The 71,456-nt window shown below is 45.4% G+C and overlaps 3 protein-coding genes across 3 annotated transcripts in view; 2 read left to right on the forward strand and 1 right to left on the reverse strand.

Annotated features, from left to right (window-relative positions):
* Positions 1–6,758: 6,758 nt before the first annotated feature.
* On the forward strand, positions 6,759–17,950 carry LOC310663480 (serine protease 27-like). Its single transcript, XM_083411346.1, has 6 exons — positions 6,759–7,123; positions 8,956–8,982; positions 9,832–9,994; positions 11,732–12,003; positions 15,563–15,732; positions 16,375–17,950. Exons 1-6 carry the CDS (start codon positions 7,042–7,044, stop codon positions 16,669–16,671), a joined length of 1,011 nt encoding a protein of 336 aa, XP_083267472.1. The 5' UTR covers positions 6,759–7,041; the 3' UTR covers positions 16,672–17,950.
* Positions 17,951–22,766: 4,816 nt separating this feature from the next.
* Positions 22,767–50,324, reverse strand: LOC310662206 (transmembrane protease serine 9-like). The gene is made up of 13 exons (XM_083408975.1): positions 50,035–50,324; positions 46,593–46,613; positions 44,966–45,125; positions 44,220–44,491; positions 42,931–43,091; positions 42,456–42,739; positions 40,086–40,291; positions 32,426–32,452; positions 30,984–31,010; positions 30,602–30,764; positions 28,438–28,709; positions 27,035–27,204; positions 22,767–25,162 (listed from the first exon to the last, which is right to left on the reverse strand). Exons 1-13 carry the CDS (start codon positions 50,087–50,089, stop codon positions 24,878–24,880), a joined length of 2,103 nt encoding a protein of 700 aa, XP_083265101.1. The 5' UTR covers positions 50,090–50,324; the 3' UTR covers positions 22,767–24,877.
* An 8,144-nt stretch (positions 50,325–58,468) lies between these two features.
* LOC310663481 (serine protease 33-like) overlaps positions 58,469–71,456 on the forward strand; it is a 13,715-nt gene continuing 727 nt past the window's right edge. Inside the window, exons 1-6 of the mRNA XM_083411347.1 lie at positions 58,469–58,736; positions 60,205–60,225; positions 66,325–66,487; positions 67,807–68,081; positions 69,985–70,154; positions 71,272–71,456. The exon at positions 71,272–71,456 is cut by the window's right edge and continues 727 nt beyond it. Of these exons, the coding sequence (XP_083267473.1) occupies positions 58,676–58,736; positions 60,205–60,225; positions 66,325–66,487; positions 67,807–68,081; positions 69,985–70,154; positions 71,272–71,456 (875 nt within the window). The 5' untranslated portion in view covers positions 58,469–58,675. The remainder of the gene's footprint in view (positions 58,737–60,204; positions 60,226–66,324; positions 66,488–67,806; positions 68,082–69,984; positions 70,155–71,271) is intronic.

A 71,456-nucleotide genomic window follows, 5' to 3' on the forward strand; every position in this document is an offset into this window, starting at 1 on the left:
CTGTACTGTGTGGCTGGCAATGACTGAAGAAATTATACTAGAATGTAATGAGGGGTCTTTGACAATGCATTACTGTGTCCTCATCTACATGAGCTGCCTGGCAATTTCACTGTGGCTTTCTTTGCCAGGAAGTTACCAGGCAGTTTTAATGAAGGCAAGTTTATCACGTTCAGCATGTTGGTCTTTTGCAGTGTTTGGCTGTCCTTTATTCCCTCCTACCTTAGTATCAAGGGGAAATACATGGTAGCTGTGGAGAACTTCTCTATCTTAGCCTTCAGTGCTGGGTTGCTGAGTTTCATATTTTCCCCAAAATGTTACATAACTCTGCTGAAGCCAGAGCTGAACAGCAAGGAACAGCTAATAAGAAAGAAACACTAAAGAAACAGAAAACTTGTCCTTTGCTATGATTTGTAAATCAGAAGGGGTGGTTTTCTGTGTTTATAATGGAATATTTGCACACATGTCTTCAGCAGTTCCATTGTATAAAGGCTTGTAGTATCAATACTCCCTAATTGAAAATCAATTGGAAATATGAACTCAGATCTGCTCTTAGGAAAATAATCATACATTTACACACACATTATTCTTTTGTAGTATGTGCTGACAAGGAGACTCCAAGCAGCTCTTGTCAAAATTTCCTTATAAGATAATTTAAATCTGGTCTTAATCCTAAAGGATAAAACTTGTCTCCCAATTTTTGAAATAATGGAATCTGTAAAAGTGTACAATGGATGAACTTCATCTATTTCAAGCCATTTGTGTTTTATCCTGGCAAGATGGAAATACTGTTTGTGGGGGCAAGTGGGGGGGGATTCCCTGGTCCTGAATGGGGTAATTGTGTCCCTAAAGGACCAAGTGTTCAGCCTTGGGGTCATTTGGGACTCACAACTGCCCATGGAGGCACAGGTCAGTATTCAGGGCAGCTGTCTACCAGCTCCATCTGGTACAGCTGAGACCCTACCTGCCTGCGCACTGTTTGCCAAAGTGGTACATGCTCTGGTTATCTCCTGCTTGGACTACTGGTATTGCCCTGTTCTAACCATTTGCTGCCCACACAAGAAACAGTCATTGACCAGCAATCCAGCTAACAAAGGACATTATCACCAGGCCATTGTCTACACCTGGATCTGATCCGAACAGGAAGAGAGCATCAGGGGGGTGGAACTATTCTATATCAAAGTGAAGGCAGACACAATCACCACTGACACTGGCTGTAACTTAGAGAACTTCTGCATGAGCTTGCTGTTCCCTTCTCCCTCCCATTCCTTTTTCCTTGTGTATCATTTCTTTTTAGATTGTGAACCCCGTGAACAGGGAGAATCTCAGAACTAATTTTTGTAAGCCATTTTTGGCTAAAGGGTGGGGTACAAATGTCAATAAATAAAGTAAACAAACTGTCACAACAACAACAATTTATTATTTATACCCCACCCATCTGGCTGGGTTTCCCCAGCCACTCTGGGTGGCTCCCAACAGAATATTAATATTATTAATAATAATAAGCGATAAAAAATAAAACATTGAAAACTTCCCTAAACAGAGCTGCCTTCAGATGTCTTGTAAAAGTCAGATATTTGTTTATTTCCTCGACATTTGATGGGAGGGCATTCCACAGGTGGGTGCCACTACCGAGAAGGCCCTCTGCCTTGAGAGTTTTTTGTTTTTTGTGACCTCATTTTTGTGTTTGGTCATTTTCGGGGGCGGGGGGCATGATTCACGGTTAGAATGTCATGACATCACTTTTGTCCTGATTTTGTAAAGCTCAGGACATGAGGAACAGCAATAGATGTTTCCCTCAATGAATCACCCCTGAACTGTTTACTGGAGAAGACAGTCATGAAAACTTCTTTCTTAATGTATTTCCACACCCAGAGCTTACAAGTTCATCTTTCCACATAGACCCTTTGCCAGTTGAACAGGCATAAATATTCAAAGGGCTGAATCACACAAAGGAGAGCTGAATAACCTGGCTGGAATTATTATTATTTTTTCCTTCTGGTAGAAATGATGCTATTAAAAGATAATCCTGTGTGTTAAATTGTGTGCATTTGTGCTTCCAATTCCCCTGTCTCTTGTGATGGCTTGACTGCCCCATTTGGTGGGGGATACACAGAATTATAGATTTGGGAGGCATCTCAGAGGTCCTCTAGTCCAGTTGTCTTCTGGTGCAATAAATCTGCTGCTGCAACACCATCCCTGATAGGGGGCCGCCCTCCTTAGAAACCTGTAATGGAGGTTTCACCACTTGCACCCTGCTTTCAACTGCTTTGGGTCTTCCACAGAAACATGAAAAAGTGTGAGTCAATAATACTTACCCACAGTTTTCTTGGACTGTTGTGGGTGGCAGAAAGGAAGGAGGAGGCTCTTCCTACTTCCTTTTTTTTATTTTTGCAAAAAAATAAAAAGGGGGTGTTCTGTCAGGAGGAGCCCTGCCTGGGCCTCTCTGGTTTTCAGTTCAGCTTGCAATCCTCACCAAGCAACACTCTAGCATAAATAAGTGCAGAGGTCAGATGAAAAATGTCCATGTAATTGTGGCATTGTGTTTTATGTGGAAGGAAACTCCATGAACTGATGTTCACACAAAGGTCCACTCTTATTTTTATTTGCATAAACGGAAAGTACATTATAACTCTAGATAGCTATAGAGGTATAATGTAACAGTTCTGTTCCTGATTATCTACACTTCCAGACAGGTGTATGGTGTACACCACCATACATTTAAAGCATATTATTTCCCCCAAAGAATTCTGAGAATTGCAGTTTACCCTTCACAGAGATACAATTCCCAGAAGCCTTAACAAACTACAGTTCCCATGATTCGGGGGGGGGAGGGGAAGTGACATATTTTAATTGTATGGTGTCAATGAAAAATCAAGACGCATTGGAACCCTTCCATTGTTTACTTTGGGTTGTAGGCGGTGCTATTTTTCTGGTAAAAGTAGTGCCAGAGCTCGCCAGAGCTTCTCCCTTGTTCTCTTTGAATGGCAATGGCACCCACCTGAGAGGTGATAGAGCTGAGCTCCAACTGAAAAAAGCCCTGGTTGTAGGCAACTCAAATTAGATGTATTGAAACCAGTGAGCACTAGTCATGAGTAAATGAAGTCACTTGATTTCAAAGGATCTACTTCAACTTTGTTCTTTTTTGTTTTTTGTTTTTTTTAAACACTGTGGGGCCAAACGTTCCCCAAGCAGCTTTCCAGACTACTTTTTTGGAGTGTGATACCAGTACAATCTTTAAGTGTGGTGTAGTGGTTAAGAGCGGTAGTCACGTAATCTGGGTAACCGGGTTCGCGCCTCCGCTCCTCCACATGCAGCTGCTGGGTGACCTTGGGCCAGTCACACTTCTGTGAAGTCTCTCAGTCCCACTCACCTCACAGAGTGTTTGTTGTGGGGGAGGAAGGGAAAGGAGAATGTTAGCCGCTTTGAGACTCCTTAAAGGGAGTGAAAGGCGGGATATCAAATCCAAACTCTTCTTCTTCTTCTTCTTCTTCTTCTTCTTCTTCTTCTTCTTCTTCTTCTTCTTCTTCTTCTTCTTCTTCTTCTTCTTCTTTAAAACAACAACTACCCCTGTTAAACTGGAGTAATTTTGAAATCCATCATAACTCTTATCTGCAGTCTGAATACAAGACAATTGACACTACTTCTTTTTTTGAAATATATATTTTATTGGTTTTTCCACAGAAGAACAAAAAAAACCACTTGGGGTTCAATTTATAGCAATTTGTCGATAACATTTGGTATAGTTAATGTACATATTATGGTAATTCATTGCTGAATTAGGCCGCTCCATAGCTAAACATGTGTCACAGATTATTATACCTTTTAAATATGTGAATGTTTAAAGATATATGCATTCTCCCCCCCCCAAAATAATAATAATAATAATAATAATAATAATAATAATAATAACAACGTGCAAGGCTTTTTACAAAGATTCAATAAAAAGAACAGCAAAATAAAATCAGGATGAGGTAAAAACCTGCAGTTAAAAACAAAGCATGCAATGGTACCGTGGTTTATGAACTTAATCCATTCCAGAAGTCCATTCCTAAACCGAAACTGTTCTTAAACTGAGGCGCGCTTTCCCTAATGAAGCCTCCTGCCGCCGGTGCCGGTCTGCCATTCAGATTCCATACTTGGAATGAGTTAAAGTTTGCAAACTGGGACACTACTTCCAGTCTTGCAAGGTTCATAAACCGAATCGTTCGTAAACAGGGCTGTTCTTAAACTGAGGTACCACTGTATTAATTACTGGAGTCAACACACAGGATTAATTTTTCAGTATATTTGGGAGGGCATAAGACTATTTGGGCAATGCCATGTTTATCATCTGCAAATACATTAACAAACAATCAGTAACAGGGTTGGCCCTACCATTGGGCAAGGTGAGGTGGTCGCCTCAGGTTGCAGGTGCTGTTCCTCCAGAACCCTTGGATATTCTCTTCTGTTGGAGGGCAGAGCTTTGGGAGGAATTCTGTGTTGCGCTATGTCTATCGTTCCATCAGAGCAAAGATTTCATATTGACAAATGGAACAATTCCATATCCCCCTCTCCCCACCCTTTGAAGTTCTGGGCATTCTCCCACCCTGCCAGAGCCAATTTTGGAGGGAGCAGGAGAAGGAGGGAGGAAGCCCCATTGTGCAGACTTCCACTGATGGGATTTATTAGTCACATGTCACCCTATGTGTGCCTGCACCCTTACTAGCCTGCAGCTTTCAAGTGTAGTGTATGCTGTCCCATTGCCGGTGCTGAAATGAGATTCAACTTCCAATCTAGTCAGCTGTGTGTGGAATGAAGAAGGACACCATCTTGTCCATCTATTGCAGCAAAATGTCATATCATATTTATGGGTTGTATTCTGTGCTAGTCCTACTCAAAGGAGACGCACTAAAATTAATGGGCCTAAGTTACTCATGTTCACTCATTTCAATGGTTCTACTCTGATGAGGATTAGTACTGAACACAGCACATTGATCTTACATGTATATCCCACTTTTCCTCCAATAAGCTCCAGGTGACATACATGGTTCCCCCCACTCTCAATTTTATCATCACAACAACCCTGTAAGGTGGGATAGGCTAAGAGACAATGACTGGTCCAAGAACACCCAATAGACTGGGTGGGGATTTAAATCCTGGTCCAATACTCTTATAAATACAGGTAAAAGGGGTTTTTGTTTTTTTGTTTGTTTGTTTGTTTGTTTGTTTTTAAAAAAGGGTAAAGGATACCTGGAAGGTGACTATGGGTTTGTGGTGCTCATCTCGCTTTCAGGCCAAGGGAGCTGGCATTTGTCCACAGACAGCTTTCCAGGTCAATTGGCCAGCATGACTAAACCGCTTCTGGAACAATGGAACACCATGATGGAAACCAGAGCGCACAGAGCGCTGCAGCAATACCTATTTATCTACTTGCACTGGTGTGCTTTCGAACTGCTAGGTTGGCAGGAGCTGGGTCAGAGCAACAGGAACTCACTCCATCGTGGGGATTCGAACCACCAACCTTCTGATCGGCAAGCCCAAGAGGCTCAGAGGTTTAGACCACAGCGCCACCCGGATCCCAACACACTGGTCAGCAATAGGCTTGATCAGTAACACAGATGAGAACACCATCATCAGCTACCTACCATATTTTTCTCTCTATAGGACGCACTTTTTCCCCTCCAAAAATAAAGGGGAAATGTGTGTGCGTCCTATGGAGTGAATGCAGGCTCCTGGGCTTCAGGGATAGCAACGCGAAGCCTCTGAAGTGCAGAGGGAGCGTTCCCTCCATGCTCTGGAGACTTTGCTTTACTTTAGCTGAAGCCGCCTGAAGCCTTCAGAGTGCAGCACGAGTTCCCGCTGCTCTTCGGAGGCATCAGGTTCCTTTCGCTGAAGCCCGGAGAGTCTTGCTCTCCCGGCTTCAGCAAAAGGAACCTGAAGCCTGTGGAGCGCAGCGGGAACTCGCGCTGCGCTCCGAAGGCAGCAGGTCGGGGAGCAGCAGGAAGGCTGCGTGCAGCCTTCGCGCAGCCTTCCCGCTGCTCCCCGGGGTTGGCAGCGAGGGAAGCTCAGCTTTCCCCACCGCCAGCCCACAAGTGAAAGGAACCACAGGCTATCTGGAGAGGGGTACTTACCGACCCCTCTCGCTCTCCAGATAGCCACCTGAAGCCTCCAGACACGGCGGGAGCTCCTGCTGCGCTCCGGAGGCTTCGGGTTCCTTTCGCTGAAAGGTAGGTGCCCCTTCAGCTAAGGCGCAGTGTCCCTTCAGCTAAGCAGGAGGATAAATGGAAGGGGCTTCGCTGAAGAGGCGCTGCGCAGAGGTTTTTTTTCTTATTCTCCCCCTCTAAAACAAGGTGCTTCCTATGGCCAGGTGCATCCTATAGAGCGAAAAACACGGTACCTCTCCCACCATTCTAACAGTGGACTTTGAGGTCCACCCATGTACCACCCCTATTGAATGGAGAGGTGGGTTAGAACATGTTAAGGTATAGCTGAAATGACACTGTGTGGGCACTTTCCCATGAAAACTGGAAGGAATACATGAACTCGTAGCTGCAGGGGGTGAAAACCAGACTGAACATTGTAGAGATGTCTTTGAAGACAGAGAGAGTTGACCTTATGGTGCATGCAGAAACCACTGTGATGAGTGGGAAGGAAGGATTCTGGCGCAAAGGCCACATAGCAGTCATGAGAAACAGGGAAATGGATATACAATAGAGTTAGAAACAGGGAAATGAAGACATTTGGAAGGAAGGAGGCAGGTTAGAAGCATCAAGCAGCATTTACCCAACAGGTTTCGTAACATTCCCAGCTGACAAACTCCCATATCTGGCAGCATTCCCAGTGTGAATACGCCCTCCTGGGGTGCCATATATAAGCACCCAAAGCTTGCACCACATAAATAGTAAAGTGTGCCTCAGATGCTCCTTCTTGAAAGAGTGCATTATTCTACCTCTGCTTACCTACAATCAATTTAAAAAGGCAGAAGCAGAAGCAGAAGCAGAAGCAGAAGCAGAAGCAGAAGAAGAAGAAGAAGAAGAAGAAGAAGAAGAAAGCTGTAGCAATATGGGGCATCAAGGACAAGTGCCAGGGGGTAAAAGAAGGTTACTGGGATTGACGGTACTGATGCTTCTGCAGGTGTTGATGGGTAAGTGGAATATTCTTCTGTATGAGTTAATATTCCTCACCACCAGTAGGGGGCACAATGGACCCTCCACCCCACATCACCACACAGTAATCTGGAGAAGATGATCAGCACCCCAGCAGGAGGCCCTACCACCAATGCCTGTCCTGGGGACCGACTTAAAAACTGTGTGATGGGTGGTGAATTGCATTGTGAAAGACTGTAAGAATGAGCCTCACTTGGCTTGTTGGCCCTTTGTATTCCACCCTGAAGAATGAGAGGACTTCCCCACATTGGATCAGCCTGGTCATTGGACAATAGGATATGCATTCCTAAATTTCTTTTAAACTTAATCAATTGAAATTAAGATATGCTTTGCTTGAGCTAAGTTTTCCAGAACAAAGCAAACCAAGTCAACTTTGCAAGAACTAGGCCACCATATACAAAGTCATAAATGGTTTAGGACCAGATTATCCAAAAGACAGTCTCTTTCTGTATGAGCCTGCCCAAGGGTTACAATTATCATCAAAGTTCATTTTTTCTCTCTCACCACCTAAAGAGACTTGGTTAATAGGAACATGAGACAGTCTTCTCTTTGGAAGGATCCTGGTTACGGCATTCACTCCCAAGAAAAGTTAGATTAGTCCCACCCAGATGATTTTTAGGTGGGCAGAAAAAAGGGCCTTACTTTATCTGAATTTCAGTGGGGTTTAATTACAAAATTGAAGTTTTTATTTCTGTATGTCTGCTTTTAAGCTTTACTTATAATGTTTTAGTTTGTTTGATGATTTTATTGGCTTAGGGTATTGTAAGCTGTTAGTGGCGGTATCTAGGGGTGTAAATGTTTACAATACATCTTGAAGTCAAGTTATCATTTGCCAAACCACAGCTGCCAGTTGGTGCTGATCGATGTGTGGCAAGCAGACTTTGCAAGACCTTAACTGCTTTAGTGAAAATTAGTCATCTTGAATCTGAGTTTCTAGAGGGCCCAGTTCCAAGGTCTTCCAAGGCTATATTTTCAACCAAAATAGGAGATGATTACATTAGAATTTTCCAAAAAAAAGAAGAAGATAGAACTAATGACAAGTGTAATCATCTGCTCATTCTTAAAGCACTTTATTTTGAAGTATTTTAAAAAATATATACATATACTTGTCAGTATATAGTCTGAAGGGCTGTAGCTCAGTGGTAGAGCATGTGTTTTGATTGCAAAATGCCCCAGGTTCTGACTTAGGATAAAGCAATTTCCTGTGTTGATATAAATTAATGTGATGATTAAATGCCTGTCTTGTCTTTTTTCACTTCATTCTCACCATGAACAGAGTAGAATGGACTTGAAAGTCAGGAAGATGAGGCATGTTTTGAGTATTTGGCTGGTTCCTTAAATGCATTGGCAGAATCAAGGAAGGCACATCTTAGCTGCAACAATTACACTGCCCAACACAGGCTAGTTCTGAATCCAAAACAACATGTTTAGTCATGGGGGATGAATGTATAGCTCTCAGCCACAATATTTACATTTAATATAACCATCTGGCAAGTCATTTCAAGATAATGGGCAGTATCCAACAAAACAGATCTGCAAGTCCAAGGATTTCTGCTTGTGCAACGTAACTTTCCCACCATTTTGAAAGGGTCAGAAGAGAGTGTGTTGGGGTTGCTGGATAACTATAATAAGGGGAGCATTTGGGAGCAGCACTAACAGACTGTCAAAGCAATTCCTTGGTGCCCCATCCCAGATGATCCAAAGCCAGCCTAGGCAGGGGTATGATAGTTCAGCAGCCTTCACAGTGTGACTGTAGATTCTAGTTCCAATACATTGATTTTGTTTTGACCCCTTTTTCTTTTCTTTTCAGATGCCAACCCAAGTTATGCAAGCAGAAGTGAGTACTATTTCTATATGCTTTTATTGTGCTTGAAGCCGATGAGTTTTTAATTAGGAAAATTATTCAATTGAAATGTTTAGAGATAAGGAATCCCTGTGGCGAAGGGTGGTCTTGGTCACAGAGCCCTCTGGATCATGGCTGCTATAACCCTATCAAATTAGAATAGCACTAGTGTCTTGCCTCACAAGGACCTGCACCCTAAAACTGCAATATCACCCTATAGATGAACATGAGACACAGGCTGCATACACGCCATACATTTAAAGCACATTTCCCACCCAAGAAACCTGAGAAGTGTAGTTAATTAAGGGTACTGGGAATTGTTGTTCTTACAAGGACGGATACTTTAAATGTATGGTGTACACATAGCCTGATTCTCTGAGTGCCATTCTTTATGCTGCCAGAATGTGACTGTCAAGTGGGTGATGTTGGCAAGTTTGGGGGAATCCCATGGTTTGCAGAAGTTTTATATATATGGAGGAACTGAAGGGCTGAAAAAAATATTATAATAAGGACTGGACATGCTCAGTGGCTACAGAATGGTATGTCCACTGTGGGTGGAAAACTTAGAGAAAAGAAGATGGAATGGAGTAGCCTGAAAAGGGGCATGGCAGGCTGGCTGGTTCCCTGAGCCACACCACAATCTACAGTGGCCAAGTAGATGCATTCGGGACCACAGAAGCATCCTGTGTTGCCTTGTCCCCTAGCAACTGGTGCACAGTTATACTAGTAAGCAACTGATATGCTGTATATACTGGTCTGCTGCATCAGAACACAGAACCTCTGTTTAACAATTATGCTTAATAGCCATTGAGAGACCTGTCCTGATAATGATATCTTCCTCAGTATGTGGAAAACAGGGAATCCTAAACCGGATCATAGGGGGGAAAGACTCGCAGGATGGAGAATGGCCTTGGCAGGTTAGCATAAGGTTGGATGGAGCGTACCACTGCGGAGGGTCCCTCATCACTGATCAGTGGGTCATCACAGCCTCACATTGTTTTAAACTGTAAGTATACCTTTCCAATCCCATCTATCCCTCAAGTATCACTGAAATTAGATTTCACACACATTTTACAAAGTCGGCTTTCAATGCTGAATGTTGAAATATTCATTTTTAAGGGCCTCTCTTCATGCTCACAGATTTCTCAGGACAATAATGTTTATCATAACTGGCCTAATTCAGTTGGTTGGGTTTTTTTTGTCTACATCGGCTTCAATGCGTCGATTTCAGCGAAAGCTGTGTGAAAATAGATGCAAGCAGGAAGCCAAGAATGAACGTTTAGATCATGGCTTGTTTGCAACAAAATGAAGAACTTAAGCTACATGGCCTGGTCAATGGCTTGTGCACAGCTGTAGACAGCACTGGTGGACAGCACTGAGTCCAAAAATGCCCACTGATTCCAGTACTATCTATAAGTTTCTAACTTGTGTTGGACCAGCCCAGTGCTTTACAGCAGGGATGGTGAACCAGACTGAGGGCCTCATACTCTCATGGACAATCTCCTGTGGTGGGACACATGTCAGCGGGGAGAGGAACAGAGGTAAAAGTATGCAAGGCAAAGGCTATGATTCTAACCATTATACACTAGGCTGCATTGCAGCCACACTGAAAATGGAGGCTTCTAAATGCATATAGAGGGACGCAGATGACGCTGGGGGTTAAACCACAGAGCCTAGGACTTGCCGATCAGAAGGTCGGCGGTTCGAATCCCCGTGACGGGGTGAGCTCCCGTTGCTCAGTCCCTGCTCCTGCCAACCTAGCAGTTTGAAAGCACGTCAAAGTGCAAGTAGATAAATAGGTACCGCTCCGGCGGGAAGGTAAATGGCATTTCCGTGCGCTGCTCTGGGTTGCCAGAAGCAGCTTAGTCATGCTGGCCACATGACCCGGAAGCTGTACGCCGGCTCTCTTGGCCAATAAAGCGAGATGAGCGCCACAACCCCAGAGTCGGCCACAACTGGACTGAATGGTTAGGGGTCCCTTTACCTTATATGCATATAGACACATCTCCCTGTTGCCCATCCAGGCAAGTGAGAGTTTCATGATTCACATTCCAGCCATGCAAAAGCACTGAAGGAAAGCCAGTGAAAGTAGCCCACCCCCACCCCCCACAAAGCCTGAAGTTTTACACCACCCTTTTACACATTGGTGGTGGGTTTTTTTTTTCTCCAAATCTCTAAACCCAACAGTAATTGAAGGGGTATTGAAGGAGCTTGCAACGAAAAGAACCGAAGTGCTACATCCTTCCACTGGAATCTGCCCATACTCCAAGATGTGTCTCGGACGCCCTTCACTGGGTGCCCCCACCCTCAGAACGTTGGTGGATGGTGACTGGTAAATGAAGCTTTTCAATGGTGGCTCCCTGGTTCTGGAATATGCCTCTCTGGGCTGCTTGCCTGCCAATGAGCTTGAAAAGCTTTCAGCACCAGGCTAAAACGTTCTTATTTAACTAGTTTTTGAATAGATTTCAGCTGATTTTTAAATTATTTTAAATCATTATTTTAAAATAACAGCGTTATTTTGAATGTTTACTTAATAGTTTTATTTATCTAGAGATAATCATAAAAGATCATCTAATAAAAATCAAATTGAACTTTTTAAAAATTGGGGGTGCAAACTAAAAATGGGAAATATTGGGATTTGTCTCACACCACCCCACTCCTTATCCTGTTCCATCCACATAACCCAAGGATAAGAATTCGCTGACATTCTCCCTGTCTCCTCAACCCTGTTGTGTCTCTGTAGGCTCAGCACACCTTCCAACTTCACAGTGATGCTTGGAGTACTGAAACTCTCCAGTCCTGGTCCCCATTCCATCACCACTGCTGTGAAACGCATCATCCTCAATCCTACATACGAGGGGGATGTGAAATCCGGAGACATTGCTCTGCTGCAGCTGGACAAGCCAGTGAATTTCTCTCAACGGATCGTCCCCATCTGTGTCCCTGATTCCGATGTCGTCTTCCCCCCAGGACACATGTGCTGGGTCACGGGTTGGGGAGATGTGCAAGGCAGAGGTAGGTTCAAAAGAGAGAGAGAATAATAATAATAATAATAATAATAATAATAATAATAATAATAATAATAATTTATTTATACCCCGCCCATCTAGCTAGGTTTCCCCAGCCACTCTGGGCGGCTTCCAACAAAACACTAAAATACAATAACCTATTAAACATTAAAAGCTTCCCTAAATAGGGCTGTCTTCAGATGTTTTCTAAAAGTTTGGTAGTTATTTTTCTCCTTGACATCTGGTGGGAGGGCGTTCCACAGGGTGGGTGCCACTACCGAGAAGGCCCTCTGCCTGGTTCCTTGTAACCTGGCTTCTCACAGGGAGGGAACCGCCAGAAGGCCCTCAGTGTCTGGGAAGAACGATGGAGGTGGAGACGCTCCTTCAGGTATACTGGACCGAGGCCGTTTAGCAGATCGATTCCCTCTGCTGAAACAAACTGGGGATAACTCCTATCAGCCACCCCAGCATGGCCAATGGTGAGGAAATTATAGGAACAGTAGTCCAAAACATCTGAAAGGTACCAGGTTGGAGAAGGCTGCATTAAAGGGGAATTTATTCTACAGACTGTAAGTGGTTTAACAGCCATTCCCTCTTTCTTGGGAGTCCTGGGAATTGTAATTCTGGGTGTGGGAGGAGTTAAGAATCTTTAACAGAGAATCATCACCCCTCAGCAAACTCCAATTCCCAAGATCCTTCTGGAAGAAGACCCGGCAGTTCTAGTGTTATGAAACCAATATATACTTTATGGTAGGGAGCGAGAGACCTTAGCTATGCACGCCTGAGTCTATAATGCTCCAGCTTCTCTCTCTCTCTCTCTCTCTCTCTCTCTCTCTCTCTCTCTCTCGCTCTGATTTCTCCGGTTAATCCCTAACAATAGCAGTTCACAGACACAAGGCAGCAGGACTAGTCTGGAGCTTGTAATTTTTGGCTACTGTGTCTCTAACAGTTTTGTGACAGGCAGAAGTCCTGCAAGTGAAGAAATCCAGCTGTAACAGCATCTGCAGGTCAGGAAATGCTATACTTGCTGGATTTCTGTTTATTTATACAGCTCTTAAAGGCAAATTAAGTTGTGCCCAGGGGTAGAGGCAAGGAGAGAAGTTGTCAAGCTATTTAAAAAGTTTGGTTGGTAGCTACCATTTTTTCCTCCTGAATGCCTGGTTCCCAGGGCAGTGGGGAGAGGAGCACACAATTATGGCTGCCATAACACAAGTGGGCTTTCATTTGTGCAGCATAGTGCAAAGGCTTCCCCAAAATAAGAGAAAGACAAAAAGGGAAACAAACTAGAGATAATTTCAGCTTAGTTCATAAGAGCATTCTATAATCAAAAAAATATTCTATATCACCTATAAAATGTTTGTAATTTTTATCATTGCTAGGTAGCAATGTGATTTTATGCAGTATTTGATACTATTGGTTTTTGTATTGTACCTATTTATCTTATATGTGAATGGCCTATGGCCCAAGCATTAATAAACTACCACTACTACCATTTTTTTATTATTGTTACTGTTACTACCACTATTGTGTAATGGGAATAGCAACTTACAAAAGATGAATTGTAAGATAATATAGATACAAAATAGAAATCCATTAGGGGGAAAGCCAGGGGAGGTAATCTCTACCCTAATGGTCTAGCTCCCAACAACAGAATATAAGTTCTCATTAAAAACAATGAACCAAATGGCACCTTAAACATAAACAATGCAATGAGTCTGTTCAGAAGAAAAAAATCATGTAGCTCAATGTGACTTATGCCCTGGCAAGTGTGTGAATAGGATTCCATCTTAGCACATCTATGGGGCCAGAAGCTTTCACATGCCTTCTTCATCAGATGCATGGTGTGGGACCCTCAAGGTGTGAATGGATAGATGATAGATGATAGATAGATATAGATAGATAGATAGATAGAGAGATAGATGATAGATAGATAGATAGATAGATAGATAGATAGATAGATGATAGATAGATAGATAGATGATAGATAGATAGATAGATAGATAGATAGATAGATAGATAGATAGATGATAGATGGTAGATGGTAGATGATAGATGATAGATGATAGATAGATAGATGATAGATAGATGATAGATAGATAGATGATGATAGATGATAGATAGATAGATATAGATAGATGATAGATAGATAGATAGATAGATAGATAGATAGATAGATAGATAGATGATAGATAGACAGATGATAGATAGATAGATGATAGATAGATAGATAGATAGATAGATGATAGATAGATGATTGATTGATTGATAGATAATGATGATGATGATAGATAGATAGATGATAGATAGATGATAGATAGATGATAGATAGATAGATAGATAGATAGATAGATAGATAGATAGATAGATAGATGATAGATAGATGATAGATAGATAGATAGATAGATAGATAGATAGATAGATAGATGATAGATAGATGATAGATAGATAGATAGATAGATAGATAGATAGATAGATAGATAATTGATTGATTGATAGATAGATAATGATGATGATGATAGATAGATAGATGATAGATGATAGATAGATAGATAGATAGATAGATAGATAGATGATAGATAGATAGATGATAGATAGATAGATGATAGATATAGATAGATAGATGATAGATAGATAGATAGATAGATAGATAGATAGATAGATGATATATAGATAGATAGATATAGATAGATGATAGATAGATAGATAGATAGATGATAGATAGATAGATAGATAAGATAGATAGATGATAGATAGATAGATAGATAGATATAGATAGATAGATAGATAGATGATAGAGTGTCAGAATGTCTTTAGAAAGCGAGGCCCGAAAGCTGAGCAATCTAAGAGACAGGTGTGCCACAATCGTATGCCAAGAAAAATGAAAATGAGATCCCATCAAAAGAGGAAAAAGAGTGGGTGTGACACGCTCCCAACTGGTGATGAATTGGCCAAGCAAGATGAATAATGTACATTAATGCCTAAACAGGGACAATTACCTTTTGTGGTGAGTGAGCCATTCCTAATCCCCTATTGAATCCAAAGTCTGTTAGTGTCAGGTCTGCAAATAAATTGCAGCTAACAAAGGAGTCTCTCTTTGAAATCTTTTGGTGATGTGTGACAACTTGTAAGCCAATTATACAAACAAAGATATATGTCTAGAACCTGTCACTCACATAATTTTAACCATAATTCCATTTTGTACTTGAATTTGTTAGTTTTATGAAATCCTCTAAAAAAATGGATTTATAAAGTGTATCTTCTCTCAAAATACATATTCAAGCGAATGTATATTTATATATATAGTCTTTTGAAACTTAAATCTGCAATCTGCATAGCTCTAAATTTCTGATAAATGCAGTTACCATTCTGTGACATGCAAAATCTGGTAGGTAGCAAAGACCTGATCCATGCGCAGGGATTTGCAAAGAATGCAGTCTGCAATCATTCCCAGTCTGTTCAAATAACTCCAGTGAGACAGAAATGAAATCCCTTTGGTTGCAGAGCATCACCATTTTAATGTTTCATTATACAATGGCACTGATTCTCTTATCTTGCTCCTGTTTCAGACAAACAGCGAACCTCTGATATACTCCAAAAGCTAGAGGTCCCCATAATCAGCACAAACACATGCAATGCCCTCTATCACGAAGACTCCGGAGAGCTCAAATTCACAAAGGACATTAAAAATGACATGATATGTGCTGGCTTTGCTGCTGGACATCGGGATGCCTGCCAGGTGAGACCCAGATCAGTTTTAGTCCATTATTAGTACATCCAGATCTTTGGTCCATCTAGTTCAATCTCGCCTACACTGAGAGGCAGCAGCTCACCAGTGTTTCAGATAAGACTCCCTCCCAGTCCTACCTGAATCTGCTAGACATTAAACTTGGGACCTTCCGAATGCAAAGCTGATGGTCTGTACTGAACTACTGAACTATTGCCCTTGCCAAAGCTCTTGGGCATCAGCTCCCCTCCCTGTGCCCAGGGGTAGAGGAAGGGGGATGCGGTGGGGGTGGGTCGCCCCCAGGTGAGGGGCGTGACCAAATTCCTAGCGGCACTCACTGTGGGGCCTGCAGCGCGCCCGAGCCACGGATCTCTCCTGTGAGTGACACGATGGCTTGGGCGCTCACAGGCTCCGTGCTGCCCCAAATGGTCCGCCCGCCGCCTCCGCCTCAGCTGTAGAGTGGCTGAATGGGAGGAGGCAGGCAGACTCCTTGGAGGCCCTGTGGAGCGTCCTGCCCTGGCTTGCCCTGCCCCGTGGGCGGCTGGCCCTGGCCCTCAGCTCAGGGCACGTGTGCCGCCCCAGGTGCCAATTGGCTTGCTCCGCCGCTGCCTGTGCCTGCATTTCCCATAATCCATTTGGGTTTTCTCTGCACAGGGTGATTCAGGAGGACCACTAGCCTGCCGAATGGGGGACTCCTGGCTCCTTGCAGGCGTGGTGAGCTGGGGAGAAGGGTGCGCACAGAAGAATCGCCCTGGCGTTTATGCCCGTGTCACATCCTATCAGTCGTGGATCCACAGCCTGATACCAGAGCTGACTTTCACCAGCGTGGAAACCAAGGGCCATGGGTCAACGGTGAACAACAGAAGCACCATCAATGGAGCACCAGTTGGAAGTTTTAGCTTCATCTCCATCATCATAGCCACTGTCGTTTTGCTACTATCTTCTGAGTAGACTATCTGGAAAAGGAGGGCAGGCTCTTTTTCCTGGGGAGACCTTTGTGCCGATCCTGCAGGCTTAGTTTGGAAGAGGATGGAGATCATCAGAACTGCCAGTAAGGCCATCAAGGAGACCTCTGGCTCTGCTGCTGTACGGTTTTAAGAAATGACTGTCTGCTAAAGCAGTCCTTCTTGGCCTTTCTGATACAAAAATTTATGGGCATTCAGAAATTAAGGGGATATCCCATCCCCATTACCATTTCTGAAATTTATTTTGCGTTTGTTCTTCATGGACTCAGTCCTCCACTCCAGGAACAAGTTTTGCTGCAGAGGATTGGAGCAGAAAGATTTAACACCTGGATATTTTTTTTTCTCAGCCACTGAGCATGCCCAGTGATAGCACTCAGTTGGCATCTTCAGCCATATCCATGCTAAAACATGTTGTGGCCCTGTTGGTCCTCCTTCAATCCAGGCTCAAACTTACAAAACAGCTATCCAGTGGCTGGGAAGCTGCTGGCTTAAACTGCCTATGGAGTGGTGCTCCATTGGGACAATGTGGGTAGTTACAATTGCGGTCCACTCACCACAGATCACACTACTCTTGCTGCCCTCCACTACTAAGCTTGTTGTGGGGTTAATTTCAGGGGGCCCATCAGAAAGCACTTTGCCTGGGGACCCCTCAAATCTGGAAGTGGCTCTGCTCTTGTGACTATCAGAGGCTTCTCTCCTTAAAATGTGAGGATATGCAGGCAGGATTCCAGTTCCCAAGAACGGTTCTTTTGATCCTCTTCTGCTGAACTAGGTGGGCCATTGGCCTAAGATAGCTGACTCTTCTTATGTTCATATCCATGCTCAGATCTGTCTTAAGCTCCAGGAAAAAGTCATAGGGTTGCTGTCATTTAGCCGGTCAGTGCAAGAAGTGGCTTTATACCAAGTCAGATCCATCTATCTCATTACTGGCTGGCTGGCAGCAGCTCTCCAGGGTTTCAGGTGGGACCATTCCCCATCCCTATCAATAAATTCCAGGTGTCCAACCAGGTAGCTTCTGCATGCATGTGTTGTATCTCACTCCCTCAGGGTTCATCACCTCTAGCAGCTAGCAAGCAGGCTGAAATCAGCAGGTGGGCCTTCCTCCTAGCATGCAATGGGCAGAATATCACCTATTGTTGATTTCAAAGAATCATAGATTGTAGAGCTTGAAGTGACCCTAAGGGTCATCTAGTCCAAATCATGCAATGAAGGAATCTCAACTAGAGAATCCATGACAGATGGATTCCAACCTCTGCTTAAAAACCTCCAAGCTTTCCTTAGTTGGAATCTCCTTTCTTGTAACCTTAAGCCATTGATCCATGCCCCGCCCTCCAGATCAGGAGAGAACAAGCTTGCTCCATCTTCTATGTGACAGCCCTTGAGATATTTAAAGATGGCTATCATATCTTCTCTCAGTCTCCTGTTTTCCAGGCTAAACATACCCAACTCCCTCAACTGTTCCTCATAAGGCTTGGTTTCCAGATCCTTGATCATCTTGATTGTCCTCCTCTGCACACGTTCTAGCTTGTCAATATCCTTCTTAAATTTTGGCAGTCAGAACTGGACACAGTATTCCAGTTGTGGTCTGATCAAGGCAGAACAGAGTGGTACAATTACCTCCCTTGATCTGGACACTACACTTCTGTTGATGCAGCCCAGAATAGCATTAGCTTCTTTTGCCGCTGCATCACATGGTTGTCTCATGTCAACCATGTGATGCAGCAGCAAAAAAAACAACAACTAATGACTCATGTCAACCATGTGATTTCTGCCTGTCATGCAGCTACTAAAGCAGGGATGGGCAACCTTTTGCTGTTGCAGGTTGCATTCCCTTGGGGTAATCTTTCAAAGCCTTCAGGCTCAGAGTCAAAGGGGTGCAGGGAATCAGAGCCAAACATAGATGGGACTACACACACTCTAGGTTTATCCACACTTACCTTTTCCTCTGCTCTTTCCAGGCACAGTCTGCGATTTAAAACTGAGCACCATTTTTATGCTCCTGAGCTTTCCCTGTGAAAACCCACTCTTTAAAGCTCAATCAGAGCAAGCGTCAATCCACAGAAAACCCGAATTGATGTTTGCTCTCATTCAGCTTTAAGGGGTGGGTTTTCATGGGGGAAAGCCTGGTAGGCAAGAAATGCTTGAACACAGGGTGTTGTATAGAGCAGACCTCTTCCTGGAAAGAGCAGGGAATATGGAGAGGAGGAAAGGTTGCCTCTTATCTCTCCCGTGGCTGTGATCCAATTTAGGGGGGCTCCGCCGTTGCTGTAACATTGAGAACCACAGAACTGGACAGATCTCTTAACAACATGTGCAGTTTGACCCTCGGTGTCTTAAAAGAGGGGGGTGGATAGTCAAAAGCCGAAAATTGTTTCCTCCTCTGGGAATTATACTGCCTAAAGATATAGCAGAGGAGGAAAGCTAGCCTCACACTCAGGATAAACCGGTTCTTTCTTGCTATTGAATAAAAAGTCTGTTACGACATACAACCACATCATACCTTTAAAACACTCTTATACCAGTCATTGAGAATCCTAGGAACTGTAGTTTCTTAAGGGTGCTGGGAACTGTAGGTCTGTGGGCTCAGAACCCTTAATAAACTACAGTTCCCAGGATTCTTTGGGGGGAGCCATGATGACTGTTAAAGGGATAGAAGAGTGCTTCAAATATATGATGTGGATGTTCGGGGGGGGGGGCACAAGATTCTTATGTTATTATTATTTATTGAATTTATATACCGCCCTATACCCAAGGGCCTTTTCTTCCTTTCAACAACATATATATCAGATACACCAAACCTACCATTCGCTACCTCTGTTCATGGGGTTTTGCTATTCTCACCAATGCAAAATCTCAGCTGCTATAGACATTCTGGCCTGGTTTATTTCATGACATGAAGTTGACTTACTAGCATGGTGCCAAGTGTATATATTTATGACTTTATTTATTGTTTGTACTGTGTATCATGTGACATATTTTTGTAACACGCACGTAACTCCATGGTGAAATCCTCTTCCCCACCCATCATGTGAGTAAAGGAGCCCCGTCTGGTATGTGGGCTCCCGCATTTCCTTGTCTATCTCTTTCCTTCCCTTCACAATAAACTCTTTGAACCTTGACACCTGGATTGAGAAATACTTCTCTCTGACCTGAGGTGACTCTTAAATTGAGAGGAATTTGAGCAATGTTGCTCTGCAAGCCTTTATTAGGCGATAGTATCAAATGCGGGGGGGGGGGGAGGTTAGGAGAGAAATAGTCTTGTGACACCCTCTTAGGAAATGTTATAAATATATTATTCTGCTCTTGAATACGCAAAGCAGCCATTCACCTCTATCACCAGATTCTTGACACCCCGTATGCAAGTATTTGTGTGAAAGAGTGTACACTTGCTAATGTGTACAGCAGGGGTCAGCAACCTTTTTCAGCTGTGAGCCCGTCCACTGTCCCTCAGACCTTGTGGGGGGCCAGACTATATTTTGAAGGAAAAAAATATGAACGAATTCCTATGCCCCACAAATAACCCAGAGATGTATTTTAAATAAAAGGACACATTCTACTCATGTAAAAACATGCTGATTCCTGAACTTTCTGCCGGCCAGATTGAGAAGGCAATTGGGCTGCATCTGGCCCTTGGGCCTTAGGTTGCCTACCCCTGGTGTACAGCTTAACTATTTCCATCAGGCTATGTCAGTGGGAGAAATGGGAAGTAGGACTTAGGGCTTGTTCATACTTCCACTCATCCCGTGTCGAGAAAGCACAGGTATGAGCGGTTTTCCCTTTGACCCACACTTTCTAGGTAGCAGTTTTCCCCTTATCCTGCTCCTTTCCCAGGGGAAACCCACTCTCTCTAGTGCTAAATTGGAGCAAACGTCTATCTGGAGAAAACTCAAATGGCTGTTTGCTCCAATAGGGCACCCTCTCCCTCTACTGCCATCCAGTGGTAGCCTTTCCATCAGGCTGCCTCAGTGGGAGAAATGAGAAGCAGGCCTCATTCCAGCAGTTTTGCTGGAAGACCAACTCCATCACGCACCTCCTTCCCCTGAACTATTCCTATGCCATCTGGTCATTAGATGAGCTGTTATTTAGGAATTGGCACCTGGGTTTGCTTTTTCCTCTCTTCCCTCCCTGTCCCTTTTCCCTTGTATGTCTTTTAAAAAAGGGGGGGTGTAAGCCTGTAGACAGGAACTGTCTTGTTCTAATGGGTGGTATATAAACCACTCAAGAGAGCCTTTTTGGCTGAAGAGCTTACTACAAAAGCTCTAAAGAAATAAAGGTACACAGACAGTACACTAACTGAGTGATACATGCAAATAACCTACAAGTGCACAGTTCCATGAACTGACAAACGCAGGAAAGGAAAGGGTTAAGTTAGCCCTTCAGGCCACATGGCCCCTTGTCCAGCAGCCTCCACTTCTTCCTTCTTCTCAAACAGGAAAACTTGCACAACAACTTTAGATTTACGAGCACACATACTGGGAGACATCTCACATCCCTCAGGCAATGCCTAGTTTGGGAGGCGGGCAAGGAGGTGCTTCCAAGAGACAATTCTCAGTACCTGAGCCAAACTACAGTTTTCAGGGAAGCCCCCCTCAAATGATATCAAACCAATATTTGTAGTGTAACAATACTCTCTGTGGAATGGAAATAAAAATACATTTGGCCTGTGATCAAATCCACTGCAAAAACTCCCTCTTTCACTTGTAGATTTCAGAGTTGGGGGCTGGGATGTGGAAGTTGTTGTTGCTGCTGCTGCTGCAGAAGCAGCAGGGCGGGTTACAACAATTAAAACACAATATTTAAAAATAGCTTAAAACAACTTACAATCACAGAATTAAGGTGTGTCCTAAAAACGTACAAAGGCGGTGTCAAAAGGCAGGTGTGTTTTCAGTTACAACCAGAACTCCAACAAATTGGGAAGAATGGTTGGAAACAATAAAGTGCCATGAGTCAGCTGTCAACCACTAGACATCTGTACTACCCATTGAGCAACAAACATCTTTTGCCATGTGTTTCAGTGGGAAAGCAGCAATGCCTCTGCAATTGTGGGGAAATCACCTTTTACAATATTGTGCATTTGGGGGTGATGTGAACAGTTACGTTTAAAATGCTAAGTATCCATTGGTGGCCGGTGGTTGCTTAGGGCTTATCCACACTTCCTCTTTCCCCCCACCCCCAGGGAAAACTGCTCTTTAGTGCTTCATCAGAGCAAACCGGGAATTCGGGTTTTCTCCAGATGACATTTGCTCCAATTTAGCACTAAAGAGTGGGTTTTCCTTTATTGGCTTGAAGTCCTTGGTCACTCATTGGATGGGGAAAGTAGTCAGGTGATGAGAGAGAATTATGTGCCACTCAAATCTGGTTGAATCGCAGTGGGGCTGGAACATAAATAGGCTAGTTTTAACACTTCACAAAGAATCATTGTCTGAGACTGAGTTTGCCCTCCAGAAGTTGAAACACTGGCTTAAGCCAAAGATTAGCAGAGAGGCCTCTGAAGCTGACCAAAGAGAGAAGTGCCTGAATGCCTGGTTCATAGGAAACCAGCAGAAGTCCTATCTGCCTGGCAGTGGTGGGAAGAGAGACTAACTGGCATATAAATTTAATAGGAACTATGCATTACAATAGGGACGCGGGTGGCGCTGTGGGTTAAAGCCTCAGTGCCTAGGGCTTGCCGATCGAAAGGTCGGCAGTTCGAATCCCCGCGGCGGGGTGCGCTCCCGCTGTTCGGTCCCAGCGCCTGCCAACCTAGCAGTTCGAAAGCACCCCTGGGTGCAAGTAGATAAATAGGGACCGCTTACTAGCGGGAAGGTAAACGGCGTTTCCGTGTGCGGCTCTGGCTCGCCAGAGCAGCGATGTCATGCTGGCCACGTGACCCGGAAGTGTCTTCGGACAGCGCTGGCCCTTGGCCTCTTTGAGTGAGATGGGCGCACAACCCTAGAGTCTGTCAAGACTGGCCCGTACGGGCAGGGGTACCTTTACCTTTTTTATGCATTACAAATTACTCATAAGTAACTTTCTGTATTTGAAAGCAGCTGCCATTTGTAACAGTAGTACCCTTATAAAAGAAAACACAAGTCTCAGAGAAACAGTAACCAATTTAGGCATAGTTTTTGCCTTATTTTACTTTTATAGTTAATAATAAATAAAGAACATCTTGTTATTTGTATTTACTACTGATAAAGTTGTTTGCTTGGTTTTTGTATCACATCTAAAGTACCACAGCCACTGGATGATAGTGAAAGGTTTGGTAAACAGCATATTACAGATATAAGGTGGCAGTGAGTAACAGGTTTTGAAAGATACATACCATGGTGGGAGCAAAATAGGAGTCAGCGGTGGTTCCTTATTTTATGGTTCCCCAGAAATAAGAAGAGGTAATGCACCACAGCAACGCCCAGCTAAAAACCCAACAATATGGTGCTAGTGGCAAGAAGTTTCAATGCACCATGGGGACTAGCCTCTTTGGTCTGAATGTGGTTCTCTAGCATAGGCTTTGTAATTTCCTTCTTGTTTAAATTCCTTCTTGTAAATAGTCCTGTAAGTAAGTAGGGGGGTGTCTGTTTCTCCCTAGACTTTTAGGCACAAGTTGCTAAACGCTGAAATAACACCCTTCCCCACCCATCCCCAACTCTTCACACACCACAAAGCAGTGAATTCTGGAAGGGAGGGAGGGAGGAAGTGGGTAGCAAGATGGTGTGCTGCTGAGTTTTGGATTCTGAGGCCTGCTTTGCCCTGGAAAACGTAAGGCAGGATAAGGGAGGAGGGAAAGAGGCCAAACTACAGTGGTACCTCTAGTTACGAACTTAATTCATTCCAGAGGTCCATTCTTAACCTGAAACTGTTCTTAACTCGAGATGTGCTTTCACTAATGGGGTCTCTTGCTGCCGCTGTGCCGCCGGCACACGATTTCCGTTCTCATCCTGGGGCAAAGTTCTCCACTCAAGGTAACTCTTCCAGGTTAGCGGAGTTTGTAACCTGAAGCATTTGTAACTCAAGGTACCACTGTAATCAAATGAGGAGGTTGTCATCTCTGTCCCTCACCACACCACATACCCTTGTACAAAACTACCTTCCAGTCACTCCCAAGATTAGGACCACTTTATGGGGGTTCACATGATTCCTTCCACATGTCAAAAGAAGGTGTGGTGGGGACTCAAAGGTTGTGCTGATCAGTGCTGCATACTCCACACAGCACCACCACACACACACTGCATCCATGTGTTCAAACTACAACAGGAGGAATGTTGTTTGTGTAGTGATGCATGTGCATAGTGCTCTTCTATGTAAGTAGAGGCCCTGGCCCAATCAAGGTCCCTTTTCACAGAGAGGATCATTTTGGCCACATTCACACCACACATTTGAAGCAGTATGATACCCTTTAAAACAGTCATGGCTTCCCCCCCAAGGAATCCTGGGACCTGTAGTTTGTTAACAGTGCTGAGATTTGTTAGGAGACCCATATTCCCCTCACAGAGATAGACTGTTTAAAGTGGTATCCTATTGCTTCAAATGTATGGCATGCCCTTTGTATCACTATATGAATAAAACGTTTGATTAAGACGCAGACATCAGGGAGCATGGAGGTGGCAGTGAGGGGTGTTCTGCTCATACAGCCCCACAACTTCCTCCTTTTAATGCATGGGCTCCCCCCAATAGCCATAGCTGTTAGGAGAATTCAATAGGAGAATTCAAATTCTACTCCATGAAGTAAGAAATGTTGTGGCCTGCATAGACTGTGCAAATGTGCATATGTATAGTCAACAGTTCACAAAATTAGCACCTTTTAGGGCAGGATGCAAGAACCCCTGTTCCAATGTAAGGGATATTTTAAGCAGCGGAGAGGGGGAGAGCTTAGAGGGCAGTGTTCCAAGTGAAGAAGTCCTGCTCCCTCACCAGAAAATATCGCTCCCCACACCTCCAATGTTCTATAAGTCCATAAAGTCTGACATTGTTCTTCTTGTTGTTCTCTTCATCAAAACATGGAACTTTCCAGAACATTCCAGAATCCATCCACTCAGAACTGCATTCCTGATACATCCCCGAGGTATATGATAGAACAGCAGAAGCTACTGCACTACCAGTAATCTTCAGACAATTTTTTTGTGTGTGTGTGAAAATAACCTGGGTTTTTGTTTGTTTGTTTCCCATAACACTTCGTTTGAGTGAGGGAAACATTGGACCACACTCATATCCCTCTATGTCAGAAGGATGGCAGTGAGGCAGGAGGCAGTGAGCAGTAGCAGGAACTCTTTGAGGAAAAGGGTGGAGGCCAACGCAGATGAAGCGTCTCTGTAATAAGTGACATTCACGAGGCCAAACTGAGCTCCTGCGTAGTGCCTCTTTATCCAGTCCTCATAGAAGCCAACACGGGTGTAGACGCCTGGGCGGTTGCGGATGGCACACATTTCACCCCAGCTCACAATGCCCACTACAAACCAAGCACCATCCTCTTGACAGACCAAGGGACCTCCGGAGTCGCCCTAGGTTAAGGAAAGCAGCTGGTGAGAGTTTGTAACATGCCCCTTGCTCCAGACCCTATCTGTTTTATGTTGAGCCTGGTGCTACCAGCCAACCACTGCCAGGACGTTCCACTTGCACACACAACCATCTCCCTGGGTAAGATCTCTGTCACCTATGACTTGTGCCTACTAAAGGTATAGCTAGAATAAAAAAAGTCCCTTTTCCAGGCTGCCTCTGAGCATGGACAGTACACCCTCTCCTCCACACTAGGAAGCAACAACCAGGCTAAACCTACCTTGGGAGTTAGGCTAAAGGACTTCCAGACAGGTGTAGTGAAAGCTGAGCTAAATAGTCCTACTGGAACTTTTCCCAGCAAATTTTAGGAAGGAGCACGAAGTTTCCCTAGAATATCCCCCTACACACAAACACATTTTTTGCACTATAGGTCCCATGTGTTTTGTAGTTGTGACAGCAACAGCAACAAAACTCCTTGGAGTCTCGACAGCTAGTAGCAGCAATTTCCCCCCTAGTGGCTGACATCTGGTTCTCCAAATTTCTTCAGAATGTATGGAGGGAAATCCTATTTATTCGAATCAGGTTTTAATGAGCATTGTGTAATGTGTAAAATACATCTGAATTGTAATATACATTGTAATCAGTTCTTTTTTGGGGGGGTGCTCAAGGGTAAGCAGTACCAGCACCCTTTTTTTCTAGAAGAAAAGCACTGATTGTAATGTATTTTAGGTGGGAAGTTTTCTGTCTTGGTATGGCCAAAGTCAGTTTAACTGCCAACAGGAGCCTTAACTGACAACTGTGAAGAAAGGCTGGTGTTAGAATTCTCCGTATGCAAAAGAAGTATAGAATGCCTGCACATTTTGATTGGTGGGTGCAGGTTTAGAATTTTCAGCTGGACACTCTGATTGGCTGGGACTGGACCAGAGGGCCCAGAGGAAGTATATATAAAGCCATGTGCTGGTCAGCAGAGGGACAGTTGGAGGATCATGGAATAAGAAAGCAGACCTAAGATGGAGGTAGAGCAGTTTGGTGACCAAATACTTGTTGGGCTGACTGAATTGCTTGGCTTAGGCTGAAGAGGCAAGAGGAGAATTGTCGGACAGGGGGAAATGAGAAGCAACCTGGAATGTTGGTTTCTGATGAGCAGTAGGAATCCCAGAGGCGAAATTTCCAAGTAGTACAGCAAGACAAACCTACACTTTGATAAGTCAGTAAGGGATTGGGAGAAGAGGCTTCCAACAGAGTCCTCAACTACAGTCAGACCTTGGAAGTCAAACGGAATCCGTTCCGGAAGTCCGTTTGACTTTCAAAATGTTTGAAAACCAAAGCGCAGAAGCCACACCGGATGTTCAGGTTCCAAAAATAGTTCGCAAACTGGAACAGTCACTTCCAGGTTTGCAGCATTTGGGAGCCAAAACATTCAGGAACTAAGCTGTTCATCTTCCAAGGTATGACGGTTGGTGTGACTTAACTTGCGGGGGGGGGGGGGAGGCAACTGCATCCTTAAAGCTGTCTTAGTTTAAGATTAATAGCTGGATACATTGTGTTGATATTTAAAGTGACAGTAACAAGCTAACAAAGTGTATACTGACTTAAAGATACACTACTATTTTAAACCAGATAAGGTTTCTAATCTTGATATAAATAAATGTAAAGGCTTTTGTTAAATATAATATCTTATTTGATTGGCTTTGTGCCACAGCTGTGGCCCACAGTTACAGGGTTATTAGTAAGTGGAGGGTGCAGAGGGAATAAGTGAGACGGAATGGATTTAGGAGAAATCCAACCACATCTGGAAGGACACAGGTTCCTCATCCTTGCCCTATGCCCTCACTGCCTCTCTGCCATTTGCATATCCACTGGTACTCCTTTCTTACCAAACATGCATCTTTCTCTCCTTCGGCATAGCCAGCGCAGATCATGTCATCCTGGATCTGTCGGATACTGGGGGGGATACCAGTGCCAATGTGGTACATGGCATCACAGGATCTTGTGTCTATCAAGGGCACCTGGAGCTGTTGTAGGGTCTTGGGAGCCCGGAGGGTAGCTTGAGGCAAAAATAAGATGGCAAGGATGGAAGAAGAGGAGGAATGAGAAATCAAGCAATTCAGAATAAATTAAATACTGCAAGAGGAAAGGGATGCAAATCCACCTCAAAAACAACAGCGGGTGTTTCAAAAATATACTGGCAAATTCAGGTCGCACAATGTAGTTGATTGGAGGTCTTACACAACAAATCCACTTACCCAAAAGATCTGACTTGTTGTGAGGTGGAAAGTGATAGGAAAATGCACTGGGAAAATGTGAGACACTTGCTTCTAACCTTGCCACAGATGAGAGTTGGAGGATAACATCTAAAGGGCCACAAGTTGCCCATCTCTGATCTAACCATGCAGCAACAGAATTTCAAATGTCTTGCCACTAATTTCACCTTTTCTTTTCACCTCAGTCATGGCTAAGTACTCTGGTCTAAGCTGCTCTCTCTATCCCAGTCTTTGCCAACCTGGTGCCGTCCAAATGTTTTGGATCTAGCTGCAACAGCAGTGGCTGATGGGGGTTGTAGTCCAAAACATCTAGAGGGAACTTTATTGGCACCCAGCTAAAGGTATCCCTCATTAAGTAATTCAAATCTCAGTTCTCCTTGATTTGCACCTTCTAAGTATCCAGACCCTATCAAGCCCCTTCCTTATCTGCCCTTTTCACCACGTGAACTCCAAATTATTTGTTATTATTAACAATAACAATTTCTTTTGTATTTTTTTAATATTCCACCCTCAGAGACACGAATCTGTATTATTCCAGGCAGTTATATCTCACATCATACTTCCAGTCAAGTGGTTACAGAGGTTATCTGTCCCCTTAAATCCCCAAGCCTTCTGAACCATGTGTTCTCTGTGCTCCTATTTATTTATTTATTCATTCATTCATTCATTCATTCATTCATTCATTCTAGACATTTCTATACTGCCCTGCAGAAGAAGGTCCCAGTGTGGTTTATGTACAAAGGGCTGGGGGGGGGGAGCCTATTAAAATACAGGTTAAAAGCAAACATGAACCTCACTGAGCACCTTAATCCACACCCATTCCAAAACTGCCACGCAGCTGAACCATTTTAGCCCATTTTGGAAAACATGCCTTACAGTGAGTCAGACTAAAGTTCAGCTCCAAGCTAACCATCAGCAGGTCTTCAGGGTTTCAGGTAAGGATCTTTGCCAGGGATTAAAACTGGAACTTTCTGCAATCAAAGCAGCTGCTCTGCCCCTGAGCTACAGCACCTCACCTCCATATTGTGGAGCTCCCCATCCCGTCACCCAACAAAGGGTGCCATTTGGGATCTGGACCTTGGCATCTGGGAGACAGGCTGGGAGGATGCTTTTGGTGAAGCGTACGGGACGTTCCAACTGAACCAGAGCTATATCTCCACTGGTCCCATCTCCAGCATAGTGCTTGTTCACGATCACTTGGGAGAGTTTCAACCACTTAGCACTGGGTTCTGGGTTCAAGAGCTGGTAGTTCCCCAAGTTTGCTTTGAAGTGGGATAGTTTTGACGTCCTGTTAGGAAAAACAAACAAGAGTCAGGACATGGGGTGGGGTAGTTTCTGAATTAAAAAGAGGGTGTATTGCATCATGTTCTCCACATATGGGGAAACTCTTGCCTCCAGATGTTTCTGAACTAAAATCCCCATCATCCCTAGACATTGACCATGCTTGATGGGGCTTATGGGAGTTGTAGCTCCACAACATCTGAAAGCCAAAGGTTCCTCTGCCAGCTTTACTCAAAAATTATCAGTTATGACTGCTTTGAGTATTATCACAGTGCTTTAAATGGATAGTGCGAATGTAGGGGACACGGGCATAGCTGTCAACTTTTCCCTTTTCTTGCAAGGAATCCTATTCAGAATAAGGGAATTTCCCTTTAAAAAAGGGGGAAGTTGACAGCTATGGACGCGGGTGGCACTGTGGTCTAAACCACTGGGCCTCTTGGGTTTGCCAATCAGAAGGTCAGAGGTTTGAATCCCCACGACGGGATGAGCTCCCTTGGCCCTGTCGCAGCTCCTGCCAGCCTAGCAGTTCGAAAGCATGCCAGTGCAAGTAGATAAATAGGTACCACTGTGATGGGAAGGTAAATGGCATTTCCATGCGCTCTGGCTTCCATCATGGTGTTCCGTTGCGCCAGAAGCGGTTTAGTCATGCTGGCCACATGACCTGGAAAGCTGTCTGTGGACAAATGCCGGCTCCCGCGGCCTGAAAACAAGATGAGCGCCACAACCCCATAGCTGCCTTTGACTGGACTTAACCGTCCAGAAGTCCTTTACCTTTTTTTTTACCTAGTGTGAGTGTGACCACAGTTGGTCACTTGCATGTACAAGTGAATACCTGGGCATAGGATTCAAATGTACATTGGGAGCCTCCATGTGGGGGGAGACTCCCCATTTCAGAAGCAGCAGCCAAACATAAGAGCAGCACCGTGGTGGAGCCAGAGGCACTCCCCACAGCCCTGTTCTGTTTTGCAGCAGTAACACAAACAGAGAGTTAGTCACCATGTTTGTTTACCTGAGGCGGCTACTTTGGTTCACATTGTGCATGAACAATATCATACACACATCACTTTGCAATGTAGGGTGGGATACAAATTTAATTAATGATGATGGCAGGCACTGGTGGACCAGTGGCCACAAGAAATACAAAAGAAAGCTGTGGGGGGAATTATGTGTTTGGGTGGGAGGGGAATGGGGTAGAAGCTCAGGTGACCTGACATATCAGATAGGCTGTCTCTTGAAGCTCCTGGGTTTTCTCAAGGGGGAGAACAGAGAAAGACAGGATTGAAGACTTGTGAATAGGGATATCAGATAATTCCAACAGAAATTACATAATTTATGTAATTAATTATGTAAATTAGAAAATTTTGCCACAATGGGCAGAGGGACAGATAGCATAGTTTTGAGTAAAGACAAACTGCAGTATAACAAACAGTGCTGTATGTTACAAATAAAGGGCAGAATGGAAAACATTGTCTTTTTACATCTGCACTTGTGAGCAGGCCTTTCTCACCACGAAGTTCTGCCTTGCACAGCTCCTTTTCAGGTGCTCTTTTAAAGTTGCTGAAGGCAAACTTTGTGCGGACAGGACCTACCATGGCACTGGATCATTGCCAAACAGCCAGAGCATAATTCCAGAGGCCTAATATCTTTAAATGTCTGTTACTACATAGAGAACAAATAGGGGGAATTCTGCCTCTCCTTATTCCTCCAGGAGGGCTAGTGACTTGCTTTTAAGAAAACGAACACTAAACACGCAGGGGCAGACTTGTACTATCTCCAAAGGGTGTGTAAGGCAGGCTCTCACAAGTCCTTCTTCTGTGTTCTTTGAAAATGCTAGGTCAGATGTTTAGCCTACTCATTTTTCCCATTACACACTCCAAGGCCAGTCTCCTTGTTACTCACTTGGGGAAGCAGTGGGCTGCTGTCAGCACCCAGTCAGCACTGATGAGGGTCCCTCCACAGGCATGCTGTCCATTATATTGGAGGCTGACTTGCCATGGCCAATCCCCACGAGAAGCATCGTTTCCCCCCACAATACGGTTTTGGGGCATCACCCGACCACACACTGGCAAAACAGAGAGAAAAAGAAGTTGGCAGGAAATTGACAAGCATCTCGGTTTTGACCTCTTCACCAAGAAGTCCAGGCAAAGGGGGTAACTCCCAGTATGAAGGACAGAAGCCAGGGGCCAGGCTATATTCCTCAGAGACCACCCCTAGTTTCACTGTGCTGCTACAATGACCCTGTGATTTTCAGTGAGAGAACCTATTTTTGCTGATCTCTTACCTGTCTGAGTGCCATTTTCCACAGCTCCTAAAAATAAAAGAGGAAGAGAGGAAACAGGAGGTTTGAGTCTTCAGTACATAGTAAGCAATATTTAAAAGCAAAACTAGTGATGAACAAAACAGTGAGCAACAAAGTACCTTATCTCATTATTTTAGGTTGGAGGCTTCAACATTTGATTTTAAAAATGTAGATGCTGATTTCAAGCACTGAAAAATCAAGCGAGATTTGTTTTCTTGCTAATCTTTTTAATTAATTCTAGTATAACTGCGCAAGAATAAAATGAAGAGAAAATACAAGTAGCAAAGCTGCATTAGGAAGAGTAAGAAATAAACAGATAGAAAATAAGATTAATGTAAATGAGTTATAAGGAGATATATTGTATGCTAATTTGTCATTCCAGAATTCTATAAGTGTAGACTGTATTTCAATGTAGTTGTTTTGATAATTATTATAAAGTGTAACAGTTGGGGTGGCAGTACATTTTGCAAGTTTGGCAATACATAGTTTTGATATGGTCAGTAGAGTTTGTATTAACTGATGATCAATATCCTCAAAGGATTGTTTTAGAATTTGGGAATAACGCATATTCTGACATTTCCAGTGTTGTGTTAAATATCATAGACCAGAATCTTTTTACAGTACTTTGCTACAATTCCAGAAAATGCATATGAAATCTGCTTTCATTCATTTACATCTCCAGCAGTACATGTTTGTTCTATTGTGAGAAGTTTGCTCCGTTCAGAGGACAAATCTAAATGTGATTTCTATGTGGCAGAAATGGTTCCCTTTGTAGCAACTACCACATTGAGGGGGGTGTTAGACCCCTTCATATAAGCACACAGAAAATCTAGTGTTCAATTATGAATCTTCAAGCATGCAGAAAATCAATTTTATTTAATTAGTACAACTTAATTGAGCACTACAGAAAATAAGATAAATGAAGTTAATAACATGAGAAACTTCGTAAAGTGCTAGCATTAAAATTCTAAAATATAGATTACTGACGCAGAGCTGAGAAACCCAAATTAAATCATAATTTCCTGAATATTGGGCAGCAAGCAAAAGGTCATATGGGCCTCCCAAAATGAAAAGTGGTGAGAAATGTTCAAAAGAAGCAATATTTTTTTACCCAATTTTTCTTTTGAATGTGATAATTTTTCCTAATCTTTCTCGGTTATCAAAGAAAAACAAGACTGTGTTCCACAAAATCCCCAACTTTAGGAAAGAATTTGATAAATCATATACCCACTGCAACAATTTTGATGGAACATAGCTTATGGTGTGTACACCGCCTTTGCCTTAACCCCTGCCAGTACAACAACAGCAATGTTAACAATTCTGCAGGGGAGGGAGGAGAACATTTTGTTTACACACATTGCTTAGCATATCTAGTGCACGGTTCGGTACATTTTGCGCATGGTCCAGATGAAAGAGATACTCACCGCTTTGAGTTTCACGTTTCAGGACACCTGAGTGAAAAATGATTAAATGACATCATCAGAGGCAAAGCTTGGGAACCAAATTCTTTAGGTATAAACAAGAACCAGGAAGAGGAAACCAAATAAAATCATAACACTGAAAAAAGAAAAAGGTAAACAGAAGGTGTCCTTGAAGGAACAATGGTGAGTCAGGGGCAAGACAACCCAGGTGACAACTTGGGGCACCAGGTTCATGGGGGCATCTGTGGTCGTCCCTACCATAAGGCAGCGCTGCCTCAGGTGGCTAGTCATCTGAAACGTATTGGAATGGAGTGGAACCCTGCAGTACTTGAAGAAATGCCATGGTGCATCTGCACAACCAGACACCTTCACCTGCCCCAGCTACAACAAAACATGTCTCTCCCGCATTGGTCTCTACAGCCACAGCAGGGACTGTAACCTCCCAACAGTTTGACTTCACCCCCAAAGTGGCACCATTTGTCTCCTGAGACAAATGGATGCCAACAACTCGTGATCTCTGTTACCATATTTACTCCCATATTATATTGTTACAATATTGACACACACACACCCTGTTGTAATATTGTTGCCCACCCTTCCAAAAACAACAGAGAAGTGATTGAGCTCTTTGATTGAGGGTGAAATCTTTCTCTTTGGTGAGGTATGTCTTGAGACTCTTAGGACTGCCTGTGGCAGTGTGGCAGGGGGGAAGCTGCAAAATGATAACCATTTTGTAATCCACTGATTGTTTTGTTTCCCCCACCCTGCCATTTATTGGAGCCCAGGGGGAGCCTGGTAGTCATTTGAGCATTCCAAGCCACACCTTTTTATGGGCACAGCTTCTTAAAACACATAATTCCAACAGAACTCGCTTCAGATATGAATGCTTGTTGTGTACTTAACATCTGCCCCACATAGGCTCTTGTGAGATTCTGGTTCAGAGCAACTGCGGTTTCCTTATCTTAGGCCTTGTCCCCACAAACAGTGAGAGCATTCTTTCCAAATGGAAATTAAAAAAAAAAGGTTTGCCAGGCTCCCATTGAAATTGTTATTTAATTGCAGTTTCCTTATTCCAGGGCTTTCTCTCCATTTTCCACCTCGTGCTGCTGTGGAGCCGAAGGCTGGCCAGCAAACGATGTGTTTCAAATGTGCTTTAAAGTTAGTGTGTGTACACAGCCCTAGTGTTTCATGGTTAAGGTTAGGCTTCCTCCATTGCCCTTGACATGCTAGTCTTCTGTGTGAAGAGACATTCATTTATTTCCCACAAAGCAAGTGGGCATTGAACCATATGAACTCTCACCTACAGTCTGGAGTGGTAGAGTTCAGACACAGATCCATCCCCTTACGTGTTTGTAAGAATTGATTACGCTTTTACACACTAACCAGGCAGTCACATTGACTACAAAGTGCAGTTTCACCAGGACACCTGTTGGCAAGCAGATTTTGCAAGGTGGAGGAGACGGGGCAATGGGGGGACTGGCATTTATTACCGTATTTTTCGCTCTATAGGATGCATACACATTTCCCCTTAATTTTTGGAGGGGGAAAAGTGCATCCTATAGAGTGAAAAATACGGTAATTTTTATTCTTTCTCTAAATACCCAAATGCATGGAAGCAAAAAAAAAAAACCTTTTACAGTACGATCACACTGCAAACTCAGTGTGTTAAAGAGGATTAACTGAGTAAATGACCCGAACAGAGTAAACTCCTCAGGTAGGTTTTTTTTTTTTTTCCTGCAAAAGGTTGGTCACATGTCACAAACAGTATGGAAGAATTGCAAACATACCACCCATGTACTGCAGTCACAGATCCCACACTTTTGATCAAAAGACCAAACTAGATGTGATGCAGGAGTGCGATGGCCAGGTTCTCCAGAAAGTGGTTTGTACTTCACAGAGGCTACATGGGACTTCTGATATGACTGAGGTGGTGGCACTGGGAGAGGGGGACTTAGCATACACATTGTTACTCAGTTGCCCCTGGAAAAAGGCTGCTGTATTTGTCTATCCTTCTAGGGATCCATTTGGAATTGGTGGGAGCCATTTAGATCATGACGATGACACAGTAGGAAAGGGTTAATGAAATATACTCAGAGTCGCAAAGTGATTTCATGCTCTTTATTCAGCTCATAGTGGTGAGGAGGAATGAATGAATGTCCCCTCAAAGTATCTGCTTTATATACATTATTTACACAATGGGCTGCACATGATTGGCTAATTCTGGAATTCTACTGTAAGCCAATCAGGTTGTGGATTCACTTATATCTGGAGCATGATTGGGTGGTTCCTGCCAACCAATCAGATTGCTGCATTGTTCTAGGACCAATCAGACTGATGCATTCTGAATCCTATTGAACTCAGTACATAACACCTAAACATCCCCTCCCTCTGTGCTTGTTCCCCAATCAAACAGCATACAACTGCTTTGTCATTAAAAAAAGTGAGACTGGTTAGTTCCTGACTCATTAACCTTCCAAGGAAACCAAGAATATCAGAGGAAAAAGTGTTTATGTCTGCGACCACAGCTGCCCGGACTTTGCTAGCTCATAGATTGAAAGAAGATACAGCCCCAACCAAGGAAGAGTGGCAGATAAAATTAGGAAATGCATATTTAAAAATTTGAATAATGGATGATGGTCAGAGAGGTTGAAGGAAGTCTAAAAGAGAAAATATGTGATAAATTTAGATTGGATACTATAAATGTATGTTGGAAAATTTAATAAATTTTTTTTAAAAAAAGAGTGGCAGATAAAACTAATGAACTATGCTGAAATGGCAAAACTTATAGGAAGAATCAGGAACCAGGAAGAATCAAATTATAATAAGCAATTGGTAAAATATATAACGTATTTGAAAAATTATTGTAAACACACATTAGTAGGACTGACATAAATCTCGTATTAAAAAGTTGAATTATGGATTGATTAAGGGTTTATAATAATTGGAATTATTGAGAAGATGCAAAAGGAAAATAATAACATAATGATCCACGAAAGGGGAGAGGGAAGTCAAAGGGGATACTTTGTTTGTATTCTGTTTCATTTTATTTCTTTTTTGTTACTGTTTGTAAAACTGAAAATGCAATTAAATATATTTATATGGAATTTTCTCCCCCCCCTTTTTTTTTATATATGTGTAAACAAAAGGCTTTCCTCCTATTCAAGCAGGAACTTGGCTGCTCTTTGGAGCCTGTCCATGTTCCTGGGACAGAATGTCACTAAGAATGATGCAATGTCATGACATACAAATTGTGCCCAGGGGCATTATGGGGGGTGGGGAGGGTCTGCCCATATGGCTCACTAGGAAAGAACAATCTTCAAATAGTGGCGGGACACTGGAAAAGTGGAAGACAACATCTCCACATATTGGGTGCCACCAGCAGGAAGACCTTTTCATGCACATGGCGCCCTCCAAGTGCACACACACTTCCAAAAAAATTCCAGGTGAACTTTCTTCTGCGCAGCGTACCTGCATGCACAATGCATGCATGTTGAAAATTGTTTTTGAATTAACGAATTAACTAACAAGCAGAGGAAGAAGCCAGAACTGGAAGCAAACAAAACAATAAAGCTTTTCTCTTCTTTGAGCTTCCCATTTGCAGTCTGGCAGCCAGCCCAGACGCCTGACAAGCCAGCCAGAAAATGCTCAATTGGCAGCCATACTCACCTGCTCTTATGCAAACTACACTCTACCCTGCTTCCACAAAGTTCTGGTTGCCCACCCCCAAACCAGGAGTGCTGGCTCCTTGACAGCATTCCCCTGCAAAGCTAGGGAAGGAACCCAGGAATCCTGATCCTCTTCCCTAATTCCATATTTTCCCACATACACAAGCACACATCTCTATGCATTCCAGAAATGTTAACTTCACACAGACAAGGATCCAGATAACTGAGGGACATGACCCATAGTCACTCACACACAACTGAGAAGGCTGTGCAGCAGTGTGCCCTGTAATCGTGCTGAAATGCTACCTTTTTTAGCCCTGTGTAATCTCTACCACAAAAGGGACGCGGGTGGCGCTGTGGGTTAAAGCCTCAGTGCCTAGGGCTTGCCGATCGAAAGGTCGGCGGTTCGAATCCCCGCGGCGGGGTGCGCTCCCGTTGTTCGGTCCCAGCGCCTGCCAACCTAGCAGTTCGAAAGCACTCTCAGGTGCAAGTAGATAAATAGGGACCGCTTACTAGCGGGAAGGTAAACAGTGTTTCCGTGTGCGGCTCTGGCTCGCCAGAGCAGCGATGTCACGCTGGCCACGTGACCCGGAAGTGTCTTCGGACAGCGCTGGCCCCCGGCCTCTTGAGTGAGATGGGTGCACAACCCTAGAGTCTATCAAGACTGGCCCATACGGGCAGGGGTACCTTTACCTTTAATCTCTACCACATAATAACTCCATGAAGTCTGAAGAAGGACACACATTCAATTACGTCAAACATCCATACAGCCTCCCACTCCCATTCCACCACTGGAGATGGTACTGGGGAGCCCCCAATTTCCCAACTCATCTGCCCAAATCACTAGGCCCTACTCCCTCCCAAGAAGGTCAGCAGTCATCCCACCCAATTATCTTCCTGTGTACATAAAAATGCAAGGCTGTAATCGTGCAGTCCCCATTGCATGTACCTCATCAAAACCTGGATAGCTTGACGTCAGAGTGTGGGAGGGGAGCAAAGCAGAAGGCAGGGTGCACAACAGCAGCGGCCATGACATGGGAGCAAGAAGGGAACAACACTGAGGGTGTGGAAGCAATGGTTTAAAACAGCAGCAGAAGTTAGAGTAGAGCAGGAGTGGAAGGACATGGGGAAATGGCAGTTTTAAACAACACCAAAGGTTTGAATAAAGCAGGGATGGAGGAAACAGAGTGGGGAATTGGTAGTTTCAAACAATGGCGGAGGTTTGAATAGAGTGAGCAGGGGGTGACACTGAGGCAGGGAGAGTGGCAGTTTAAAACAGAAGAAAGAGTTGGCAATAGCTCTGTGGTGTTAGCTTCTGTGTTGTCCTGGCCCGCACTGAAGAATTCAAGCTTAGGCTTCTGTTTCTCCCAAAATCTTTAATGAGGCAGGGCAATAGTTAAAAGGCACAGCAGGCAAATTACATGGCTGAGCAAAAGCAGAGATGCTGATCCAAGAAGGGGCACACTTTCTGTCTCTTCCAATTGAAGAGTGGGGTGGACACAACCCTCAGTGTGGCAAACAATAGCTCAAGTTTTGGAGATGCCTGACTAGAGGTACTCAGTGACACAGGGGCAGAACACCTGTCTGTCAACCTGCTTGGACCCTCCCCAAGATCCAGCTCCTGGCTTTCTTCATCCCTAGTCCCTTCCTCTGGCTCAGATATTTCTTGGGATCCCAATTTCACCACCACCTGCTTGGAGCCTCCCCTGTGTCATCTAGCTCCAAACCCTTGATCTCCTCCCACTCCTCAGGAACTGACCATCCCCTCCACATCTCTTTACACAGTACACATCTCTGCTACTTCTCTTTGTTAAAACTGGGATTTGGAGTTGTTGCTTTTTTAATAAAAACCCTCTGTGTTACTCCATCCTTGCTTTAGTCAAACCTCTGCCATTGTTTAAAACCACAATTTTCATCTCAGATGATCTCCACCCCCCCCCCTCACGCTTCTGCCATTGTTTGAGCACAGTGAGAAGGAGAAACAAAAAGCCATTCCTCAGCTGCTTCAGGTGACAGAATAAAGGATGAATAGCCCTCAAAAGTTTCACACAATGTATTTTACTCCTGATACCATGTGTTGTCTTCAACATGCCGTTCCAGATTCAGTGTAGTAATTTCGAAGACATATTTTATTAACTAGAGAAAAAATTGTTGGCATCTCTCTGTCTCAGGAAACAATAGAGGAATGAGCCTTTGGGGATGAAGTCAAAGTGGACACCCATAGATAGATTAGATAGATAGATAGATAGATAGATGATAGATAGATAGACAGACATGATGTTATGAGTCAGAAGGGAGAGACCCCCCTAAACCCAAGAAATTAATGAATGTCAGAACCTTGTTAATATTAAGATTCCAGGCCAGTGGAAAAATACAGGTTAAGCTTCCTTTCCAAGCCAACGCCCCACCAGGGAAAGAGGTGTTAACATGACAAAAGGGGTTGATGGCCCATCTAAGAGGAATCATTGGTCCTGAGCAGACAGAGGTTGGCAATGTGACAGGGTGTGCATGTGATGTGACAGGAAAAGAGTGCATTTAGCAAGGTGTGCTGGGAACGAGAAGGGGGGAACAAAGACAGAGATCCATCTTTGGCAGGATGGCTGAAGGGAGGCTGGGGGAGACGCGGGGAACACTCTTGAGATGACCATCCTGTAAGATCTGAACTCCCTCCAAGCAAACACAGGTGTAAATATATGGATAATATTTCCTAAAGCTATGATAGTCTCCGCCACGTCTTTATTCTCAAAGGAAAACAGATCCTGGGTGAGTGTCTGGAACCCTCCTAGAATCTTGGCACAGTTGAATAGAAATTGGGGGTGGCACCCAACTTTTGTAGCAATATACAGATATATATACACAACATTGATCAACAGAGTTTAGCCTTCTCTAGCAGAATAAGCCAACGTACTTGCTGTTAAGAATCTACAGCACAGTGATACCTCGGGTTACAGACGCTTCAGGTTACAGACTTCGCTAACCCAGAAATAGTACCTTGGGTTAAGAACTTTGCTTCAGGATGAGAACAGAAATCGTGCTCCAGTGGCACGGCAGCAGCAGGAGGCCCCATTAGGTAAAGTGGTACCTCAGGTTAAGAACAGTTTCAGGTTAAGAATGGACCTCCAGAACGAATTAAGTTCTTAACCCGAGGTACCACTGTAACATACTGTATATCTGGCATGAAAGCGGCTGCAGAATGGGGAAGATGAGGAGGCATGGAAATAGGGTTGATCTGTGTACAAGGGAGAGCTGAGAAAAGTAGGGAGAGCAGAAGAGAAAATGGAAAGTGCATAGGGGGGTGCAAAAAAGGAGAGAGAAGAAGGCATGGAAATGGGGTTGAAACAGAATGTCGGGGCATGAAAGCGTCTAAAGAATAGGAGCTGGTGGTGGCTTCATAGTTGGACAAAAAATGAAAAGGGTGTTCAGTATTTGCAATGCAAGAGAGGTAGAAGATGCAGGAGATTACCCTGCAAGTGGATTATGGGCAAGTGGGCTTGCGCAAAAGAAAGAGGAAGATATGGACATGGGGTGAAGGTAAAAATCGGGTGCAAAGTGGGGCTGTAGAATAGAAGGGAGAAGTGACTTGGGAAATGAAGTTGGGAAAGTGAAGAGCAAACTTAGTAGCTGCATGGGGTGTGAAGGGGAAGCTCTACGGGGTGAATCTAGAGGAATGAGAAGGGGCTGGTGAGAGGAGTCAGCAAGGGCACAGTATCCAGCATGGAACATCATTTGCACAGGGACATGATTCCACAGTCCTATGTAATCACTTGTCTTCAAAGCAGATGTGAGGGAGGAAGATAATCTACTTTCTAACTAACGAAGTCCTAGTGTCACCTCCTTTCTTATATTCTAAAGCAAAACTCTGGAGTAGTAACTTCCCTGTTATCACCTCTGTCTCTTCCCAAACAGCCCAGATACCCCAATGGAAACTACCACCCACTTTAGTTTTATCCAGAGAAAGAGAATCTTAGATACATGCACACACACACACAATGACTTACCCTGTATCAGGGGTGGCATAGAGAGGCAGAAAAAGGAGAGGAAGATTCTCATAGTGCAGAAGGGCCCTGCCTCACCTCCAGGGGAGCAGGGCAACCTCAAACCTACAGCCCTCCAGGTTTGCTTCTGCTTCTGCGAGAACTTAGGTGTGCAATGAAACAGGCAGGCACTTCCTGGCAGCCTCCTGGGAGAATGTGACCCAACCTGTCTGCCCACCCACTACGCTTTCTGTCCCCTCCAGGTAACCACGCCTTACTGGCCTTTTGCCCCCTCCCAGCTTGGTCAGGTGAGTTTGGTCAACTTAGATTCCTAGATATAAGGCCCTCTTCCAATAAATAAGGTGTTTCTCCAAGCAGAGTGGCAAGAGCGAAGGCAAGAGAGGGAGGGAGGGAGGGAGAAATCCATTTTGTGCTGTGTTGGCCTGAATAAACAAAACAGGATACCTGTTAGTGTGCCTTTTTCCAGATACGAACTTGGTGCCAGTTCTTTGTGGAATAAATGAAAAACTGCAGCAACTTACATTGAGCGGAAATTCCATTTTCTCAACGGTAGAACTGCTAAATGGTGTTGTTGCGAACCAAGGAAGGCGTGCTCAAGAGGGAGCATGCAGGCCCTGATTCGCATGGGCAAATTCACCAGAATTTAGGGCCAAATGACCCTCCAGATGACCCTTTAATTGTGCATCATGAGTATTTATATTCATGCCTGCATAAGTGATCATGCTTTCAATAATATTTGCTCCTGCAAAACGTTTTTTGGGGGGAGGACATTCTACTGCTTCATTTCCAATCAAGGTATATCCTGTAATTACCTGCGAAATCCTGCAACATTTTGTGCCATACATGTTCTCTAGTGCAGGGGGGGGGGGAGTATTCCATTTTTGTTGTGCTATAGCCCCACCAGGCAGCAATAATGTGGTAGCTTTGGGGAAGCATCCTAGAACTAATAAAGCAGAATAAATCTGCCATAAATGCACTTGTGTCAAGAACATGTTTTATTGCAGGTGTATTGCCCCTTTATCTGACTCTCAGGACTCTCTCCAAGCCACAGCCCTGCTCAGACCTGCTCTGCACCATCCTCATGCTTTCTTTTGCCTGGCTGATAGCTCAGTTGGTAGAGCATGAGACTCTTAATCTCACAGTTTTGTGGGTTCAAGCCCCACAAAAGACTGGGCAAAAAGATTCCTGCATTGCAGGGGGTCGGATTCGATGACCCTCTGTGTCAAGGGGAACACACACTACTTTCAGCCCCCTTGGAAAGATAAGGTGAAAGCTCAATCCCAAACTCACTGAAATTTTAAGTAATTTGAAAGCAACCTGTGATGAGGGAAATAAACAGAGGCCTTTATTGCAACAAAGAAATATTTCCAAAAATTGGGTGACAGATTTCAGCACATATACACACAAACTTTCCATTGTCCCATTCCCCACTCCACCCGCCAAAAAGACTTAGCTCTTTGGATTTCAAACCTCACAAGGAGAGGATGGCAAGTGTGGCAGGAAGATTTAAGGACAATCAATATTATGTTTTGAGAATGATTCCGGTTCTGTTGAAAGATGCCCAGAGTGGTTGGGGCAACCGAGTTGCATGAGTGGGGTACAAATGATGTAATAGTAGTAGTAGTAGTAGTATGCATTGTTTTATATTTTCTGGATGTCCCATGATTATATTATAAAGTAGTGTTCTATGTTATAAATCAAGCACTGCTATGAGTTGTTGTTGTTGTTGTTTTTGTTTTCCAGTGTATTGCTTATCAATTTAAAAAATGGTGTGGCATGAGGAAAAATTTATTCTGAAAGTGTCGCCCAGAGAAAAAAGTTTGAGAACTAGCCTATCCAGACCAGCATTCTTTTCTCACAATAGCCAACCAGAAGCCCATGCAAGACCCACAAACAGGGGGTGAGTCCCCTTCCTGGCTTCTGAGATTTCCCCTGGGATAGTCAACGTGCTTTCACATTTGTCTTCACTGCTATTTGGACTAGAAACCTAATTATATTATTACTTTTCAAATGAGAGGATCTTGTCACAATGCAAGAAGGCAGAAAACGAAGAATTCTAGGGCACTTTGTCCGGGAACCAGAACAATTATGGCACCTACCCTTCACTTACTATGGGACAGAAATGCTTTGCCCTGCTGGTCTTCAAGCTGCAAGCCAAATCATCCTTCAACCAGGAAACCAGGTGTGGGAAACATTTGGCCCTCCAGGTGCTGCTGAACTACAACTCCCATCAGTCATAGTGTGTATGGCCAGCGGGAGGTGTAATTCAGCAACATCTTGAGGCCCAAAGGTTCCCCACAACCTGGGGCTGCCTACAATGTACCCAAATTCAGCACTGATTCTACAGCGTCAAGCTGGCAAGGAACTCCTCACCTCAAGAATTCCCACTGCAAGAAAGGCAGGAGGAGGGAAAGAGAGGAAGTGACAAGAGGAGTGGAAATGAAAAGTCCAAAATGGTTCACTCCCCCCTCCAGAGCAATGGGCACAATTCCAAACCGCAGGCCAGGAACGTAACGCTGCAGCCAATCGCCATAGGACGTGACTCTGGTGTAGACGCCGGGGCGGTACGGGAGTGCACAGCCTTGTCCCCAGCTCACGATGCCAACCAGGAACCAGGAGTCATTTTGGGCACAGACCAAGGGCCCCCCGGAATCACCCTAGAAACAAACAAACAGAAGCAGGGAATAATAACGCCCCTCGAAATCTGTCCCCAGGCAACCAGCATCTCAGTGCCTGCTCCTTGACCATATAGAGACCTTACTGAGCATGTGTAGAAGTCTCTGAGAAATAGGCCAGGAACATCTGAAAACATTGAGAAACCATTCAAGACAACTGTCAAATTGCTCACCAGGCAAGCGTCCTTTCCTCCTTCTTTATATCCAGCACAAATCATGTTGTCTTTGACAGGATTGGACCCAGTTGGGGGCACATTGAACATCTCGTTGCATCTGTCAGCATCTATGAGGGAGACCTGGACTTGTTGCAGCGTCTGAGGGGATGGAAGTGGTTCTAAGAATGCAAAGGAGAAGAAAAGTGAGTTGCATTCAGGCATGGTGAATGTGCAACTCTGTGCAACCCTGCCTCAAGACTGCCCTCTCCCTTTCTTTCTGTGGCCAAGGAGAAACTCTGCTGCAGGCCTGAATTAAGAGCCTCTATATTACTCCGCTAGGGGACGTGGTGGCGCTGTGGTTAAAAGCCTCAGCGCCTAGGGCTTGCCGATCGAAAGGTCGGCGGTTCGAATCCCCGCGGCGGGGTGCGCTCCCGTTGTTCAGTCCCAGCACCTGCCAACCTAGCAGTTCGAAAGCACTCCCGGGTGCAAGTAGATAAATAGGGACCGCTTACTAGCGGGAAGGTAAACGGCGTTTCCGTGTGCGGCTCTGGCTCGCCAGAGCAGCGATGTCACACTGGCCACGTGACCCGGAAGTGTCTCCGGACAGCGCTGGCCTCCGGCCTCTTTGAGTGAGATGGGTGCACAACCCTAGAGTCTGTCAAGACTGGCCCGTACGGGCAGGGGTACCTTTACCTTTATATTACTCCGCTTAACAAACCTGTTGCACTGTAAAGATCTGCACGGTGACTGAATCAGTGGTCAACAGGCAACACAAAAGGGATAAGCCTTACCGGAACATGGTGGTCTGGCTACTCTCTGGAGCCAGCCACAGAGAGAATACAATTCCAGTTTTCAAATGTCCTTACCAGCTACCTCCAGATAGTTACAGGGGCTAAGTTAAAGTACTGGTGTTTACCTTTAAAGCTGTAAACAGCTTAGGATGCGAGTATCTAATCAGGATATCTTCCCATATAAACCTTTCCCCCTCTGAAGAAGGCTTCTTCCAGGTACCATCATTCACAACTAGACTCACATCAGTTAGAGCAGGGCCTTATCAGTGGTGGCCACCAGGAGGGTGAGAGGCAAGGTGTGGGAAGGTTGACATTGCACAAACACCAGCAGATCCATTCCCTCTCCCTACCAGTAAGCAACCACTCTCTCAAGAAGCTAGAATAGCCATCTGTGCTATCCAGTGAGCCACTTCTGGCTCAAGGGACCGCCATGATAAACCCTCCCAAAACATGCTACTCTCTTTCAGAATTCATTTCAGGTTGACCTCCAACCCCATATTCTCACCAGGCTCTCACCATCAAATCCAATGTTTCCCCATCCAGTCACAAAGCACGCCATGCCCTCAGGGAACACAGCCGAAGGAAATGGCACACACACTGGGAGGAAGTATGGGGTATAGTTCATGGGTCTTTGGAGCCTCAATAAGGCAATGTCCCCTCTTGTCCCAGTCCCATTAAATGCTATGTTACGGATTACTTGGGCGACAGGAACGGTCTGGGATTTGGAGCTTCTATTTGCAAGTTGATATGCTCCCAAGGTCACGGTGATGTCTGAGAAAGGATTCAGTCTGAGAAACAGAAATGAAACAAAAAAGAAAATGCATTGGGGTGTGATAATGCAGCAAGGGATGGAGTAGCTGAATAACAGTCAAATAGCATTTAAAAAATGGGTTTCCCAGGATCCAGCAACCTCCAGGCTGTGATTCAAAGCCAACAGTGGTCCATAATAGCTATGGCACCTTCACACTTTTAGCCTTTGCACTGAATAAGTTCCTTTTTAGTGTTATTAGCAGGTGCAACGGGCCTTATTGGGACTGGGATGTCAGCAGGGGGTCAAAGGGTTAAACGCCAAAGAGTTAAATGCCACACACACCACCACCAGAGTCCCAATCCAAATCAGGATACTCACCAGCTTTTCATTCTAACATGATATTGATGCAACTGCTTGTGTTGCCGTGCCTAGCTGGCCCCATCACGCAGAAAGACTGAAACATTTCTGAAGCACACCGGTGAAATGTCACTACCTCCTTGCTGGTACTTACCTAAAGCAGTGAGCAGCTGACACAACCCACTGTTGTGCCACGAGGGAACCACTGCAAAAATGCCTCCCCTTCCAACTGACACTGACCTGCCATGGCCAGGCTCCAATCTGTGAGGCTTGGCCGCCCACAATTCGGTTAGACAACACTGGTTGACCACAGACTTGAAGAGGAAAGAAGAACACGGAAATGCATAGATCACAACACAGCTGGAAAAGTGCACTTTGATTGTTTCCTTGCCAAAGGTTGGTGATATTTTAGCTCCTGGGAGCTAAAGCAAACATGGCCAGATTATCTTATTTTCTTTTCCTTCTTTGCTTATATAAACCTATGGGAGGCGGCATGTATTTTAGCATCCTTTTTCATGTTCTAAACCTCCCTTCCTCCATATTTCTCTCTCTCTCTCTCTCTCTCTCTCTCTCTCTCTCTCTCTCTCACACACACACACACACACACACTGAAATAGCCATTAGGCTTGATCCCAGTGCCATTGCTCCTGTCAAAATCAGGGCTCCCCACACCAGCTTTAAAAGAGAGGATTAAGGAAAGCCAATCACAGATCTCCCATATCACATCTGTTTGGGATCTAACTGCCTGAAAGTATTGGAGGTAGTGGAAGACAGGAGTGCCTGGTGTGCTCTGGTCCATTGGGTCACAAAGAGTCAGACACGACTAAACGACTAACAACCTTTCTACACTAGGATGCCCAACCTCTACTGTAGGAATTTGAGCCTGTGGTCCTCCTGATGTTGTAGCAGGGATGACTGTGAATATGTCAGTTTCAGTTTCTCTGTTTCCGAAATTGAAGTTCACTTCTCCACATTTACACATCGGTTTGTGATTTAAATAATAATAATAATAATAATAATAATAATAATAATAATATCTTTATTGTCATTGCCCCCTTCGGGGACAACGAAATTACTCGGCTGCTCCTTTAACAGAGAAAGGAAAGCACTCAGGAAAATTCATCAGGCTTATAGTGCAAATGTCTCCTAATATATATGTTCATATGCAGTTTTGCATAATACACACATTTTTGCAAACCAGTTTACTCCCGCCTGCAGTTGGGAGCCAGCGGCGGCACCTCTCCTTTCTGGGCCAGTTCTCCCAGGCGCCAGGCATGCCAAGCTCCAGCCCATCACGATGCCCACAGCGCGGCCATGGACAGAGAGGCCAGCAAGTGGGTGGTGAGTCTGGGCCGCACCTCAGCATGCAGGCAGCAAGGCTTCGGATTGGCTGGCACCAATCAAAGCCCAGCTCCCTTCCTCTGCAGGGCAGGGAGAAGCCAGGGGGAGGGAGGGAGAAGGTGCCACCGCAGTGTGAGTAAGGGAGGGGGGAAATGGTGCCCCCCTAATGCAAAAAAATGGCACAGCCCGAACGATCACACCGATCCAAGCGGTGATTCCAGGACTGTCTGCGGGCCGGATTCAGAGGGCAATTGGGCCCGATCCAGCCCGTGGGCCTTAGTTTGCCAACCTATGCTCTGGAGAATCCACAGATCATAATTCCCAGGGCACACACCCCTTGCTTCTCCTCCACTCAAACTGAGGAACCCACTCTGAAGCTGAACCTGAGGACAGAGCCCAGGTGGCTAGTTTGCTTTGTATTGCACGGGTGACATTCTTACCTGAAAACAATTCATCTGCCCCTGGGAAAAGAATTCAGGAAAGGGGGGTGGAGGGAGAAAGAAGTAAATTATTATTAGCATTGGGAAGAGGATGCATCTTTTTATTTTTCAAAAACCCTCCAAACTCTGAGGCTGCAGTCCTGTGCACACTTGCTTGGGTTGGGGAGTAAGCATAAATGAAGGCAGGGGGGTCCTGGAAACTGTAGCTTGCCCTTCACAGAGCTACAGTTCCCAGCACCCTTATCAAACCGCAGCCCCCATGATTCTTGGGAGGTGGGGAAGTGCTTTAAATGTATGGTGTGTGCATAGACTCAACGAGACCTGCATCTAAGTAAGCATGTATCCGATTGCACTGGAAGGCTTCAAAGTGCACCATTGCAATGAGCTGCCTCTGCTGGCTGCCTCACTGATGAGGCTTATAGCAATACTGTCCACTTGCTTGCTTGCCATTTGCTCGTGCCATTTCTGTGATGTCATGTAATCCCTTTGCACTCTGTTTTGGGGAGCCTTGCACACACCCCTCAAAAAAAAGCAGCATTAAAATGTAACGTCATCATAACACCAGTAACATTCATGGCGGCCACTGCAGATATCTCTTAAGTTATCCTTTCATAATGTTTAGATAATGTATTTGCATCCTAAAGTCACAGTGTTTGGAAAGAAGCTGTGAGAGAGGAAGGTGAGCTTTCGGATCTGCCACACCTCAGGCTCCGGCATGCAGACAATCCATCAGGGGGCAGCCTTGAACCAAATCTCATTCTTTCTCTCTCCACCTGCAGCTATCTCATACAAACAAAGGTGTTACCTGTCCGCAAATGAATAAAAAATAAAATGTGCAGGAGATGCAGAGCTTTTTGTGCTGTGGGAAGTAGAATTAGCCCTTGCATGAGACAGGCTGAGGGAACACTCTGAGGCACCAATAAAGGGCAGAGGATTGTAGCTCAGTTAGTTTACTGCTGTGAAGGGACGTGACTATTATTTGGGGGTTGTTTTGCTTCAGGCACCAGACTATCGTTCGCTGTCACAGTAGCAACTTCACCCGTTCCCCACAGTTGATGCTCCCAACAGCCTACCATTTCATGGTTTGGCTAAGTGTAACCTGCAAGCCAGGCCTCTATCTGAAAACATGGAAAGCTGCTTCTAAGTGGACTGAACCATGAAGGGTTAGACAGACCAATCCTGTTAAGTATAATGGATTTAATTCACACAGAAATGAAAAGTGTATGTGTATTAATGAAGGTTTGAAGTGAGAATGCCTAGCTGTGTATTGGTGAAAAGATTTAACATGGGGTTTTCCATGGGGCTATATTAAAGCCAAGGAGAGCACTTAGAGCTCTTGCTAAGTTAATGATTAACTAATGGATTGTTGTCCACTGGTAGTTAACATGAGGCTGTTGTAACCTTAGATCATGTGAGAGGTATTAGGTTGCAAAATCTCCATTTTGAAGGGAGTTTTCTGTGGAACGCCCTCCCATCAGATGTCAAGGAAATAAACAACTACCTGACTTTTAGAGAACATCTGAAGGCAGCCCTGTTTAGGGAAGTTTTTAATGTTTTATTGGGAGCTGCCCAGAGTAGCTGGGGAAACCCAGCCAGATGGGCGGGGTATAAATAAGTGGTTGTTGTTGTCTCCCAAACTCAATGGAGTGAAGATGTAAATGAAGCTCTCCTGAAGGGAGAGTAAACAGCCTGGAGGCTGGAATGCAGATTGTGGAGAAGGAGAGGCCTTTGCTCCTAGGTTGGTCTGGATTATTTCATATTTTGTAAGATGCTGAGCCTGTGCTAGACAGCACAATACATTGCATGGATGTTTTGGAGGAATAACTTACTGTATTCTGTTTCATTTTAAAGGTGTCACCACTGGGGTGGTGACAAAATGCCGGGTGGCACTCACCGCAGGGCCTGCAGCACATCTGAGCCACACGTCTCTCCTGGGAGAGACGCAGTGGCTTGGGCCCCCACAGGCTCCACACTGCCCAAACGGTCCACCCGCTGCTTCCCCCTCAACTGTAGGGCGGCTGTGTGGGAGGAGGCAGGCAGACACCTCAGAGGCCCCGCAGTGCGCCCCACCCTCACCCCACCCTCACCCCAGGCATCCTCGCGGCTTCCTCCACCGCTGCTAGTCACAATCCCCATCTGCTAATTAATTCATCCCTGATTTAATACCACCAGAGGCAGGACTTTCATATCACCAAGTGTCATCTCATAACGCAACAGTATATAACCGAATTAGGTTGTATTTTCCAATTGGTCATCAGATGTACAACAGTATTTTAAAAGAGATAACTTTAGGCTAAAGGACAGAAACCATTGCCGGTGTGTTTCAGTGATAATTTACCTTCTCTGGTGTTTAATTTGTACTAAATGACCGGTTTCCCTAGCCAACACACACATAATGTGTGTATATATAAAGAGAAGTTGTTTAAAAGTTCTGAATTAATGGTATTTTAACCCCTTACAAACTAGGTGCATGTTTATTTGCTTTATTGTTTGTTTGTTTTTAATGGCCCTTTCCTCCCCGATCCTGAGAATGATCCCTGTCATGATGGCTGACATTCCGCCACCACAGTTGGGCTTCTGCCAAATCATATTGTTCCTCAGCCAGCTGATCTTCACCACCAAACTGTGCCCGAAATATTTCCTTTCTGTTGACTTTATAAAGAGGGTATAGTATTTCAAGATTTATTTGCACAAGAGATCTTCTCTACTGTAAATGTTGTTCTTAATAGTTATAACTATTTCTTTTGTTATGAATATTTACTTTAAAAAAATAAATGGGAAAGGTTTGAAATGTGTCCCATGCTTCTGTACCACGATGGTTTTGTTCCCCTATGCATTCAATATATTCAGATGTGCTGGACAAGAATTATGTGCATAGCTGAAAAACAAATACTGAATAAAATGTTAACAAACTCCTTTTCCAAGGCGGATTCCACATACACATATAAAAATCATTCTGAAAATGCAAAGTTTTTAAAAATACACTGAATTCTCCATAAGGCTCACCATCACCATCTAGTGTCACATTGTATATTGCACTTAAAACACACTTTAAAGGTTTTATTTGCAGCTGTATAGCTGCAGAAAGGTTGTAACACTCTTCTCTTCTGGCAGGAATTTGAGTGACGTGGTGTGTTGCCCTTGGGTCTCATTTTCTTCTGACTTTTCTGTAATTTGGGAAATTTTGATTGTACTGCTTTGTTTTAAATGGCTTCACTATTTTGTCTTTAAAAAATGTTTAACTATTAACCACTTTGTGATGTGTTACAAATGTGGTCTACAAATGTTTCATATTAATAAATGTATTTTCTCTAAATCCCACTGTATCCAATTTGGCTTCATATAAATAAAGTCAGAATGGGGATGAAGATGTGTGCAATAATCAAGCATACCGGGGGGGCGGGGAGCATAGAGAAAGGCAGGAACTATTTCTTGTACTCACTGTTCATCAGGGGCAGCATCAGAAGAAACAAGAACCCCATTGTTTTTGTGGCCATGATGTAGACCTTGTCCCTCTTGTCTGGCGACCTCAGTGTAGGGAAGGACAGGACGAGCAGATATCTCCAGGCAGACAATCAGGTTTACGAAGGAATCTAAGAAGCTGCTATACCCAACAGAAAGGGAACGAATGTTCCCAAAAAAACAGGAAGAACCCAGGAGTCCAACCAAAAGTAGGGTAGGAAACTCCAGAGTGTCAACCGATTCACTCTTTCTGTTACTTCTCCCTAAAAAACATGGTGAACCAACTTGGATTGTTGTTTCAACCCAACAGATTGTAGAGAGTCTAAAGTCCACTGGACAACATTGTTTTAACTCACTTGTGATCCCACCACAAATCTAGGAAATTTGTGAGCTAAATCTTCTGAGAATTTGGGTACGCTGGCTCTTAGCCTTTACAATCACTAGGCATCCTGTTTCCTTTAAGAGAACCCAGGGGTCCTGCTCCAATCTCACCCACTAGAAGTCCCCTTCTAGGACTGGCTGCAGAACCAAATCCCCACTGTGACTGAGCGATAGCTGGAGAAAGAACCCAGTAGTCCCGCCTGTTACCCAAAGCCCTCTAGATCCCACCCACATTGTACACCACATAACCACCACATGTGTTCTGCTCCCTAGACCTCTCCTCCACCTGTCATTCAGCCATATAAATATTGCAGTGGGGAACAGAACCAGAAGAGGTAACAATGAGTTTACAGAAGAAGAGCCTTGTCACCACCTGGATTAGACTTAATAGTGGGGAGAAGGATTAGGGGACTCAAGAAGGAAACTACGCTGGAAAAGCCTGAGGGTTTGGGTGGATTCCCACTGGCAGAATTATGAGTGGGAATTTGTGGGTGGCAGTGTGTCCAATTATCCCTGCATCTCACATCAGGAGCCAGTTCTCACCAGTCTAAGCCCCCTCCTTGTAGAAACATTAAACAATTCAGCATCAGGATAAATGTGAACCTTTCTTCCGCTTAGCAATCATTAAAAAGTTATTAAGTAAACGAAAGGAACATCAACTAGCTGTTTCCTCCTACTGCAAATTTCAGGGCTCAGGATATTCGGTTTGATCAGGACCAGAAAGGGCAAAGGATTAAAGCAGCCCTACCTGACTAGGAACTCTCCAAATGTCATGGACCACAATTCCCATTGGCTCCTGTCACCATGACCAATGGTCAGAGATGGTGGCAGCTCTACTCCAAAACATCTGGAGGGCACCAAGTTAAAGGTTGGATAAAAAGCTTCCCACACCACAGTCTGCATCCTACTCAGACATCCTCTGTCTTGTGATGCAGAACCCAAGTTAATGTCTCTTTAAAATTGCCCAGTGTCTCTCATCCTCCACTCTGCCCAGGCTGAGGGATCATGTCCTACTGGTCAACTTCCTACTGTACACTCTTGATGAAATAACTGCTGTCTAACCCTTTGGCAACCCCGTCTCCCTGCCACAGCAGCTGAGAGGAGATATGATAGCCACCTTCAAATATCCAAAGGGCTGTTGCATGGAGGATGTAGCAAGCTTGTTTTCTCCTGCTTCGGATGCTAGGACCTGAACCAATGGATTCAAGTTACAAGAAAGGAGATTCCAGTCAAACACCAGGAAGAACTTCTGATAGTAAGAGCTGTTCAACAGTGGAAAAGACTCCCATGAGAGGCAATTAACTGTCCTCCTTTGGAGGTTTTTAAGCAGAGGTTGGATGGTCATCTGTCATGTAATGTCTAATTGAGATTCCTGCATTTCCGGGGGGGGTGACTAAATGACCATTGGAGTCCCTTCCAACTCTACAATTCTGTTCATCCTCTAGCCTCTGGCTATGTGGCACTCATTCAATTGTCTAGACAGCGCTCCCTGTCAATTATTCAAAACCCAACTAGGCCAAGAGCCTTTTGAATGGGATAGTTGCCAACTTCCTCATCTCTCTTGACCTCTTCAAAAAGCAGCCTGGCTCTTTATCCCAGTCTGTATGCAATTTGGATTAGAGATTGTTTTTAATTGTTTGCATATGCCAGATTGTTTTCATATATGGAATTGTGAAATCACTTTGAAATATTTTATGGGACATGATTTGTAGATGGAAGCAAATGAATAAATAAATTTACATCACAAGATGCCAGTGCAGTTGAGAATGGGGTTAGCTGTGTTGAATTTGTTCCAGTGTAGGAACAGTTAGACCAACATTCCACAGTGCTTCATTTCCATGTTGATCTACATACTCACTATTCCCCCCTCCCATTTCCATATTTTATGTGCTCCTATGAAATAAACTGCTCACTTACATTTCTGGCCTGCAACATACTGTTTTCTGAACACAGTCAAGAGTTTGTTATGTCCTCCCTCCCCCAATTGCATAGACCAGTTGGGCTACGCTACTGGTTGTTAACATGCCTAGAGAAACAGGAGGGGAGATGGGCTGAAGTTGCCTTCAGGAGAGCTCTTCCCAAGGGATCATAACAAGGCAGTGGAAATCTTGGACGCTTTGTCCCTAGGTGAACCCAAACACAGCCCCGTGCTTCAAAAGTCATGCTTCTCTGAATTTTGCAATGCAACTCTCCAACCAAGCAATGTGTACAAAAATGCAACTACTCTGGCAAAGTGTGCCCAGAATGCATAGTTTTGGGGGAGGGAACATACAAAATGCATTAGATATGGGGAAGTTGTTTGTTTGTTTTTTACAAAATTGGGTATGAGGGAAGAAGAAGTTAGAATCTATTTGTCACAACAACCCTCACCCGAGAGATTACCAGAAGGTCTTTTGTAAATTCCTCCATAGCCAGAGACGGGGGGGTGGGGGCGGTAAGGTTCCTGGAACAGTAAGAGTAACACGTGTTACAAGATAAGGGAATGGTGAGAGTTGTGTGTAACGGGTGTATAATCTTGCTTATACATGCATTTTGCTATAGGACTGATAGAGATGTTGTTTGTCACAATCTATATAAAGGAGCCCCCGCCTATATTTGGGACTCAGTCTTTGAGAAATATCTCTCTGAAGCCACTGCACAGCTTAATAAACAAGACCTTTCTCAAAGAACCCATGTCTGTCTTCATTGACTAGGAGAAACTTGCAACAGGTATATTGGGCAAAATTGCATACAAACATGTATTTTAAAAATCTAGTTACAGGTAGGTAGCCATGCTGATCTGCTGTAGACAAAAAAAAAATAAAAAAAATCCTTCCAGTAGCACCTTAGAGACCAACTAAGTTTGTTATTGGTATGAGCTTTTGTGTGCATGCTTCAGGTATCTGAAGAAGTGTGCATGCACACGAAAACTCATCCCAATAACAAACTTCTTGTTGTTGTTTAGTCGTGTCCGACTCTTCGTGACCCCATGGACCAGAGCACACCAGGCACTCCTGCCTTCCATTGCCTCCCGCAGTTTGGTCAAACTCATGCTCGTAGCTTCGAAAACACTGTCCAACCATCTCATCCTCTGTCGTCCCCTTCTCCTTGTGCCCTCCATCTTTCCCAGCATCAGGGTCTTTTCCAGGGAGTCTTCTCTTCTCATGAGGTGGCCAAAGTATTGGAGCCTCAGCTTCACGATCTGTCCTTCCAGTGAGCACTCAGGGCTGATTTCCTTAAGAATGGAGAGGTTTGATCTTCTTGCAGTCCATGGGACTCTCAAGAGTCTCCTCCAACACCATAATTCAAAAGCATCAATTCTTCGGCGATCAGCCTTCTTTATGGTCCAGCTCTCACTTCCATACATCACTAGTGGGAAAACCATAGCTTTAACTATACAGACCTTTTTTGGCAATGTAATGTCTCTGCTTTTTAAGATGCTGTCTAACAAACTTGGTTGATCTCTAAGGTGCTACTGGAAGGAATTTTTTAATGTATTTTAAGAGAAATTCTTACAAAAATGCTGGTGAATTTTCCTGAGGGCATTTTTTTTATGCAAGCTGATGTAAAAATATGGAGAACTGAACTTAACACTGCAAAAGTGAGAAACTGACAGAAACCAAAATGTACAGATTTGCCCATCCCTGAAGGACAAGGAAACTGAAGGTAAGTTCAATAAATTCCTTGAATTGCCCTCATTAAGGTGAGTGCGAGAAAGATGGTGCAGGTTTCTGAAAAACTGTCTCAACCAGAAGTTCCCAGGCTTGACTTCTTAAAAAAAATGAGTCACACCAGTGAGTGACACATCATGTTCTCACAATATTTTTAAAAAATAAAATACATATATCGCCTATTGAGGGTTTTATAAAAAAATACTCTTATTATCTTGACTCTACAGTAAGGCTCCTTACAACTGACTAAGAGGTAATACCGTAAAAAGTAGGTCAGTGAGAATGAGGAGATTACAGGCATGCCAGTTTAATTTCTGTGCTGGTATGTTTTATCAGCTGAACTGGAGTAGCCATCGGCCTTGACAATTTCAGTATTAAATTTCCATTAAACTATTCTTAAAGCACAATTAAGACATATGGCTTCCATTAAAGAATCCTGGGACCTATCGTTTACTCCTCATGGGAGTAAACGATAGGTCCCAGAATTCTTTGTTGATCATGGGAGCAACAATTCCCAGCTCCCATGATCCTTTGCAGGATCCCCATGCTTTAAAATTACAATGTGGGCATGACCTATGTGCCCCATCTTTTCCATTTCTTTTGCCTGCAATTCCCTAGCAGTTGCGCCATACAGTGCTGTCATAGGAGTCCCCCCAAAAGTGGGACTCTTTTAATAGAGGTTGGTTGGTTGGTTGTTGTTGTTGTTGTTGTTTTTCGTTTCCATTATCATTAAAAAAAGAACTGTCTGTACCAAGTCTCTTTGCTAATCCCCTCCAAATATTTCCAACTTTTAGCAATAAGCATTTGAGCTGCATCTAGTAGGTGCTGGACCAGAGTATTGTCGCAACAGTCTTTATTCGGTCCTTTATTCGGTCCTAGACACTCCACAGAAAAGACTTACTATTTTGTAATTAAATTAATGTCAGAAAAATCAGGTCCCAAAATTTGGCCACTGGTGGGCAGGCCCATCATAACTGGCAGTATAGGGTTTTCCTGGATCTGCAGCACCAACACTGAGAAGAGAGATTCAGGATAAAACAGGAAATCTCAATCGCGGTAAGGTGACCTTTAAATAGTGTTTGTAGTTTAATTATTTCACAACATTTATATTTCTCTTGGCTATAATAAACCCAAGCGCTACAAAAGGATTTACAAAAATAAAATAAAAACTAAGAAGTTTTTTTTAATGGTTTCCTGTAAATGAGCTTAGATAAAACACAGAGAAGAATTTACCACATATTATTCCATCTGGCTAAATCATGCTTGGTATGTAGATCAACCTTCCAGCTTGTTTCCAGCCTGACAAAGTCCTCTCTGTCTAAGGCGTATTAAAATTTTTATATTACTGTAACACCTGGACCCTTGCTATGTTCAAAGGCTGACAAGGACTTAAAAAGCTTCTTGTTTGATTGTATCTTTAGTTATACAGTAAAAGCCTCCCAAATCTCTTGGGCAGTTTTGGTTTTTTATGTTGTTATTATTATTTTAACAACAACAACAAAACCCTTAAGCCAAATATGGAATTTTCTACCTCTGGTGCTAAAATAATTTGACCAGCTCTGGGCACTATGCACATTGATGTGGGGCAGCCATTAACCCATGGATGTTTGCCTCTTAATTGAATGATTGTAAGTCAACAAGCACAACTCAGAACTTTGAGAACCTCAAACAATAAAAACTGCAGAAAATCTGCTGATTTCTTCTTTTCATATGAAGCCTTGGGAACCTCTGGCCTTCATTACGCCTAATTTCAATGGAGAGTGTGTCAATCTATTTCAGCTACAGCAGGAACAAAGCAATAAGGAATAATGTTTGCTTATAAAATATCCCAGTACATATTTCCCATATTAGCATTTATAGAAACTGTTCAATTTGGGGTTTTGTGGGGGTAAACAGTATTGAATCTAGCAGGTTAGTACTAGATGCATTATATAACATGCATTATTACTCACAATAGGCAAAGAATTTGATTCAGTTCACATTTAAAATCTACATTCTGTAGACACCATTCAACTCTCAAGTGATTATTTATTTAACCTACTTTTTGGGCTCATTTTTTTTTTACGTGTTTCCCTTCAGGGAAGGGAGGCATGGTGTATACACAGAGGCATTCCGCCTTAGTTTTTCTTCTTCTTTTTCAAATCCCACCTTTGCAAAAACATCACTCTGTGCAAGTTGAGTCACATCCTTCACAGACAGCTGTTTTAAACAATTTAAAAATCAAAAGATGGTATCGAACCTTTGTTGAAACCAGGAAGCTAATATGTTTATTTTGAGTGATTAAGACATAATGCTATCTCACAGAAAGAATGCATCGGGGAGCTTTGTGTAGAGGATTTTTCTCTTTAAAAGCAGGAGCAAATCGTCAAATACGGGACTCTTATTGAATGGACCCAGAAAGAACCAGGTAGGAACAGCAATGGATGCTTGTATATTTGAAGATGAGAGATGGGTAGAGTTCAGAGATGGTACCAAGGGCCAAAGTAAGAGTTGTTCCACAGTTGAGCTGACAATCTCCCCATGTCATTTTCTTTTTCTAAAAGCAGCTGCAGCATGGGTGGGAAGATGGAGCCCAGCCATTTCCCCCTACACCAGGTGCCCTGAGGAGAACAGTGAGGATAGTGAGATGTCTGGAAACCAAACCCTGTGAGGAATGGTTGAAAGTGCTTGGTATGTTTAGCCTGGAGAAGAGAAGATTCAGGGGAGCCATGGTGGTGGTCTTCAAATGTCTGAAGGGTTAACGTGCAGAAGTTGGGCCAGATTTGTTCTCTGCTGAGGAGGAAGACAAGACTAGAACCAATGGGTGGAAATTACAACTTCTTAAGAGTAAGATCTGTTCTACAGTGGAGCAGACTTCCTTGGGAGGGATCGGACTGTTCTTTGCTAGAGGTTCATACAGGGATGAGTGACAGCCTGTAGCTGCTTTATGCTTTGGAGTAGGGGGTTAGAATAAGGTTACCAGATTTTTTTTTCAACTTCAATGGATTTTGTATGGGGACTGAGTTGTAAATCCAGGGACTGTTCCCGGGAAACGGGGACATCTGGTAACCTTAGGTTAGACTACATGACTATCATGGTCCCTTCCGACACTAACATTCTGTGGTACACCTCTGTAAATCACTCCTCCCTTCCTAAGCTGCTCTTAGCTGGAGAGGGACAAATGTATCTCTACTATATGGATTTATTAAATATACACAAGGGTATCCAATCCCACGTTTCCCAGGTAATGTCTGCTTAGGCCCTAGCACAGGAGTTGAGAGTCTTTGGCCCTCCAAATGCTGCTGAACTACAACTCCCATCAGTCAATGGCCAGGGATGGTGGAAGTTGTTATTCAGCAACATCTGGTTGGCCAAAGCTTCAGCACACCTGCCCTAGCAGGACTTTCAGTGGCATGGAAGGATAGTCTAAGAGGTTTCAACAGGGTTGTGCTGAACAGATGTGTGCCCTATTTCCAGAATCAACTCCTACCACTTCAAAGCATGAGCCAAAAACCTATTTGTATAAAGGTGAAACAGCATCTTCAGATTGTATATTAAACCACAGACTTGCTCCACAGCCAAGAAAGGGGTTGTAAATCAGTTCTATAGAGCTTTATTGCTCTTATGGTCAAAGGAGTGTTAAGATATGATCATGGGCTCTATTGCAGCTATGGGAGGAAAGTAATATCCTCTGCTTTAAGCAAAAGACTGGCAACTCTCTTACCTTGTATCTACCCTTGAAAAAACAAAGCCTCTAGCTTTTGCCTTTGGGGATATTAACAGTTTTATAGTGAGTTGCTAGCTTTGTAATCTTTCAGTGTTCACGTTCCTCCCCAGGTAAGCTCACTTTCAGAGGCAACCTGTTATTTGAGCATTCATCCTGATATATTTGAACGAAGTTTGTAAGGGGAGATTAGATGGCATCAGCTACTTATTGAGCATTCATTCTAAATTTGTTTCTGGGGAGGTTAGACGATGTTGCATCAAGCAGTTGTTATCCCACACTTCCCAGGGCCTTTTGTATCCTGTTACTTTCTTTATCACCAGAAAAAAAGTTATCCCATCGCATTCCTTACTGCAAAATGGCTCGGTTTTGGGAGGGAAGTGGCTCTTTGTACAAGGGCTCCAAATCCACTTTAATTGTACAACCTAAATTTGCCAGCATAAGATTGAATGCCGCCCTGTAGGTTCCATGGGGTAGAAACATGCCGCCTTGCACTTTGTAAAAGTGTCGTGCATATTGATAACACTAAATAAGTATTATCATAATCAACGATAACTGGAACAAAGTCATCAACATCATCATTATGCTGTGCATCTATTAAGGTCACCTGAGCTCTACCAACAAGTCTAGCAACACAACAGTTGGTGAAGATAGAAGATAGAAGATAGAAGATAGAAGATAGAAGATAGAAGATAGAAAGGGAGATCAAGGATTTGCCATCCTGCTGATACCAAGAGGATTCGGGGGAAATACTTTTTTGCCATTAATATTACATTTTGCGGGACAGATAACAAAAGAATTGAGACTGAAGTAGAGGATTTGTTGCTTGGACTCGGAGCAGAACCACTCAGGGGACACTTCAGAGCTCTTCAGAAGCAGCGATCACAATGTCAATGGTGCCCTTCTCGTTAGCTGTGTGGCTGCTTCTACTGCCTGTGCTGCTACAAGGTGAGTGATGGTGTGGGGCAGGGGTGCCAGCTTGAAAATATTGGGGACCCACGTAAGCCCCGCCCTGCATAATCAATCACAAGACTCAGTGCACAGACACCATTTGAATGGCAATGCCCATCAACTTGGGAAGCGAGGTGGCCCCCTCAAATATTTTATGGGGGGGGCTGAAGGGACCCTGGTCCCTAGGAGTTGGCTTCTATGGTGTGGGGAGACAATGGAGGGAAGGTAATTGAGGATGAGAGAATCAGTCACTTCTCAGAGGAGTTAAAATGGGAGTAGGAGATGTACTAAGCCAAAAAAAGGAGATGCATGGTTTATAAGCGCAAATAAAGGAGTTACTCACATACTGGCCTTTCAAGTGGAACTCATATTCCTTTCCGCTAGGGAGACAAATGTATGTCAGCAGATAGTGGCCTTGTTCTCATGTAATGTTCAACTATGGTTTATTAACTAGGGTTTGTTAGCAAACTGTGGTTTGATGTTGGCTTAACTAGTTTAGCATTACTAGTGAACCTGGATAGCGATTCTTGGTTGAAAAATGACAGGATTGCTTAACCAAAGCTTGTCCTCACTCCCCCACCCTCTTCTACTCTAAGGTGTGCTCATTTGCCTTACCTATGGCTCTTTCTCTTTGACAAGTTGGACTAGCAGGATTTGAAATCCAAGTCTCTGTTTTCATTAATGTTCTAGTTGTTCTGGCCCATCTTTCACTGTGTTACAGCTGACTTGATGTGTGTATGTTTGTGGAAGATTTTTTTTGGCTCATAGTAGTACTTGGCAACAGACAATTAGCCTTCACTGGGCCCAAAGTTGGCACAAGACATGTAACCACCTGAGGCAAAGAACAAGATGGTGCCCCCTCCTTGTTCCACATAAAGAAACCAGCTGAACTGGCAGCCAAATTTTATTTCAACACTGGCCATAGGATCACATCCTTGCACTGCGTCTGAGGAAGCAGATCAGATTTAGTCCTGTGGCACAGAGGGCTGGAAGGTGGGACCTCAGGTAAATGAGTTGAGGGCTATTGCTCCCTAGTATGTACCACACGAGGCTGACATTTGATAACTGCATAATGATAAATGCAAAACACTTACTTACTTACTTACTTACTTACTTACTTACTTACTTACTTACATAAAATACTTAACATGCTTCAGGATAGAGTCTTGGTGTTAGAAGCGTGCTCCAGAGCTAAAGTCCCAATAAGACTCTGTTCAAATGAAGCCCTGTAATAAGCTCTACCAATTTGGCTCTACCAATGAGTATATTTTCATAAATATACTCATAACATATGTGTCACAATACAGAGCTGTATTCTTTTTTTAAAAATAATGCATTGGTAACAGATTGTAACCTGGGCCTCTTCCTCTTTCTCCTACATAGGCACCTGTTTTTCAGTATTTGTGCTTCAGTGTCTCTTATATGAAAAAGTGAAATGTTTTCCCTTCATTTTTGTTTTCTACAGATGCTGCCAGCTCTGAAGCAGGTAGGAACCCCTATCTATTTTGTCTTTCCTACTCAACAATTTCACAGGCTTCACAGGCTCATGGATGGGCTGAACCAAAGGGGAGTCTCATCAAAATGTAGGGCTGCTACAAACCTAATGATCATGCAGACCTATTGTTAAACAGGAGCTTCCAGGCGGATTTAGAAATATAATTAATTAATAAATAAACTGAATATTGCTTCAATTGCTTCAATATATGGTGAGCAGCCTTGTTGCAGTTAGAGGCATTATGGCTCTAAATAAGATTGACTGGAAACCATTATCAATAACTGGAAATGTTCTTTAAAAAGTTGCATACAAATATTTGCTTTTTGTTTCAGGCAAGGCTTTTTATGTTTGTTTCTGGATGTGCTTCAGTGCTGCTGTTATTGTGACCTATCTTTTTAAACCTTCTGTGATGGCCTGGGATTCCGATTCGGAGGATGAAACAGAGGAATCCCGGCCTGCACAGGAGTCCCCGCCTCCAGGGCCGGCTGAACTGGGGCCAGGCCTAGATGCTGAAGAGCCTGCACCTGTGGCAGTGCATCAGGAGCTGGCCCCAGGTGAAGCCCTTCTGGCCCCAGGGAGGCTTGACGACTCAGTGGCCACAGGTGAGCCTCCTCCAGGGCCCAGTAACCCTTCGGCCTCTCCTGATCTGCAGAGGTTTAGAGCAGAGAGGCGAAGGGAACTGGTTGCCCCCAGGAGGAGTGCTCGCCTTAAGGCCAGAGGAGGCGGGGCTCCTGGGGGCCGGGACCGCCCCTGGCCTTAGAAGAGGATAAAAGCCCAGTCAGCCCGGCCCCAGGTTGCGGGAGCAACGTCGTTGTTGGCTTCGGAACTTCCTGCGTTCTTGATCCCTGCTCGGCCTCCTGTTCCTGACTATCCGGTACTCCTGTTCCCTGCTCGGCCTCCTGTTCCCGACCATCCGGTGTACCTGTTCCCTGCACAGCCTCCTGTTCCAGCGTTCCTGTTCACCGCCCGGCACTCTGCCTCGGACCTTGCCCCTCTTCGTGTGGACTTTGCTACACCCAAGGTACCTTACCCCCGGGACCAGCACAGTTTGCTCCCGCCACCTCCCGCACTCCCCCTTCGTCGGGGTGCGTTCGGGAAGAGCCAGAGGCCATGGCTGAACAGGCGGCTGCACTGGTGGCTTTGGCCCAGGAGAACCAGGCCTTGTCTCACACCGTGCAGCAGCTCAGTGACGCGGTTGAGGCACTTCAGCAACGCTTGGAAGCCCTACCGGCTTCTGGGGCCGACGCCCCGGCTCCGGGCAAGTACCCAGTGGCTTTGCCTGAGAAATTTGATGGAGCCCCGGCCAGCTTTCCCATGTTCCTGGCCCAGGCCAAACTGTATATTCAGGGGCGAGCCCGGAACTTTCCTGACGACCGTACCAAGGTGCACTTTTTGATTAGCTTGTTAAAGGACCAGGCGGCCAAGTGGGCGTTGCCGCTACTCAGGCAAGACTCCCCCTTGCTGGCAGACTATACGGGGTTTTGCAATCGTTTGGAGGCCGCGTTCGGCAACCCCCAGAAAGAGAGTCAAGCCAACCGGGCGATTCGGCATTTGAAACAGGGCAAGTCCACGGTGGCCACATATACCACGGAGTTCCGGCTGTTGGCACAGGACTTGACCTGGAATGACTCGGCACTGCGGGACCAGTATCTCGAAGGGCTTTCGGACGAGGTACTGGACCAGTTGGCCACAATGGAACGCCCCACCACGCTGGACACTCTCATTCAACGGAGTCTACAAATAGGCGACCGGTTGGAGGATCGTCGTCAGGCCCGGGGTCGCCGACACTTCCAGTTCACGGCACCAGCTTTTTCCGGCAGCCCCACGGTCACAACTGATTTAACGGAGGAGCCTATGCAGCTCGGGGCAGTGCGGCCACGCCTTTCCCCCGCAGAGAAGGCGCGGCGTCGGGATGGAAATCTCTGTCTTTACTGTGGCGGAAGTGGACACTTCGCTCGGTCCTGCCCTGAGAAACGCCAGCCGCAGGGAAACCGCCAACCCCAGTAGCTGATGGCCCTAGCTACCGGGGGTCCCAAACCGTACAGAATGGGCCCGCACCAATGGACTTGCAACATCTTATGGTTTCGGTACGTTTATACCCTCCAGGTGGGCCCTGGATCCTCACCCATGCTTTGGTAGATTCAGGGGCAACCCGCTCCTATATGGACGCTGCTTTTGCCGCCCATCATCAGGTGCCACTTCGGAACAAGCCAGTACCGGTCCAGGTGGAAGCGATTGACGGACGACTTCTGCGTTCAGGTGCCGTTACTCAGGAGACCCAGCCTCTGGTCCTGTGTCTCCAGCAGCACCGGGAGTTGCGAACTTTGGACATTGCCTCTATGCCCCGCTTCCCCCTGGTGCTCGGGATGGACTGGCTGGAGGCCCACAACGTTCAGATTGACTGGGTCAAACGGACCGTGCACTTCCCAGACCCATGTTCCCATGCTCAATCCGGAACGCTGGCGGCCGCGCCCTCAGAGGAGGCAGCACCCACGCTCCCAGCCGTGTACCAGGACTACCAGGACGTGTTCGAGGAACGGGGGGCAGACCAGCTGCCGCCGCATCGGCCTTTTGACTGCGGCATAGACCTCCAACCCGGAGCGCCTTTACCAGTGAGTCGCTTATATTCCCTAACAGAGCCAGAGCGCGAGGCTTTGCAGGACTTCTTGCGCAAGAACCTGGAGCGTGGGTTCATTAGGCCTTCCACCTCGCCCACCGCGGCGCCGGTGCTTTTTGTTAAGAAGAAATGTGGGGAACTCCGCCCTTGCCATGATTACCGAGCCCTGAACAAAATTACCGTCCCAGACCGGTACCCCTTGCCCCTTATCTCGGAGCTGCTGGAGCGGGTGCAAGGGGCACAGGTGTTCACCAAGCTGGACCTCCGGGGGGCCTACAACTTGATTCGGATCCGAGCCGGGGATGAGTGGAAGACAGCGTTTGGGACCCGGTACGGGCAGTTCGAATATTTGGTTATGCCTTTCGGTTTGTGCAACGCGCCTGCTGTGTTTCAACGCTACATCAACCACGTGTTTCAGGACCTGTTAGACAAGTACGTGGTGGTGTATTTGGATGACATACTGATTTACTCCCGTGACCCGGCTCGCCATGAGGGGCATGTCCGGACCGTGCTGCAGCGCTTGCGTGAGCACCGTTTGTACGCAAAGCTCAGCAAGTGCGAGTTCCATCAGCGGACTGTGGACTTCCTTGGTCACCGGCTCTCTCCAGATGGGGTGCAAATGGACCCGGGGAAGGTGACAGCGGTTCAAGAATGGGCGGCACCCCGGAACCGCAAGGACCTACAGCGTTTCCTGGGGTTCGCCAATTACTACCGGACCTTCATCGCTGATTATGCTCATCGCACCACCCCGTTGACCCGGCTATTGCGCCCAAAGACGCCGTTTTCCTGGGACAAGGAGGCAGAGGAGGCGTTTCAGGGGTTGAAGGCCTGTTTCCAGAGGGCACCAATCTTACAACATCCTGACCCCTCTCGACCCTTTGTGGTGGAGACCGACGCTTCCAGTACGGCTCTCGGTGCCGTCTTGTCTCAACAGATTGGTCCTGAAGCGCCACTCTTACCCTGTGCCTTCTATTCCCGCCAGCTCCTACCAGCGGAGCGTAACTATACTGTGTGGGAGCGGGAACTACTGGCCATCAAGGTAGCCTTTGAGGTCTGGCGCCACCATCTTGAGGGGGCACGACATCCGGTGGAGGTGAGAACCGACCACCGGAACCTGGAGTACCTCCAGACCACCCGCAAGCTGAACCAAAGACAGATCCGGTGGGCGTTGTTCTTTTCCCGGTTCCAGTTCCGGATCCGCTACATCCCTAGCTCTCAGAATCAGAAGGCGGATGCCCTGTCCCGGAAACCTGACGACAACGCAGACACGGTACAGCAAGCAGAACCCACCACGATCCTACCTCCGGCTGCATTCCTGGCCACCCAGGAGGCGCAGCCACTGCAGGTTTGGGTGCGGGAACAGCAGCGGGTCGACGCTTGGGCCCAGGAACGACTCCGGGAGCTGGCTGAAGGGTCCAGCCCACAGTATCCGGGGCTGGTCCTGCATCAGGGCCTTCTGCTGCACCACGGTCGTTTGTACATCCCGCCAGGGCCACTACGGCTGGAGGTTCTCCGGATGGCCCATGATGCCCCAGCAGCGGGGCACTTTGGACGGTATCGGACCACCCATCTGGTCAGTCGAGAGTTTTGGTGGCCCCGCCTGAAGGCTGACGTGGCTCGCTACGTTGCTGGTTGTGATGTCTGCCGGCGCGCCAAGGGACCTACCGGGCGACCCCCCGGCCTACTTCAGCCATTGCCAGTTCCACCGCACCCTTGGCACACGGTTTCGTTGGACTTTGTAGTGGACTTACCCTCGTCTCGTGGCTGTACCTGCCTTCTGGTTTTCTCCGACCATTTCACCAAGATGGTGCACTGCGCTCCCTGTCCATCTGTACCCACAGCCAAGGAAACTGCTCAGCTGTACCTTCAGCATGTCTTCCGCCTGCATGGCCTACCTGAGCGCGTGGTGTCCGACCGGGGCGTTCAGTTCACATCCCGGTTCTGGCAAGCACTACACCGGACCCTCGGGACGGAGGTCTGCCTCTCGTCAGCCTACCACCCACAGACCGATGGCCAGACGGAACGGGCGAACGCGGTGCTGGAGCAGTACCTCCGGTGTTACTGCAGCTACCAGCAGGATGACTGGGTCGACCACCTGGCATTGGCGGAGTTCGCCTACAATAACGCGGTGAATGCGTCCACCCAGCAGACCCCGTTCCAGGCCAGTTATGGTTATCATCCACGGCTGTTTCCAGAGGTGCTGCCGACATCCGCAGTCCCGGCGGTGACGGAGTGGCTTCAAGAGCTCCAGTCCCAGCAACAGCTTTTGGTGGAGCAACTGCACCAGGCCAAGGAAGCGTACAAGGCCCAGGCCGACCGCCACCGCCAGGTGGGGCCGGAACTTCGCGTCGGTGACCTGGTTTGGCTCTCCACTCGCCACCTCCACCCCTCTCGACCTTCGCGGAAGTTGGACGCCCGCTTCACCGGCCCGTTCCCTATCGTAGACCAAGTCTCTCCTGTGGCATTTCGTCTCCGGTTACCCGCAACCCTGAAGGTTCACCCGGTCTTCCACAGGTCCCTTTTGAGTCCGGTGGCCCCACCCGACGAGTTCCACCCGAACCGTCCCCGACCGCAGCCAGTGTTGGTTCGGGGAGAGCCTGAGTACGAGGTGGAACGCATCCTGGACTCCCGATACCGCAGGGGGAAGCTGCAGTATCTCATTGACTGGAAGGGGTACGGACCGGAGGACCGTTCCTGGGAACCAGCGGCCAACGTCCACGCACCTGCCTGCCTCCGAGAGTTCCATGCGACGTACCCCGGCAAGCCGGGTCCGGACCCTCGGTTGAGGGGGGGGCCTGGGAGGGGGGATGGTGTGATGGCCTGGGATTCCGATTCGGAGGATGAAACAGAGGAATCCCGGCCTGCACAGGAGTCCCCGCCTCCAGGGCCGGCTGAACTGGGGCCAGGCCTAGATGCTGAAGAGCCTGCACCTGTGGCAGTGCATCAGGAGCTGGCCCCAGGTGAAGCCCTTCTGGCCCCAGGGAGGCTTGACGACTCAGTGGCCACAGGTGAGCCTCCTCCAGGGCCCAGTAACCCTTCGGCCTCTCCTGATCTGCAGAGGTTTAGAGCAGAGAGGCGAAGGGAACTGGTTGCCCCCAGGAGGAGTGCTCGCCTTAAGGCCAGAGGAGGCGGGGCTCCTGGGGGCCGGGACCGCCCCTGGCCTTAGAAGAGGATAAAAGCCCAGTCAGCCCGGCCCCAGGTTGCGGGAGCAACGTCGTTGTTGGCTTCGGAACTTCCTGCGTTCTTGATCCCTGCTCGGCCTCCTGTTCCTGACTATCCGGTACTCCTGTTCCCTGCTCGGCCTCCTGTTCCCGACCATCCGGTGTACCTGTTCCCTGCACAGCCTCCTGTTCCAGCGTTCCTGTTCACCGCCCGGCACTCTGCCTCGGACCTTGCCCCTCTTCGTGTGGACTTTGCTACACCCAAGGTACCTTACCCCCGGGACCAGCACACCTTCTTTCCTTCTTCCACAGTTTGTGGGAAGCCAGCTCAACGAATTATAGGGGGTAAACCAGCTCCTTCTGATGGATTGTCATGGCCCTGGCAAGTCAGCATTTTATATCGGGACCAACCTATTTGTGGAGGCGCCCTCATAGCCGAGAAGTGGGTCCTGTCAGCAGCTCACTGCTTCCCAAAGTAAGTTTCTGGTGTACTTGGCTGTGAAGGCATCATTCAGTTTCACCCAAGAGGCAGCTGCAAGGCCAAACTAATATTATATGCCTAACACAGAGGCATCAATGTGACACCCACAGGCACCAGTGTCCCTGCCAGTACACCTTATGGCATCCACAAAATGTCTCAGCAAATAACATCTCCTGTCTCTTATAGATGTGGCGGCCATTTTGTTTTGTACCTCACAGCCCGGAGCAGCCATTTTGTGACTAGCACCCAAGCACTTCCTCAACATTCCCAATGTGCCCATTGGCCCAGAATGACTGCCCATGGCTGGCTTAACAGCTACTCAGTGCCTTGGCCTTGCCAAAGCAGAGCCTGACAGAGCAATGAATAATAAAGTTAAAGGCAGCAGATAGCTGGCAGAAGGTATAGATTGGGGCTGGGGGATCTTTTTCAGCCTGGAGGTGGTTGGGGCCAGAGATGAATGTCAGTGGAGCAACAGCAGCAGCTTTCACCTTTGTACAGTAGGCTACATTCAAGCCATGTAGCTCTGAATGCATATTGCATATTTTAAAACATGCAAATGGGGACAAGCGTGCACTGACAAGCATAGTTCTGTCTATGCCTGAGCAGTAATTTGTTCAAACTCCAGAACCAAACTCAAATCACAAACTTTATAGGCTCAAGTTGAATGCCATTAAGGTAAAGGAACCCTGGACGGTTAAATCCAGTCAAGTTTGACTATGGGGTGTGGTGCTCATCTCCACTTTCGTACTATAGTGTCATCCGATATCTGCTGACCACCTGATTTGGGAGGGCACTGAAATAACAAAACATGTCAGAAATTATGCCAGTAGCTCCCTCTTGGAGGTAAAGAGAACAAGGTGACTTGCCAATGGTCAGGGATGTAAACAAATAGCCCTGCAGATATTGTTGGGCTCCTACTCCCATCAGCCCCATCCCATGTGGGCAGTGGCCAGAGATGTTGTGAGTTTAAGTCCAGCATCTGGAGGACCAAAGGTTCCCCATCCCTGCCCTATAGCCTGGTTGCAAGAAATGACAATGACTTATTCTTATGCACAATTTAAAAAAACCCAGAGGGAAAGCAAAAATGAATGGGTGCTAATGACTTGTCCGGAGACATGGAGGGGTCAACCTGGGGTCCTCTGCTTGGAAAGAGCTATGACCTTTTCTCCACTGGGTTGCTATGGCCCTAGTCTCCCCTTTAAACTAGACATGTTGACATGAGACTGAATTACAAGGTCTAAGGGCACTCACCTCTTGGAGACCAGTTTGGCAAAGATCTTGATGCATTTTGCTCTTGTTTTTTTCACTTACAGCATCAAGAGCCAAACTACCCATTCTGATGTGGTGCTGGGTGCCTATCAGCTCCTGAACACTTCAAGTAACACAGTAACATCTGATATCCAACAGATTATCCTCCATCCCACCTATGACAGTGATAGCTCCATAGGGGATATTGCTTTAGTAGAGTTGAAGTCCCCTGTGAGTTTCACCAAGTACATTCTTCCCATCTGCTTGCCAGAGACCTCTGCAAAGTTCTCAATGGAAGAAAGCTGCTATGTGACTGGATGGGGAGATATTCAACCTGGAGGTGAGGAGATGGAGAAGTGCTTTTTGAGGTTCTCCTTCAAGCTCTGTTTACTTTCATGCCAGCAATGTACACTGCACTTTTATAGGGCAAGCTGGCTCAGGTGGAAGATGCTGGATGATGTGGTTGAAATGCTGGAGGATAGAGGCGGGTATGATTTGCAGCCAGAGAGTAGCCAAGGAGGTGCCTTCCAGAAGTTGTCCACTATAATTCCCATCATCCCTGACCATTGACAATAATGTATTGGGCTGATGGGAGTTATATTCCACAACATCTGGAAAGCATCACAACCTCCAATCAGCCCAGTGCTGAGGCCTAATGGATCTTAAATGGTAAGGTATTGCAGAGACAAGGGGCCACTGTAAAAAGATCCTACCCCTAAGGGTTATAAATACCTGCAAACCATGAATAGTTAGGGCCTCAGGCTGGGCATGAGGAGAGAAACATCAAAAGCAGGACAACAAGACCATGGATTACTTTGAAGACAAAGAGTTTTTGCTGGACCTGAGAGTGAACAGGAAGGCAGTAAAGGGAACTAATCCGATAATGCAACTCACACCGACCACCACTATGTTATCTGGTGCAGCCATTACATACCCGACAAATGTCCTGGGAAAAACCAGTACTTCCTGTTTTGTCCTGTGAGAGCACATTTTGGGTTCCATAATCTTGCACGATTTCGTGCCATGATCTCTCCTGGACAGAAGTGCTTTTTCAGGTCTGTAATATCATGCAGTGCCCCAAAACATGCATTTTAGGGTGTCAGGCTATTGTGTGACAGCACAGCCCTGAAAAAAAGCATGTATTTTGGGCTCCGTGATCTCACGCAGGTCACGTGACTCACACAGGAGCACAGCTGGGAAGACACGTATCCCGGTTTTAAGACTCGATATGTTGGAGGGTATGTCATTGCAGCAGTGGGATGGTATCTACAGGCCTGAATTTGAGCCAGGCCAGGCCATAGCTCAACTTCCGGGCTGCCTTGTAATGGTAGAAAAATGGCCTTCAGAGCCATGCATTAGAAAGAATGTCTGTGAGACAGAATGTCTGTGAGACAGAGTGTCTTTTCATAGTGTAATCATGTTACGTTGTTGCACCAAACACACACACACACACACACAGAGAGAGAGAGAGAGAGAGAGAGAGAGAGAGAGAGAGAGAGCCAGCCAAGTACAGCACTTTGAAAACTAGCAAATATATTTATGGCATAAGTTTTTGTGGAATTGTCCACAGAAGCTTATGCCATAATAAATGTGTTAGTCATTAAGGTGATTCAAGACTCATTGCTGCTTTTATTAACCACAAAGTAACTACAGATGAATAGGACAGATGAGGAGGCATGGTTTGAAGTCCAAGCATGCAACTTTCCAGCACACTTTCTCCCCTTGGAAAATGGATGGAACCAAGGGTAGGGGATGGAGATGTTGTAGTTGAACAACTTCCAGAGGGTCACAGGTTCCTTGTTCTCCAAGTTAGAGTTTCACAACAGTCTGGAAACTAACAGTGCTACCACTTTTCTCACCAGTAGATGGTGAAAGTGAACCCTCTTATACAATTCTATAAGCAGAGCGGAAGGAAAAGGCAATCAGCTGGCCACTTAATCATACCTTATTATTGTGCCTGGTTTTTTATCAGGAATTGATGTTAAAATGCAGATTTCTTTCTCTGTATGCTGTAAAGTTTCGCACATGTCTGGGCAGTGCTTTGCGAAATCTCAGAAACCAGTGGTCAGGGGAGATGGACGCAGTCACTATTTGCTTTTGCCTTCCTCTGTCTATATTAAATGCAGAATGGACAATGTAAAATAGGCAGCTATTAGAGTATACATTGGGGCAAGAGATATAATTGGGATGGGTGGCTATCCACCTGATCACATCCCTAATGATACATTTGCTTCCTCTTACAGTGGAATTGCCACCCCCACTAACCCTCCAGGAAGTGAAAGTGCCACTCATAGACCGAGAAAAATGCAATGCTCTCTTCAACGCTACCCAACATGAACCACAACTCCATAATCCGGTCGGCCCTGGTATGATCTGTGCTGGCTACCAAGAAGGGGGCAAAGATTCCTGCCAGGTAGGATGCTCCATAAGTGTGGTTGGCTGTGGTGGGCACGAGCACCCCAGAAATTGAGAGGACAGGCTCCAAAGGTCTAGCTCAGGTATGGAGAACCTGTGGCCCTCCAGACATTGTCATCCCCCAGATCATTGGCTCTGCTGGCTGGGGCTGATGGGAGTTGGAGTCCAACAACAGCTGGGAGGCCACAGATTTTTCCATCCTTTGTCTTGGTTTTATTCACAGGGCCAGCAGTTCAGAAACGTAGCCTTCTCAGAAGATGAGTACAGGCCTACTTAAATAGACCTGATGTGGAAATGCAATATGTCAGCCTTGTATTTTAGCAGTGGGGTAGTAGACATAGGTGGCAAGGCATTGCATGCAAGCTAGTGAGCAGGCTGGCAGAGGACAGAAAGGGTGCTCCATCTCTAATCTGTATCCACCATAGAAGCCAAGAGGTCTGTTGGAGGAGGCAATTTCCACGCTCCAGGCCCTGTATTAAAATACAGTGGGCTGCTGTGATAAGGACTGAGCTGTTTGTCTCTCCTCTCCTGGCCCACACCAAGCATACATTTTTGCAGGCCCACAGCAAGCTAACATACATTTTTGCAGGCCAGTAACATTGGAAGACTGCTTTACAAGGCTGCATTATATATTCATTAAACTGAAACTGAAAGTCTGGACCAGGGATAGAAGGATCTGTCAATTTCGGCTTTCAGCATTTTAGTGTGAATTTCTCCCAATAAACACAATTTCATTTGCCGTTTTGACAAATATACATGTCTGCGCAAGCAATATTTTAATAATATATGCATCTTTGTTAACATTGTTTAACTGGAGAAATGAATCACAAAATTCAGATATGTGCGAATTTCAATAGATAGCTATGTTTCAGTTCCCATATTGTTTTGGGAAATTCAAATTTGGTCATTTCAGCCTTATTCATAGTTTCTCCTCCATACCTTAGCCATTTCTTCACTACCTTAGTCTAGCTGGGAGATAGTTCCTGAACTATGCGTGAGGACAAGACCAGATCTGTAAAGGAAATAAGCATAATCTGTTTTGAAACCAGTCTCCAAAACCTGCTCTCAGGAGGCTTCCTGTAACTGTGGACTGACTCCTATCTCTCTCTCCGCAGGGTGACTCCGGAGGACCCTTGGCTTGCCCATGTGATGGACATTGGGTCCTGGCTGGGGTTGTGAGCTGGGGGATAGGCTGTGGCCGCCCTGGTCTCCCTGGTGTCTATTCTTCAACCCCCTTTTATGCCACTTGGATCTCCCAGCATATACCCAATATGACCTTTGTGACGTGTGGAAAGGGTGG

The sequence above is a fragment of the Podarcis tiliguerta genome (genome assembly GCF_965153285.1).
Source record: "Podarcis tiliguerta genome assembly, chromosome: 13".
Taxonomy (NCBI): Eukaryota; Metazoa; Chordata; class Lepidosauria; order Squamata; family Lacertidae; genus Podarcis; species Podarcis tiliguerta.

Coding starts and splice junctions, on each gene's coding strand:
- LOC310663480 (XM_083411346.1), top strand. CDS start 7,042: ATGGGGCATCAAGGACAAGTGCCAGGGGGTAAAAGAAGGTTACTGGGA. Junction 7,124..8,955: donor GCTTCTGCAGGTGTTGATGG/GTAAGTGGAATA, acceptor TTTTCTTTTCAG/ATGCCAACCCAAGTTATGCA. Junction 15,733..16,374: donor GACATCGGGATGCCTGCCAG/GTGAGACCCAGA, acceptor TTCTCTGCACAG/GGTGATTCAGGAGGACCACT.
- LOC310662206 (XM_083408975.1), bottom strand. CDS start 50,089: ATGGCCACAAAAACAATGGGGTTCTTGTTTCTTCTGATGCTGCCCCTG. Junction 44,492..44,965: donor TCAGCTGCTCACTGCTTTAG/GTAAGTACCAGC, acceptor TCTGTTTCTCAG/ACTGAATCCTTTCTCAGACA. Junction 30,765..30,983: donor GGAAAATGGCACTCAGACAG/GTAAGAGATCAG, acceptor CTGTTTTGCCAG/TGTGTGGTCGGGTGATGCCC.